This window comes from Oncorhynchus keta, chromosome 10 (genome assembly GCF_023373465.1).
Source record: "Oncorhynchus keta strain PuntledgeMale-10-30-2019 chromosome 10, Oket_V2, whole genome shotgun sequence".
Lineage (NCBI taxonomy): Eukaryota > Metazoa > Chordata > Actinopteri > Salmoniformes > Salmonidae > Oncorhynchus > Oncorhynchus keta.
In genome coordinates, this window is record NC_068430.1 from 602884 (window position 1) to 662776 (window position 59893).

At 43.3% G+C, this 59893-nt stretch overlaps 1 protein-coding gene and 2 long non-coding RNA genes across 6 annotated transcripts; all 3 read right to left on the minus strand.

Annotated features, from left to right (window-relative positions):
• Window positions 1–16997: 16997 nt before the first annotated feature.
• On the minus strand, window positions 16998–52631 carry LOC118379714 (inositol-pentakisphosphate 2-kinase-like). The gene is made up of 14 exons (XM_052526159.1): window positions 52412–52631; window positions 51970–52029; window positions 51191–51286; window positions 48934–49000; window positions 47086–47210; window positions 36626–36715; window positions 35768–35826; window positions 27712–27784; window positions 26924–27052; window positions 26595–26745; window positions 20806–20941; window positions 18828–18930; window positions 18057–18136; window positions 16998–17839 (listed from the first exon to the last, which is right to left on the minus strand). The coding sequence occupies exons 1-14, from the start codon at window positions 52490–52492 to the stop codon at window positions 17581–17583; spliced, it is 1509 nt and encodes a 502-aa protein (XP_052382119.1). The 5' UTR covers window positions 52493–52631; the 3' UTR covers window positions 16998–17580.
• Window positions 28709–33503, minus strand: LOC127931996 (uncharacterized). Of its 4 annotated transcripts, XR_008143465.1 has the most exons (5): window positions 33273–33503; window positions 29825–30710; window positions 29455–29609; window positions 29295–29356; window positions 28715–28798 (listed from the first exon to the last, which is right to left on the minus strand). It is a non-coding gene; the product is annotated as an uncharacterized LOC127931996 (long non-coding RNA). The 4 variants fall into 4 exon arrangements; XR_008143463.1 differs by lacking the exon at window positions 29295–29356 and having other exon boundaries at window positions 28709–28891; XR_008143466.1 differs by lacking the exon at window positions 28715–28798 and having other exon boundaries at window positions 29249–29356; window positions 29486–29609.
• Window positions 33589–35481, minus strand: LOC127931997 (uncharacterized). Its single transcript, XR_008143467.1, has 4 exons — window positions 35167–35481; window positions 34847–34883; window positions 33877–34068; window positions 33589–33623 (listed from the first exon to the last, which is right to left on the minus strand). It is a non-coding gene; the product is annotated as an uncharacterized LOC127931997 (long non-coding RNA).
• Window positions 52632–59893: the final 7262 nt, after the last annotated feature.

Sequence of the window (59893 nt, forward strand, 5' to 3'; positions counted from 1 at the left end):
TCAATAAAGGAGTGGTTCTGCAGGTGGGGACCACAGACCACTTCTCAGTTCCTATGCTTCCTGGCTGATGTTTTGGTCACTTTTGAATGCTGGCGGTGCTTTCACTCTAGTGGTAGCATGAGACGTAGTCTACAACCCACACAAGTTGCTCAGGTAGTGCAGCTCATCCAGGATGGGACATCAATGCGAGATGTGGCAAGAAGATTTGCTGTGTCTGTCAGCGTAGTGTCCAGAGCATGGAGGCACTACCAGGAGACAGGCCAGTACATCAGGAGACGTGTAGGAGGCCGTAGGAGGGCAACAACCCAGCAGCAGGACCGTTACCTCCCCCTTTGTGAAAGGAGGAGAAGGAGGAGCACTGCCAGAGCCCTGCAAAATGACCTCCAGCAGGCCACAAATGTGCATGTGTCTGCTCAAACGGTCAGAAACAGACTCCATGAGGGTGGTATGAGGGCCCGATGTCCACAGGTGGTGGTTGTGCTTATACAGCCCAACACCGTGCAGGACGTTTGGCATTTGCCAGAGAACACCAAGATTGACAAATTCGCCACTGGCGCCCTGTGCTCTTCACAGATGAAAGCAGGTTCACACTGAGCACGTGTGACAGACGTGACAGAGTCTGGAGACACCGTGGAGAACGTTCTGCTGCCTGCAACATCCTCCAGCATGACCGGTTTGGCGGTAGGTCAGTCATGGTGTGTGGTGGCATTTCTTTGGGGGCCCGCACAGCCCTCCAAGTGCTCGCCAGAGGTAGCCTGACTGCCATTAGGTACCGAGATGAGATCCTCAGACCCCTTGTGAGACCATATGCTGGTGCGGTTGGCCCTGGGTTCCTCCTAATGCAAGACATTTACATTTACATTTAAGTCATTTAGCAGACGCTCTTATCCAGAGCGACTTACAAATTGGTGCATTCACCTTATAACATCCAGTAGAACAGTCACTTTACAATAGTGCATCTAAATCTTAAAGGGGGGTGAGAAGGATTACTTATCCTATCCTAGGTATTCCTTAAAGAGGTGGGGTTTCAGGTGTCTCAGGAAGGTGGTGATTGACTCCGCTGTCCTGGCGTCTCAGGGAGTTTGTTCCACCATTGGGGGCCAGAGCAGCGAACAGTTTTGACTGGGCTGAGCGGGAACTGTACTTCCTCAGTGGTAGGGAGGCGAGCAGGCCAGAGGTGGATGAACGCAGTGCCCTTGTTTGGGTGTAGGGCCTGATCAGAGCCTGGAGGTACAAAAACAGGTGCCGTTCCCCTGACAGCTACGTTGGTCTTGAAGCGGATGCGAGCTCTAACTGGAAGCCAGTGGAGGAGCGGAGGCAGCTTTTAAGGTGACGTGGAGAACTTGGGAAGGTTTCCAAAAGAACACCAGACGGGCTGCTCCAGCAGGCCAAACTTCCCGGGGGAGAAGGGCCTCTGGATGAGTTGTAGGGAAGCCATTTAATGGCACAGGCAGGGTTTTGGAGCCCAGCCAACAGCGACTTGCAGTAATCCAGATTCTCTGAGATGACAAGTGCCTGGATTAGGACCTGCGCACGGTGAAGCTGGTGGTGGCAGAGGCAGGGTGTACTCTGGGATGTTGTAGAGCATGAACCTACAGGAACGGGCCACCTCCTTGATGTTAGTTGAGAACGACAGGGCATGTTGTCCAGGATCACGACAAGGTTCTTAGCTCTCTGGGAGGAGGACACAATGGAGTTGTCAACCGTGATGGCGAGATCATGGAACGGGCAGTCCTTCCCCAGGAGGAAGAGCAGCTCCGTCTTGCCGAGGTTCAGCTTGAGGTGGTGATCCGTCATCCACACTGATATGTCTGCCAGACATGCAGAGATGCGATTCGCCACCTGGTCATCAGAAGGGGGAAAGGAGAAGATTAATTGTGTGTCGTCTGCATAGCAATGATAGGAGAGACCATGTGAGGTTATGACAGAGCCAAGTGACTTGGTGTATAGCGAAGACAATGCTAGACCTCATGTGCCTGGAGTGTGTCAGCAGTTTCTGCAAGAGGAAGGAATTGATGCTATGGACTGGCCTGCCCGTTCCCCAGACCTGAATCCAATTGAGCACATCTGGGACATCATGTCTCGCTCCAACCACCAACGCCACGTTCTACCACAGACTGTCCACAGACTGTCCAGGAGTTGGAGGATGCTTTCGTCCAGGTCTGGGAGTTTAATAATGACATCACAATACCCCATAATGACATCACAATACCCCATAATGACATCACAATACCCCATAATGACGAAGTGAAAACCATTTAGAAATGTTTGATCATTTATATAAAAAAATATTTAAAAAATACCTTATTTACATAAGCATTCAGACCCTTTGCTACGAGACTCTAAATTGAGCTCAGGTGCATCCTGTTTCCATTGATCATCCTTGAGATGTTTCTACAACTTGATTGGAGTCCACCTGTAGTACATTCAATTGATTGGACGTGATTTTGAAAGGCCACACCTGTGTATATAAGGTCCCCACAGTTGACAGTGCATGTCAGAGCAAAAACCAAGGCATGAGGATGAATGAATTGTCCATAGACTCAGAGACAAGACTGAGGAACAGATCTGGGGAAGGGTAACAAAAACATGTCTGCAGCATTGTGACAGTACATGTCAGAGCACAAACCAAGGCATGAAGTTCAAGGAATTGTCCGTTGAGCTCTAAGACAGGATTGTCTTAGGGAAGGCTACAAACATATCTGCAGCTTTTAAGGTCCCCAACAACACAGTGGCCTCCATTCTTAAATGGAATTAGTTTGAAAACACCAAGACTCTTCCAAAAGCTGGCCGCCAGGCCAAACTGAGCAATCGGGGGAGAAGGGCCTTGGTCAGGGAGGTGACCAAGAACCTGATGTCACTCTTACAGAGCTCCAGAGTTTCTCTGTGGAGATGGCTGTTCTTTCTGGAAGGGTCTCCCATCTCTGCAGCACTCCACCAATCCAGCCTTTATGTTAGAGTGGCCAGAAGGAAGCCATTCCTCAGGAAAAAGGCAGATGACAGCTGGTTTGGAGTTGCCAAAAGACACCTAAAGGACTCTGACCATGATAAACAAGATTCTCTGCTCTGATGAAACCAAGTTGTAACTTTTTGGGCACCATCCCCACGGTGAAGCATGGTGGTGGCAGCATCATGCTGTGGGGATGTTATTCAACAGCAGGGACTGGGAGACTAGTTAGGATTGAGGGAAAGATGAGAGAAAAATACAGAGAGAGCCTTGATGAAAACCTGCTCCAGAGCACTCAGGACCTCAGACTGGGCTGAAGGTTTTACCTTCCAACGGGACAACGACCCCAAGCATACAGCCAAGTCAATGCAGGAGTGGCTTCGGGACAAGTCTCTGAATGTTCTTGAGCGGCCAAGCCAGAGCCCGGACTTGAGCTTGATCGAACATCTCTGGAGAGACATGAAAATAGCTGTGAAGCAACGCTCCCGATCCAACCAGAGAATGGGAGAAACTCCCCAAATACAGGTGTGCCAAGCTTGTAGTGTCATACCCAAGAAGACTCAAGGCTGTAATCGCTGTCAAAGGTGCTTCAACAAAGTACTGAGTAAAATGTCTGAATATTTGTGTTACATTTTTTTATAAATTCTAAGATTTCTAAAAACGTGTTTTAGCTTTGTCATTATGGGGTGTTGTGTGTAGATTGATAAAGTAAAGAAACAATTTAATCAATTGTATAATAAATGTAACGTAACAAAATGTGGAAAAGGTCAAGGGGTCTGAATAACTTCCGAATGCACTGTGAAGATTACATTTACATTTAAGTCATTTAGCAGACGCTCTTATCCAGAGCGACTTACAAATTGGTGCATTCACCTTATGACACCTTAAGATCGAATGCGGTCTAATTTCTCCATTCGGCCTTCGTGGGGTCACCTTGTTTTTTTAATTGTAATTATTATTATTTTTTAAATTGCAGCTGCAGAGATTTAAAACACTATCACTCAAATATCGTTGCATTAAAATCAGTGCACTCACAAGCACCGTCTTTCTCTCTCCATCAACTCCATTCAAATAGCATCCAACAGAGAAAATCCTGTTCTAGATTGATATACAGACGTCCTAGTCTACCTCTTTCAAATAAATTCAATGCAATATTAGACTTATATTTAACTAATTCATTATGGGTTATGCATAATGATTGTAATTTTCGCCTCCGTCTCTTGCGCAATACGCGAGCAGGTCAGCCCCCGCACCTCTCTGATTCAGACGGGTAGGGTTAAACGCAGAAGACATTCAGTTGTACAACTGACTAGGTTATCCCCTTCACCTTTCCTTGTGCTCCGCTGGCCTGTCTCCTTAAAAGAAACGGCCTAATGAACACACTCCCGTTGCGCAAGTCGGCGTCGCCTAATGAACACACTCCCGTTGCGCAAGTCGGCGACGTCTAATGAACACACTCCCGTTGCGCAAGTCGGCGACGTCTAATGAACACACTCCCGTTGCGCAAGTCGGCGTCGCCTAATGAACACACCCCCGTTGCGCAGGAGTCGGCGTCGCCTAATGAACACACTCCCCGTTGCGCAAGTCGGCGTCGAATGCAATGAACACACCCCCGTTGCGCAAGTCGGCGTCGCCTAATGAACACACCCCCGTTGCGCAAGTCGGCGTCGCCTAATGAACACACTCCCGTTGCGCAAGTCGGCGACGTCTAATGAACACACTCCCGTTGCGCAAGTCGGCGACGTCTAATGAACACACTCCCGTTGCGCAAGTCGGCGACGTCTAATGAACACACTCCCGTTGCGCAAGTCGGCGACGTCTAATGAACACACTCCCGTTGCGCAAGTCGGCGACGTCTAATGAACACACTCCCGTTGCGCAAGTCGGCGACGTCTAATGAACACACTCCCGTTGCGCAAGTCGGCGTCGCCTAATGAACACACTCCCCCTTGCGCAAGTCGGAGCAGGACAAGCCTAATGAACACACTGCCGTTGCGCAAGTCGGCGTCGCCTAATGAACACACTCCCTATGTGACTGATGACTGCAGGAGTCGGACAAGACCCCCTCTATGCCTGATGATGAACACAAGACTCCCTATTGACTGATGAATGTGCAGGAGCAGGACAATGAACACACTCCCGATGACTGCAGGAGCAGGACAAGACCCCCTCTAATGAACACACTCCCGTTGAATGCAGGACAAGAGTCAAGGCGTCCCCTAATGAACACACTGGGATGAATGCAGGAGCAGGACGACCCCTAACTGAACACACTGCCGGAGCAGGACAAGACCCCGTCGTGACTGAATGAACACACTCCCTCTATGTTGACTGCAAGAATGCAGGAGCGTCGCCCCCTCTATGAACACACTGGGATGAATGCCGTTGCAGCAAGTCAGCGTTGACTAATGAACACACTCCCCTCTTGATGAATGCGCAAGTCGGCGACGCAGGAGCAATGAACACACCCCCTATGTGACTGCGCAAGTCAGCGTCGTCTAATGAACACACTCCCGGAGCAGGACAAGTCCCCGTCGCCTGAATGAACACACTCCCCTATGCGCAAGTCGGCGGACAAGCCCCCTATAATGAACACACTGCCGGAGCAGGACAGTCCATCAGCCTACTGGTCAGGACACAGTATGTTAAATGTGACATTTTCTTAGATTGACCGTATTAAATTAATCATTGTAATCTCGGACAGGACATTGATGTCAGAGCATGTCTACCTACCTACCCTCCCTCTATGTGACTGATGACTGCAGGAGCCGGACAAGACTCCCTCTATGTGACTGATGACTGGGATGAATGCAGGAGCAGGACAAGACCCCCTCTGTGACTGTGACTGATGAATGCAGGAACAGGACAAGACCCCCTCTATGTGACTGATGACTGCAGGAGCAGGACAAGACCCCCTCTATGTGACTGATGACTGCAGGAGCAGGACAAGACCCCCTCTATGTGACTGATGACTGCAGGAACAGGACAAGACCCCCTCTATCTATGTGACTGATGACTGCAGGAGCAGGACAAGACCCCCTCTATGTGACTGATGAATGCAGGAGCAGGACAAGACCCCCTCTATGTGACTGATGAATGCAGGAGCAGGACAAGACCCCCTCTATGTGACTGATGAATGCAGGAGCAGGACAAGACCCCATCTATGTGACTGATGAATGCAGGAGCAGGACAAGACCCCCTCTATGTGACTGATGAATGCAGGAGCAGGACAAGACCACCTCTATGTGACTGATGACTGCAGGAGCAGGACAAGACCCCTCTATGTGACTGATGACTGCAGGAGCAGGACAAGACCCCCTCTATGTGACTGATGACTGCAGGAGCAGGACAAGACCCCCTCTATGTGACTGCAGATGACTGCAGGAGCAGGACAAGACCCCCTCTATGTGACAGATGACTGCAGGAGCAGGACAAGACCCCCTCTATGTGACTGATGAATGCAGGAGCAGGACAAGACCCCCTCTATGTGACTGATGACTGCAGGAGCAGGACAAGACCCCTCTATGTGACTGATGACTGCAGGAGCAGGACAAGACCCCCTCTATGTGACTGATGACTGCAGGAGCAGGACAAGACCCCCTCTATGTGACAGATGACTGCAGGAGCAGGACAAGACCCCCTCTATGTGACTGATGACTGCAGGAGCAGGACAAGACCCCCTCTATGTGACTGATGAATGCAGGAGCAGGACAAGACCCCCTCTATGTGACTGATGACTGCAGGAGCAGGACAAGACCCCCTCTATGTGACTGATGACTGCAGGAGCAGGACAAGACCCCCTCTATGTGACTGATGACTGCAGGAGCAGGACAAGACCCCCTCTATGTGACTGATGACTGGGATGAATGCAGGAGCAGGACAAGACCCCCTCTAAGTGACTGATGACTGGGATGAATGCAGGAGCAGGACAAGACCCCCTCTATGTGACTGATGACTGGGATGAATGCAGGAGCAGGACAAGACCCCCTCTAACTGTGACTGATGACTGGGATGAATGCAGGAGCAGGACAAGACCCCCCTCTATGTGACTGATGAATGCAGGAGCAGGACAAGACCCCCTCTACTGTGACTGATGACTGGACTGATGAATGCAGGAGCAGGACAAGACCCCCTCTCTATGTGACTGATGAATGCATGAATGCAGAGCAGGACAAGACCCCCTCTATGTGACTGATGACTGGGATGAATGCAGGAGCAGGACAAGACCCCTCTATGTGACTGATGACTGCAGGAGCAGGACAAGACCCCCTCTATGTGACTGATGACTGCAGGAGCAGGACAAGACCCCCTCTATGTGACTGATGAATGCAGGAGCAGGACAAGACCCCCTCTATGTGACTGATGACTGCAGGAGCAGGACAAGACCCCCTCTATGTGACTGATGACTGCAGGAGCAGGACAAGACCCCCTCTATGTGACTGATGAATGCAGGAGCAGGACAAGACCCCCTCTATGTGACTGATGACTGCAGGAGCAGGACAAGACCCCCTCTATGTGACTGATGAATGCAGGAGCAGGACAAGACCCCCTCTATGTGACTGATGACTGGGATGAATGCAGGAGCAGGACAAGACCCCCTCTGACTGTGACTGAGGACTGGGATGACTGGGATGAATGCAGGAGCAGGACAAGACCCCTCTATGTGACTGATGACTGCAGGAGCAGGACAAGAGCAGGACCCCTCTATGTGACTGATGACTGCCCCTCTATGTGACTGATGACTGCAGGAGCAGGACAAGACCCCCTCTATGTGACTGATGACTGCAGGAGCAGGACAAGACCCCCTCTATGTGACAGATGACTGCAGGAGCAGGACAAGACCCCCTCTATGTGACTGATGACTGCAGGAGCAGGACAAGACCCCCTCTATGTGACAGATGACTGCAGGAGCAGGACAAGACCCCCTCTATGTGACTGATGACTGCAGGAGCAGGACAAGACCCCCTCTATGTGACTGATGACTGCAGGAGCAGGACAAGACCCCCTCTATGTGACTGATGACTGCAGGAGCAGGACAAGACCCCCTCTATGTGACTGGGATGAATGCATGACAGGACAAGACCCCTCATGTGACTGCTGATAGGCCCATCTGGCTGATATGAGGGTCAGGACATGCTTCATGATAGTGACTATGAAGCAGACATAATACTTCTATGTGACTAGACTGTTATGACTGCAAAGAGGACATAATACTTCATGATAGTGTCATAAAGAGACATAATACTTCATGATAGTGTCATAGGAGAGACATAATACTTCATGATAGTGTCATGACAAGAGACAAGACCCCCTACTTCATGATGAGTGCAGGAAGAGACATAATACCCCCTCATGATAGTGTCATAAAGAGACATAATACTTCATGATAGTGTCATAGAGAGACATAATACTTCATGATAGTGACATAAAGAGACACAATACTTCATGATAGTGTTATAGACATAATACCCCATGATGACTGTTGATGCAGGAGCATAATACTTCATAATAGTGACTTATGCAGGAGCAGGACAAGACCCCCTCATGATGACTGTGAATGCAGGAGCAGGAATACTTCATGATAGTGTGATGCAGACATAATACTTCATGATAGTGTGAATGCAGACATAATACCCCCTCATGATAGTGACTCATAGACATAATACTTCATGATAGTGTCATGCAGGACATACAAGACCCCCTCATGATAGTGTCATAGACATAATACTGCATGATAGTGACAAGACATAATACTTCATGATAGTGTTAGCAGGACAAATACTTCTATGATGAGTGATGAATGCAGAGCAGGACATACTTCATGATAGTGTTATGCAGGAGCATAATACCCCATGAGTGTTATGCAGGAGCATAATACTTCATGATAGATGTTATAGACAGGACAAGACCCCCCCTAATACTTCATGATGAGTGATGATAGACAGGAATACCCCCTCATGATAGTGTTATAGACAGGAAAGACTTCATGATAGACTGTTATGCAGGAGCATAATACCCCCTCTATGATAGTGATATGCAGACATAATACCCCTCATGATACTGTGACTCAGACATACTACTTCATGATAGTGTCAGGACATAATACTTCATGATAGTGTCAGGACATAATACTTCATGATAGTGTCAGGAGCATAATACTTCATGATAGTGTTATAGACATAATACTTCATGATAGTGTCATAAAGAGACATAATACTTCATGATAGTGTTATAGACATAATACTTCATGATAGATGTTATAGACATAATACTTCATGATAGTGTTATAGACATAAAGACTTCATGATAGTGTTATAGACATAATACTTCATGATAGTGTTATAGACATATAATACTTCATGATAGTGTTATAGACAGAGACTGATGAATGCAGGACAAGACCCCTCTATGTGACCAGGACAAGACCCCCTATATAATACTTCATGATAGTGTTAGACATAATACTTCATGATAGTGATTGCAGGAGCATAATACTTCATGATAGTGTTGCAGGACATAATACTTCATGATAGTGTTAGACATAATACTTCATGATAGTGACTGATGAATGCAGGAGCATACATACTTCATGATAGTGTTATGCAGGAGAGGACATAATACTTCATGATAGTGACTATAAAGAGACATAATACTTCATGATAGTGAATGCAGGAGCATACATAATACCCCCTCAAGATAGTGTTAGACATAATACCCCTCATGATAGTGATATAAGGAGCAGGACATAATACTTCATGATAGTGTTATAAAGAGACATAATACTTCATGATGAGTGTTATAGACATAATACTTCATGATAGTGTTATAAAGAGACATAATACTTCATGATAGTGTTATAGACATAATACTTCATGATAGTGTTATAAAGAGACATAATACTTCATGATAGTGTTATAAGAGACATAATACTTCATGATAGTGTTATAAAGAGGACATAATACTATGATAATGTTATGATAATGTTTGATAGACATAATACTTCATGATAGTGTTATAGACATAATACTTCATGATAGTGTTATAGACATAATACTTCATGATAGTGTTATAGACATAATACTTCATGATAGTGTTATAGACATAATACTTCATGATAGTGTTATAGACATAATACTTCATGATAGTGTTAGACATAATACTTCATGATAGTGTTAGACATAATACTTCATGATAGTGTTAGACATAATACTTCATGATAGTGTTAGACATAATACTTCATGATAGTGTTAGACATAATACTTCATGATAGTGTTAGACATAATACTTCATGATAGTGTTATAGACATAATACTTCATGATAGTGTTATAGACATAATACTTCATGATAGTGTTATAGACATAATACTTCATGATAGTGTTATAGACATAATACTTCATGATAGTGTTATAGACATAATACTTCATGATAGTGTTATAGACATAATACTTCATGATAGTGTTATAGACATAATACTTCATGATAGTGTTATAGACATAATACTTCATGATAGTGTTATAGACATAATACTTCATGATAGTGTTATAGACATAATACTTCATGATAGTGTTATAGACATAATACTTCATGATAGTGTTATAGACATAATACTTCATGATAGTGTTATAAAGAGACATAATACTTCATGATAGTGTTATAAAGAGACATAATACTTCATGATAGTGTTATAGACATAATACTTCATGATAGTGTTAGACATAATACTTCATGATAGTGTCAGACATAATACTTCATGATAGTGTCAGACATAATACTTCATGATAGTGTCAGACATAATACTTCATGATAGTGTCAGACATAATACTTCATGATAGTGTCAGACATAATACTTCATGATAGTGTCATAAAGAGACATAATACTTCATGGATAGTGTTATAAAGAGACATAATACTTCATGATAGTGTTATAGACATAATACTTCATGATAGTGTTATAGACATAATACTTCATGATAGTGTTAGACATAATACTTCATGATAGTGTTATAGACATAATACTTCATGATAGTGTTATAGACATAATACTTCATGATAGTGTTATAAAGAGACATAATACTTCATGATAGTGTTAGACATAATACTTCATGATAGTGTTATAAAGAGACATAATACTTCATGATAGTGTTATAAAGAGACATAATACTTCATGATAGTGTTATAGACATAATACTTCATGATAGTGTTATAAAGAGACATAATACTTCATGATAGTGTTATAAAGAGACATAATACTTCATGATAATGTTATAGACATAATACTTCATGATAATGTTATAGACATAATACTTCATGATAGTGTTATAGACATAATACTTCATGATAGTGTTATAGACATAATACTTCATGATAGTGTTATAGACATAATACTTCATGATAGTGTTATAGACATAATACTTCATGATAGTGTTATAGACATAATACTTCATGATAGTGTTATAAAGAGACATAATACTTCATGATAGTGTTATAAATAATACTTCATGAGACATAATACTTCATGATAGTGTTATAGACATAATACTTCATGATAGTGTTAGACATAATACTTCAAGATAGTGTTAGACATAATACTTCATGATAGTGTCAGACATAATACTTCATGATAGTGTTAGACATAATACTTCATGATAGTGTTATAGACATAATACTTCATGATAGTGTTATAGACATAATACTTCATGATAGTGTTATAGACATAATACTTCATGATAGTGTTATAGACATAATACTTCATGATAGTGTTATAGACATAATACTTCATGATAGTGTTATAGACATAATACTTCATGATAGTGTTATAGACATAATACTTCATGATAGTGTTATAGACATAATACTTCATGATAGTGTTATAGACATAATACTTCATGATAGTGTTATAGACATAATACTTCATGATAGTGTTATAGACATAATACTTCATGATAGTGTTATAAAGAGACATAATACTTCATGATAGTGTTATAAAGAGACATAATACTTCATGATAGTGTTAGACATAATACTTCATGATAGTGTTATAAAGAGACATAATACTTCATGATAGTGTTATAGACATAATACTTCATGATAGTGTTAGACATAATACTTCATGATAGTGTCAGACATAATACTTCATGATAGTGTTATAGACATAATACTTCATGATAGTGTTAGACATAATACTTCATGATAGTGTTAGACATAATACTTCATGATAGTGTTATAGACATAATACTTCATGATAGTGTTATAGACATAATACTTCATGATAGTGTTATAGACATAATACTTCATGATAGTGTTAGACATAATACTTCATGATAGTGTTATAGACATAATACTTCATGATAGTGTTATAGACATAATACTTCATGATAGTGTTAGACATAATACTTCATGATAGTGTTAGACATAATACTTCATGATAGTGTTATAGACATAATACTTCATGATAGTGTTATAGACATAATACTTCATGATAGTGTTATAAAGAGACATAATACTTCATGATAGTGTTATAAAGAGACATAATACTTCATGATAGTGTTATAAAGAGACATAATACTTCATGATAGTGTTATAGACATAATACTTCATGATAGTGTTATAGACATAATACTTCATGATAGTGTTAGACATAATACTTCATGATAGTGTTATAGACATAATACTTCATGATAGTGTTATAGACATAATACTTCATGATAGTGTTATAAAGAGACATAATACTTCATGATAGTGTTAGACATAATACTTCATGATAGTGTTAGACATAATACTTCATGATAGTGTTAGACATAATACTTCATGATAGTGTTATAAAGAGACATAATACTTCATGATAATGTTATAAAGAGACATAATACTTCATGATAGTGTTATAGACATAATACTTCATGATAGTGTTATAAAGAGACATAATACTTCATGATAGTGTTATAAAGAGACATAATACTTAATGATAGTGTTATAAAGAGACATAATACTTCATGATAGTGTTATAGACATAATACTTCATGATAGTGTTATAAAGAGACATAATACTTCATGATAGTGTTATAGACATAATACTTCATGATAGTGTTATAAAGAGACATAATACTTCATGATAGTGTTATAGACATAATACTTCATGATAGTGTTATAGACATAATACTTCATGATAGTGTTATAGACATAATACTTCATGATAGTGTTATAGACATAATACTTCATGATAGTGTTATAGACATAATACTTCATGATAGTGTTATAGACATAATACTTCATGATAGTGTTATAGACATAATACTTCATGATAGTGTTATAGACATAATACTTCATGATAGTGTTATAAAGAGACATAATACTTCATGATAGTGTTATAAAGAGACATAATACTTCATGATAGTGTTATAAAGAGACATAATACTTCATGATAGTGTTATAAAGAGACATAATACTTCATGATAGTGTTATAAAGAGACATAATACTTAATGATAGTGTTATAAAGAGACATAATACTTCATGATAGTGTTATAAAGAGACATAATACTTCATGATAGTGTTATAAAGAGACATAATACTTCATGATAGTGTTATAAAGAGACATAATACTTCATGATAGTGTTATAGACATAATACTTCATGATAGTGTTATAGACATAATACTTCATGATAGTGTTATAGACATAATACTTCATGATAGTGTTATAGACATAATACTTCATGATAGTGTTATAGACATAATACTTCATGATAGTGTTATAGACATAATACTTCATGATAGTGTTATAGACATAATACTTCATGATAGTGTTATAGACATAATACTTCATGATAGTGTTATAAAGAGACATAATACTTCATGATAGTGTTATAAAGAGACATAATACTTCATGATAGTGTTATAGACATAATACTTCATGATAGTGTTATAGACATAATACTTCATGATAGTGTTATAGACATAATACTTCATGATAGTGTTATAAAGAGACACAATACTTCATGATAATGTTATAAAGAGACATAATTCTTCATGATAGTGTTATAAAGAGACATAATACTTCATGATAATGTTATAAAGAGACATAATTCTTCATGATAGTGTTATAAAGAGACATAATACTTCATGATAGTGTTATAAAGAGACATAATACTTCATGATAGTGTTATAAAGAGACATAATACTTCATGGTAGTGTTATACAGTATATTTTCTACAAGTTATTTAACATAACAATAAATGACTAAAGACTTCATGACAACAAATGACTTAAGAAACAACAAACGTTGAAACGAAAGGAACCTTCTTGGCAGGGAAAACACATTTTAATAAATGTTGGTTTGGACACTTATGGCAGGTGTCATAACCAGCCATAAACTAACAAAATGTCACATGTGTAAATATACATCCGAGTGTTGTGACAACAGTTATGACAGTGTCATAACATGCTATGACGCTGGGGGTTGAGTGTTACATCTATATATGCATGTCAATATAGCATTAGTACGATATCTAAAAAATATATATAATTTAAATAGGATATTGCTGTTAAGCATTTTCTATCTATTTTAAAATAGTTCTCTTTCTTTGTATTTATACTGTACACACACACACACACACACACCTGTTATATCTTATGTTTCAAAGCGCGCATCAAAAATGGCCCCCTATTCTCTAGATAAGGCACTACAGCGTCAAAAAGCAGAGCACTATATAGGGAACAGGGTTCCAATTTCAGAGACACATGTTGGTGAATCCAGTCATTCTGACAAAGTTAATAATCAGATCAGTGGTTTGCTTCTCCATCCGCCTGGATCTGTCCTGAAACGGTCTGTCTAGTGCTCTACGGGCCCTGGCCACTAGTGTCCTGTAGTCAATAGGGGCCCTGGCCACTAGTGTCCTGTAGTCAATAGGGGGCCCTGGCCACTAGTGTCCTGTAGTCAATAGGGGGCCCTGGCCACTAGTGTCCTGTAGTCAATAGGGGGCCCTGGCCACTAGTGTCCTGTAGTCAATAGGGGGCCCCGGCCACTAGTGTCCTGTAGTCAATAGGGGGCCCCGGCCACTAGTGTCCTGTAGTCAATAGGGGGCCCTGGCCACTAGTGTCCTGTGGTTAATAGGGGCCCTGGCCACTAGTGTCCTGCAGTGCTCTAGTGTCCTGTGCCCTGGCCACTAGTGTCCTGTAGTCAATAGGGGGCCCTGGCCACTAGTGTCCTGTAGTCAATAGGGGGCCCTGGCCACTAGTGTCCTGTAGTCAATAGGGGGCCCTGGCCACTAGTGTCCTGTAGTCAATAGGGGGCCCTGGCCACTAGTGTCCTGTAGTCAATAGGGGGCCCTGGCCACTAGTGTCCTGTAGTCAATAGGGGGCCCTGGCCACTAGTGTCCTGTAGTCAATAGGGGGCCCTGGCCACTAGTGTCCTGTAGTCAATAGGGGGCCCCGGCCACTAGTGTCCTGTAGTCAATAGGGGGCCCTGGCCACTAGTGTCCTGTAGTGAATAGGGGGCCCTGGCCACTAGTGTCCTGTAGTGAATAGGGGGCCCTGGCCACTAGTGTCCTGTAGTGAATAGGGGGCCCTGGCCACTAGTGTCCTGTAGTGAATAGGGGGCCCTGGCCACTAGTGTCCTGTAGTGAATAGGGGGCCCTGGCCACTAGTGTCCTGTAGTGAATAGGGGGCCCTGGCCACTAGTGTCCTGTAGTGAATAGGGGGCCCTGGCCACTAGTGTCCTGTAGTGAATGTGGCCACTAGTGTCCTGTAGTGAATAGGGGGCCCTGGCCACTAGTGTCCTGTGGTTAATAGGGGGCCCTGGCCACTAGTGTCCTGTAGTGAATAGGGGGCCCTGGCCACTAGTGTCCTGTAGTCAATAGGGGGCCCTGGCCACTAGTGTCCTGTAGTGAATAGGGGGCCTTGGCCACTAGTGTCCTGTAGTGAATAGGGGGCCTTGGCCACTAGTGTCCTGTAGTGAATAGGGGGCCCTGGCCACTAGTGTCCTGTAGTGAATAGGGGGCCTTGGCCACTAGTGTCCTGTAGTGAATAGGGGGCCTTGGCCACTAGTGTCCTGTAGTGAATAGGGGGCCCTGGCCACTAGTGTCCTGTAGTGAATAGGGGGCCCTGGCCACTAGTGTCCTGTAGTGAATAGGGGGCCCTGGCCACTAGTGTCCTGTAGTGAATAGGGGGCCTTGGCCACTAGTGTCCTGTAGTCAATAGGGGGCCCTGGCCACTAGTGTCCTGTAGTGAATAGGGGGCCTTGGCCACTAGTGTCCTGTAGTGAATAGGGGGCCTTGGCCACTAGTGTCCTGTAGTGAATAGGGGGCCATTGAAGACAGTTCTGCTGTTACAGCCCACGCAAACGCAGAGACCCCCGCCCCATCCAGGCAAGCCCATGACACGGGCAAACCCATGACCCAGGGACCCCCGCCCAGGCAAACCCATGACCCAGGGACCCCCGCCCAGGCAAACCCATGACCCAGAGACCCCCGCCCAGGCAAACCCATGACCCAGAGACCTCCACCCAGGCAAACCCATGACCCCCGCCCAGGCAAACCCATGACCCAGGGACCCCCGCCCAGGCAAACCCATGACCCAGGCAAACCCATGGCCCAGGCAAACCCATGACCCAGAGACCCCCACCCAGGCAAAACCATGACCCAGGGACCCCCCACCCAGACAAACCCATGACCCAGGGACTCCCGCCCAGGCAAACCCATGACCCAGAGAGCCCCGCCCAGACAAACCCATGACCCAGGGACCCCCGCCCAGGCAAACCCATGACCCAGGGACCCCGCCCAGGCAAAACCATGACCCAGAGACCCCCGCCCAGGCAAACCCATGACCCAGGGACCCCCGCCCAGGCAAACCCATGACCCAGGGACCCCCCCCCAGGCAAACCCATGACCCAGGGACCCCCCACCCGGGCAAACCCATGACCCAGGGACCCCCGCCCAGGCAAACCGGCGACAAAAGGGACCCCCATCATATGTTAGCAAAAACATTGAAAAGTCACGTCTTGTATCATCACGTAAATAATAAATAGCAAGCAGAAGTAAAAACAACATTTGAAAATTAATAGATTTGGTAGACCGTTCAAAATAATGAAACTATCTACATTTAATTGCAAGAGGACGTGTAAACTAACAGTCTATTGACTTTAGTCGTCAGATTAACAGGAACAGCTAGCATACCAACTGTTCCTGTCACGCTAGTTAGCATTGACTTGTGAAACGACCTCTGACCTCCTTCATACTGGCAGCAGAGACAAACATGGTATCCTGGATGGTATTCTGTTGCAACTCAGCGGTAGTCATAAAATCATTTAATTAGTTAGCATTGACTTGTGAAACGACCTCTGACCTTCATACTGGCAGCAGAGACAAACATGGTATCCTGGATGGTATTCTGTTGCAACTAGCGGTAGTCATAAAATCATTTTTTTACCAGGTCTAGAAAACCAAAAACATATGCCATACTATGTTTCGTTTTTAAAGAGAAAACACAAATCTAAAATAAGGATAAGTTTCTCAGTTCATTCAAATCATTATTTCAGTTCCACAGCAGCAGTTGGTCTGGGGGTACGAGGTGGGGGTTAGGGTCCGGGTACAGGGGAGGGGGTAACAGCCAGACAGCACAAGGCGAGGCAGCGGAGGGAGTTGCTATACAGCATGGAACACCAGAGTACAATCCTCTCCGTCTCTGTCCCGGCCCAGGAACAGGCTCTGATTGGCCAGTTCCTCCAGGTTGTCTAGTTCCTGGTTGTTGGGCTGTGTCCTCCTCAGGTAGTGGTTGACTATCTTGGAGTCCAGTCTGCTCTGGTGAGAGATGCTCTCGTAGGGTTTAGGGTCCAGGTCTAGGATGGACACGGAGCATGTGAAACGAGGCTTCGAAGTCTGGATCTCCAGGCTCTGGTCTAACCTACACGGACGAAACATACCGGAAAAGCTTCAATTTGTAAAGTATCGTTTTAACTTTTAAAAAGTAGACAGACACTAGCAACAAGCACAAGGTCAGCTAGAGAGCAGTGCCCCAAGAGCACATGGTTGGACAATACTAATATATATAATATAAATATAAAGGTGTCTGGGTGTAGGTGCAGGGTGTTGTTCCAGCCCAGCAGTAAGAGTTCTCTCACCCGTCGTCTTCACCACAGGTTGCTATGGCGACCATGATGGAGCAGTCCTTGGCTGTCATGGCAACTCTGTACTGGTGGACCTGATGGGAAGCAGCCATCACATACAACATGATATGACAAACTGCATGTATCACATACAACATGATATGACATTAAACTGCATGTATCACATACAACATGATATGACAAACTGCATGTATCACATACAACATGATATGACAAACTGCATGTATCACATACAACATGATATGACAAACTGCATGTATCACATACAACATGATATGACAAACTGCATGTATCACATACAACATGATATGACATTAAACTGCATGTATCACATACAACATGATATGACATTAAACTGCATGTATCATATGGTTGGAAGGTTGCAAGTTCAAACCCCCGAACTGACAAGGTACAAATCTGTCGTTCTGCCCCTGAACAGGCAGTTAACCCACTGTTCCTAGGCCGTCATTGAAAATAAGAATTTGTTCTTAACTGACTTGCCTGGTTAAATAAAGGTAAAATAAAAATTAAATAAAATCTACAACATGATATTACATTAAACTGCATGTATCATATTGTACACATTAACATTTCATAGGAAAAATGTATTAAAATATAATTGCATCTAAATGGAAAACACTAATCACAAAAGGGCCGTCATCAATTTGACTGATATTTCAACCGTCTTCTGTAAAGAACCTGTTTGTTTCAATACTGTCGGTTTACATCGTTACGTCACACCGGTCAGGAAGAAGAGATTCTCACCTTCCCGACAGCGTATTCCAGAGAGCCGTCATCTTCAGCGGGACAGTTCTGGACCTTCTCCAGGAAGCTGGCATTGTACGGCCCGTCCATCTGAAGCCTGCATCTGGAGGAGAGAGGGTCAGTCACCGTCTGTAAAAGGTCCACTCTGTGATATTCAGAGAGTCACCTTCCGTAAAGGTCCACTCTGTGATATTCAGAGAGTCACCGTCTGTAAAAGGTCCACTCTGTGATATTCAGAGAGTCACCTTCTGTAGAGGTCCACTCTGATATTCAGAGAGTCACCTTCTGTAAAGGTCCACTCTGTGATATTCAGAGAGTCACCTTCTGTAAAGGTCCACTCTGTGATATTCAGAGAGTCACCTTCTGTAAAGGTCCACTCTGTGATATTCAGAGAGTCACCTTCTGTAAAGGTCCACTCTGTGATATTCAGAGAGTCACCTTCTGTAAAGGTCCACTCTGTGATATTCAGAGAGTCACCTTCTGTAAAGGTCCACTCTGTGATATTCAGAGAGTCACCTTCTGTAAAGGTCCACTCTGTGATATTCAGAGAGTCACCTTCTGTAAAGGTCCACTCTGTGATATTCAGAGAGTCACCTTCTGTAAAGGTCCACTCTGTGATATTCAGAGAGTCACCTTCTGTAAAGGTCCACTCTGTGATATTCAGAGAGTCACCTTCTGTAAAGGTCCACTCTGTGATATTCAGAGAGTCACCTTCTGTAAAGGTCCACTCTGTGATATTTTGAAATCACTTTTGATCATTTAAATGAATTCTGGAAAGGTCCACTCACAGATATTCAGAGAGTCACCTGGAAAAGGTCCACTGATTCCAGTATAGTCACCTTCTGAACCACCAATCAGATCATGATTCCAGTATAGAGAGTCACCTTCTGAACCACCAATCAGATCACCTGATTCCAGTATAGAGAGTCACCTTCAGAACCACTCAATCAGATCATGATTCCAGTATATTCAGAGAACCACCAATCAGATCCATGATTCCAGTATAGTCACCTTCTAGAACCACCAATTCAGATCACCTGATTCCAGTATATTCAGAGAGTCACCTTCTGAACCACCAATTCAGAGAGTCATGATTCCACTATGTGACGACCAGAACCACCAATCAGATCATGATTCCAGTATAGTCACCAGAACCACCAATCAGATCATGATTCCACTCTAGATATTCAGAACCACCAATCAGATCATGATTCTAGATATAGAGAGTCACCAGAACCACTCAATTTGAAATCAGCTTTTGATTCCAGTTAAATGAATGTTGGACATGTCAGAACCACCAATCAGATCATGATTCCAGTATAGACTACCAGAACCACCAATCAGATCATGATTCCAGTAGCACCCAAACAGATCATGATTCCAGTATAGACGACCAGAACCACCAATCAGATCATGATTCCAGTATAGACGACTAGAACCACCAATCAGATCATGATTCCAGTATAGACGACCAGAACCACCAATCAGATCATGATTCCAGTATAGACGACCAGAACCACCAATCAGATCATGATTCCAGTATAGACGACCAGAACCACCAATCAGATCATGATTCCAGTATAGACGACTAGAACCACCAATCAGATCATGATTCCAGTATAGACGACCAGAACCACCAATCAGATCATGATTCCAGTATAGACGACCAGAACCACCAATCAGATCATGATTCCAGTATAGACTACCAGAACCACCAATCAGATAGTAGCACCAATCAGATCATGATTCCAGTATAGACGACCAGAAACACCAATCAGATCACCAATCAGATCATGATTCCAGTATAGACTACCAGAACCACCAATCAGATAGTAGCACCAAACAGATCATGATTCCAGTACAAACACCATCCAACACTATAGTTATGGTACACTCAATATGGCCGCCGGTCCATGATGGAACAGTGAGTTGAATGGGAAGGTCCCATTCAAGTCATTCATCTGGTTCAGGTTCTCACCTCTCTTTGGGGAACATTTGTAGATGCTGTTCCACTCGTTTAAGAAGGGGGCTCAAACCCTCAATATCTAAATTATCCAACATCTGAGTCCCCAGGATTTTGTCCAAGACACAATCTTTGGGTAGGCAGTGGTTACCTGAAAAATAAAAATGGATTAGACTCAAAACGATACTCAGTGACCAGTTAATTTATTATTATCTAGTACTGAGTCAGACCCCGTTATGCTTCCACAACAGCCTGAATTCTTCTGCGCATGGAAACATTGCTCAATTGGTAACAAGGGACCTAACGTGCCAGGAAAACATTCCCCGCGCCATTACACCACCAGCCTGTACCGTTGACACCAGGCTGGACGGGGCCATGGACGGATGATGTTTTACCCCAAATCCTGACTCTGCAATCAGAATGACGTAACAGGAAGCGGGATTCGTTGGACCAGGCAATGTTTTTCCACTGCTCATTTGTCCAGTGTTGGTGATCGTGTGCCCACTGGATCACACATGTAACTCTCTAGGCTTAGGGGCTCTATTTTCACATCCGGATAAAAAGTGTGCTCAGAGTAAACTGCCTGTTACTCAGGCCCAGAAGCTAGGATATGCATATAATTGGTAGACTTGGATAGAAAACACTCTAAAGTTTCTAAAACTGTTTGAATGATGTCTGAGTATAACAGAACTGATTTGGCAGGCGAAACCCAGAGCACAAGCCATCCATAGATTTTTTTATTTTATTTTTTTAGGTCAATCTGTTTTCCATTGGTTTCTACGGTAAGCCCGTTTTAAAATAAATATTCTTGCAGTTCCCTATAGCTTCCACTAGATGTCAACAGTCTTCAGAAATTGGTTGATGTTTTTCTTTAGAGAAATGAAGAAGTAGGGCTGTCCAGAACCAGGTTCCTGCGTAGGGCTCTCTAATGTTTTGATGAGCACAACCTGGAACGCGTTTCCTCCGGTATCCAACAAAGTTTATCCCGTCTTAAATTTTATCGATTATTTACGTTAAAAAAAAAAATACCTAAAGTTGTACTAGGAAAGTTGTTTGAAATGTTTGGCTCAAGATTACAGGTAACTTTGATATTTTGTCGTCATGTTGCGCGAGTTGGAACCAGTGTTTTTTTAAAAATCAAATACCCCAAATAAATTGACATTTTGGAGATAAAACGACGGAATTTATCGACCGTTTATGATGTTTCTGGAACATATTGGAGTAGCAACAGAAGAAGATCTTCAAAGGTAAGTCATGAAATATATCTTTATTTCTGAGTTGTGTCGCGCCTGGCGGGTTGAAATATGATTGTCATGTGTTTGTATGATGGGGTGATTGTCATGTGTTTGTATGATGGGGTGATTGTCATGTGTTTGTTTGATGGGGTGATTGTCATGTGTTTGTTTGATGGGGTGATTGTCATGTGTTTGTTTGATGGGGTGATTGTCATGTGTTTGTTTGATGGGGTGATTGTCATGTGGTTGTATGATGGGGTGATTGTCATGTGGTTGTATGTTTGTATGATGGGGTGATTGTCATGTGTTTGTTTGATGGGATGATTGTCATGTGGTTGTTTGATGGGGTGATTGTCATGTGGTTGTATGATTTGATGGGGTGATTGTCATGTGTTTGTTTGATTGATTGTCATGATGGGGTGATTGTCATGTGTTTGTATGATGGGGTGATTGTCATGTGTTTGTATGATGGGGTGATTGTCATGTGTTTGTTTGATGGGGTGATTGTCATGTGGTTGTTTGATGGGGTGATTGTCATGTGGTTGTTTGATGGGGTGATTGTCATGTGGTTGTTTGATGGGGTGATTGTCATGTGGTTGTATGATGGGGTGATTGTCATGTGTTTGTTTGATGGGGTGATTGTCATGTGGTTGTTTGATGGGGTGATTGTCATGTGGTTGTTTGATGGGGTGATTGTCATGTGGTTGTTTGATGGGGTGATTGTCATGTGGTTGTATGATGGGGTGATTGTCATGTGGTTGTATGATGGGGTGATTGTCATGTGGTTGTATGATGGGGTGATTGTTTGATGGGGATTGATGTGTTTGTTTGATGGGATGATTGTTGTTTGATGGGGTGATTGTCATGTGGTTGTATGATGGGGTGATTGTCATGTGGTTGTATGATGGTGATTGTCATGTGGTTGTATGGGGTGATTGTCATGTGGTTGTATGGGGTGGGGTGATTGTCATGTGTTTGTTTGATGGGGTGATTGTCATGTGTTTGTATGATGGGGTGATTGTCATGTGGTTGTATGATGGGGTGATTGTCATGTGTTTGTTTGATGGGGTGATTGTCATGTGTTTGTTTGATGGGGTGATTGTCATGTGGTTGTATGATGGGGTGATTGTCATGTGGTTGTTTGATGGGGTGATTGTCATGTGGTTGTTTGATGGGGTGATTGTCATGTGTTTGTATGATGGGGTGATTGTCATGTGTTTGTATGATGGGGTGATTGTCATGTGTTTGTATGATGGGGTGATTGTCATGTGGTTGTTTGATGGGGTGATTGTCATGTGGTTGTATGATGGGGTGATTGTCATGTGGTTGTATGATGGGGTGATTGTCATGTGTTTGTTTGATGGGATGATTGTCATGTGGTTGTTTGATGGGGTGATTGTCATGTGTTTGTATGATGGGGTGATTGTCATGTGTTTGTTTGATGGGGTGATTGTCATGTGGTTGTATGATGGGGTGATTGTCATGTGTTTGTTTGATGGGGTGTTTGTATGATGGGGTGATTGTCATGTGTTTGTATGATGGGGTGATTGTCATGTGTTTGTTTGATGGGGTGATTGTCATGTGTTTGTATGATGGGGTGATTGTCATGTGTTTGTTTGATGGGGTGATTGTCATGTGTTTGTATGATGGGGTGATTGTCATGTGTTTGTATGATGGGGTGATTGTCATGTGTTTGTATGATGGGGTGATTGTCATGTGGTTGTATGATGGGGTGATTGTCATGTGTTTGTTTGATGGGGTGATTGTCATGTGTTTGTATGATGGGGTGATTGTCATGTGTTTGTATGATGGGGTGATTGTCATGTGTTTGTTTGATGGGGTGATTGTCATGTGGTTGTTTGATGGGGTGATTGTCATGTGGTTGTATGATGGGGTGATTGTCATGTGTTTGTATGATGGGGTGATTGTCATGTGTTTGTATGATGGGGTGATTGTCATGTGTTTGTATGATGGGGTGATTGTGTGTTTGTATGATGGGGTGATTGTCATGTGTTTGTTTGATGGGGTGATTGTCATGTGTTTGTTTGATGGGGTGATTGTCATGTGTTTGTATGATGGGGTGATTGTCATGTGGTTGTTTGATGGGGTGATTGTCATGTGGTTGTATGATGGGGTGATTGTCATGTGTTGTTTGATGGGGTGATTGTTGTGATGGGGATTGTCATGTGGTTGTTTGATGGGGTGATTGTCATGTGTTTGTTTGATGGGGTGATTGTCATGTGTTTGTTTGATGGGGTGATTGTCATGTGTTTGTTTGATGGGGTGATTGTCATGTGTTTGTATGATGGGGTGATTGTCATGTGGTTGTTTGATGGGGTGATTGTCATGTGTTTGTTTGATGGGGTGATTGTCATGTGTTTGTATGATGGGGTGTTTGTATGATGGGGTGTTTGTCATGGGGTGTTTGTATGATGGGGTGATTGTCATGTGGTTGTATGATGGGGTGTTTGTATGATGGGATGATTGTCATGTGTTTGTATGATGGGGTGTTTGTATGATGGGGTGATTGTCATGTGTTTGTATGATGGGATGATTGTCATGTGTTTGTATGATGGGGTGATTGTCATGTGTTTGTATGATGGGGTGTTTGTATGATGGGGTGATTGTCATGTGTTTGTATGATGGGGTGATTGTCATGTGTTTGTATGATGGGGTGTTTGTATGATGGGATGATTGTCATGTGTTTGTATGATGGGGTGATTGTCATGTGTTTGTATGATGGGGTGATTGTCATGTGGTTGTATGATGGGGTGATTGTCATGTGTTTGTATGATGGGGTGTTTGTTTGATGGGGTGATTGTCATGTGTTTGTTTGATGGGGTGATTGTCATGTGTTTGGGGGTGATTGTCATGTGTTTGTATGATGGGGGATTGTCATGTGTTTGTATGATGGGGTGATTGTCATGTGTTTGTATGATGGGGTGATTGTCATGTGGTTGTATGATGGTGATTGTCATGTGTTTGTATGATGGGGTGATTGTCATGTGTTTGTATGATGGGGTGAAAGTCAAATGGGGTTTGTCATGTTTTGTATGATGGGGTGATTGTCATGTGTTTGTTTGATGGGATGATTGTCATGTGTTTGTTTGAAATGATCATGTGTTTGTATGATGGGGTGATTGTCATGTGTTTGTTTGATGGGGTGATTGTCATGTGTTTGTATGATGGGGTGATTGTCATGTTTTGTATGATGAAGCTGTCCTCAGATAATCGCTTTCACCGTAAAGCCTTTTTGAAATCTGACACTGTGGCTAGATTAACAAGAAGTTAAGCTTTATTTGTGTGTGTGGTTTGGCGTGGGGGTGTGGTTTGGCGTGGGGGTGTGGTTTGGCGTGGAGCAGTGGTTTGAGCCAAGGGGTCTGGTTTGGCGTGGGGTCCCGTTTGGCGTGGGGCAGGTTTGGTGTGCCAAGTGTGGTTTGGTGTGGGGGTGTGGTTTGGTGTGGGGGTGTGGTTTGCACTTGTGAATGTATGAAAGTCAAATATTTGTTATATTTCTTTTTGAACTTGGCGCTCTGCCATTTCCCGGATGTTGTCAAATCGATCAACGGGATTTGAGCCACTTAAGAGTTAAAACGGCCCATTTGTTGACATCCCCCATTCACGCCCTGATGAAGGCATAACAGACGAACCACATCTGTGACGTCATTAGAAACACTGCAGTGAAGCAGGTCCTGTGCCCCAGAGCAGCCTAGAGCCAAGTCTCCCTGCCAAGTCTCACCGTTACGTAGCAGGTCCCGTGCCCCAGAGCAGCCTAGAGCCAAGTCTCCCTGCCAAGTCTCACCGTTACGTAGCAGGTCCTGTGCCCCAGAGCAGCCTAGAGCCAAGTCTCCCTGCCAAGTCTCACCGTTACGTAGCAGGTCCCGTGCCCCAGAGCAGCCTAGAGCCAAGTCTCCCTGCCAAGTCTCACCGTTACGTAGCAGGTCCCGTGCCCCAGAGCAGCCTAGAGCCAAGTCTCACCGTTACGTAGCAGGTCCTGTGCCCCAGAGCAGCCTAGAGCCAAGTCTCCCTGCCAAGTCTCACCGTTACGTAGCAGGTCCCGTGCCCCAGAGCAGCCTAGAGCCAAGTCTCACCGTTACGTAGCAGGTCCCGTGCCCCAGAGCAGCCTAGAGCCAAGTCTCCCTGCCAAGTCTCACCGTTACGTAGCAGGTCCTGTGCCCCAGAGCAGCCTAGAGCCAAGTCTCCCTGCCAAGTCTCACCGTTACGTAGCAGGTCCTGTGCCCCAGAGCAGCCTAGAGCCAAGTCTCCCTGCCAAGTCTCACCGTTGCGTAGCAGGTCCTGTGCCCCAGAGCAGCCTAGAGCCAAGTCTCCCTGTCAAGTCTCACCATTGCGTAGCAGGTCCTGTGCCCCAGAGCAGCCTAGAGCCAAGTCTCCCTGTCAAGTCTCACCGTTGCGTAGCAGGTCCTGTGCCCCAGAGCAGCCTAGAGCCAAGTCTCCCTGTCAAGTCTCACCGTTACGTAGCAGGTCCTGTGCCCCAGAGCAGCCTAGAGCCAAGTCTCACCGTTACATAGCAGGTCCTGTGCCCCAGAGCAGCCTAGAGCCAAGTCTCACCGTTGCGTAGCAGGTCCCGGTGCAGCAGGCTGGCCTCACACATCACTCTGCCCTCAGACAGGTGTGTCTTCCTGAGCTGCCCGGAGCGAGGACAGTCCCAGGAGCTCAACAGGGCGCTCACGATCACCTGAATCAACTCATGCAGAACCACCTGGGGTAGAAACAAAAGTTACAGGTCAAGAGGACACATTAGAAATATTACTCAAATATCCTGTATTGTGTGTTGACAGAGTAAATATAAATATACAGGATAACCAGAAACCCACAACAACCAACATTAAAAAGGAACGCGAAACACTAATATGCGGATGTCTCGTTTGGATACCAACTTTACTAGACTGCTGCCTGTTGAGAAGGCTGCCACTAGGGAGGAAGTATGGTCGTAGATGCTGAGCCAATTCATCCAGGTCCTGCAACACGTCGGCATCATCATTACAGCTATAGATACACTCTCCACCCTGGATAGACAGAGTAAGGAAAGATGTATAAAAAATAAAAAATAAAATAAATAAAAGGCGCTGTAAGTGATTTGTCAAGCCAAAAGGGCTGGGAAATGCCAGGGACCAAACGATATCACAACACTTGAGATGCAGATTCTATATGTATTGGGATTTTGTGGATTCGATTTTCCAAACATATTGCTCACCATATGTCTGCTGCAGAGTGATAAGCGAGAGCCATGAGAAAACACATTTTGATCATCAGTCATGGAAATGGAAATAAAATAAGAAAACATGTTGGCTCACTACTTAAAAAAGACGGAGAGAACAAGCTATGTTGAAAAAAAAATAATGGAGTTTTGGTGCAGGTACAACCAACTACGGCAAAAATATTAATGATAAAAATAATAGTGTGATATATCGTCAACAATAATATCCCGATATGCAACAATCGATTTCTCCACCCTCACTACAAGCCAATCACTGCCCCCCCAGGTCTGCAGGGTCTATACTATATAACAGAAATATATATATAACAGAAATTAAACTAAATCTTGGTTACCTAGACCGGGGCACAGGATAACTCACATTTTACTGGTCACGGTTAGCAGATAATATTGCGAGTGTAGCGAAATGCTTGTTGGCATTCGGATAACCTGGTGAAAGCTCTGACATACCTTGAAAATGTTGAAGTTATTCTGTGGTTCCTCTATCAAGTTCTTGATGGCGAGGGACATTCTCTGTTTGTTCCTGGGCAGAGAGATTCAGGGTGAGTATGTATTGAAGAGCACCAGGCTCTACTCTGAACAGGGCTTGATATCGGTCTGAACAGGGCTTGATATCGGTCTGAACAGGGCTTGATATCGGTCTGAACAGGGCTTGATATCGGTCTGAACAGGGCTTGATATCAGTCTGAACATTAAACCCCTCAGTGGATATGACCTGGTCTATTAAACCCCTCAGTGAATATGACCTGGTCTATTAAACCCCTCAGTGAATATGACCTGGTCTATTAAACCCCTCAGTGGATATGACCTGGTCTATTAAACCACTCAGTGAATATGACCTGGTCTATTAAACCCCTCAGTGAATATGACCTGGTCTATTAAACCCCTCAGTGAATATGACCTGGTCTATTAAACCCCTCAGTGAATATGACCTGGTCTATTAAACCCCTCAGTGAATATGACCTGGTCTATTAAACCCCTCAGTGAATATGACCTGGTCTATTAAACCCCTCAGTGAATATGACCTGGTCTATTAAACCCCTCAGTGAATATGACCTGGTCTATTAAACCCCTCAGTGAATATGACCTGGTCTATTAAACCCCTCAGTGAATATGAATATGAATATGACCTGGTCTATTAAACCCCTCAGTGAATATGACCTGGTCTATTAAACCCCTCAGTGAATATGAATATGACCTGGTCTATTAAACCCCTCAGTGAATATGACCTGGTCTATTAAACCCCTCAGTGAATATGACCTGGTCTATTAAACCCTCAGTGAATATGACCTGGTCTATATGAATATGACCTGGTCTATTAAACCCTCAGTGAATATGACCTGGTCTATTAAACCCCTGAATATGACCTGGTCTATTAAACCCTCAGTGGATATGACCTGGTCTAAAACCCCTCAGTGAATATGACCTGGTCTATTAAACCCCTCAGTGAATATGAATATGACCTGGTCTATTAAACCACTCAGTGAATATGAATATGACCTGGTCTATTAAACCCCTCAGTGAATATGAATATGACCTGGTCTATTAAACCCCTCAGTGAATATGACCTGGTCTATTAAACCCCTCAGTGGATATGACCTGGTCTATTAAACCCCTCAGTGGATATGACCTGGTCTATTAAACCCCTCAGTGAATATGAATATGACCTGGTCTATTAAACCCCTCAGTGGATATGACCTGGTCTATTAAACCCTCAGTGGATATGACCTGGTCTATTAAACCCTCAGTGAATATGACCTGGTCTATTAAACCCCTCAGTGAATATGACCTGGTCTATTAAACCCCTCAGTGAATATGACCTGGTCTATTAAACCCCTCAGTGAATATGACCTGGTCTATTAAACCCCTCAGTGAATATGACCTGGTCTATTAAACCCTCAGTGAATATGACCTGGTCTATTAAACCCTCAGTGAATATGACCTGGTCTATTAAACCCTCAGTGAATATGACCTGGTCTATTAAACCCTCAGTGAATATGACCTGGTCTATTAAACCCCTCAGTGAATATGACCTGGTCTATTAAACCCCTCAGTGAATATGACCTGGTCTATTAAACCACTCAGTGAATATGACCTGGTCTATTAAACCCCTCAGTGAATATGAATATGACCTGGTCTATTAAACCCCTCAGTGAATATGACCTGGTCTATTAAACCCTCAGTGAATATGACCTGGTCTATTAAACCCCTCAGTGAATATGACCTGGTCTATTAAACCCCTCAGTGAATATGACCTGGTCTATTAAACCCCTCAGTGAATATGACCTGGTCTATTAAACCCCTCAGTGAATATGACCTGGTCTATTAAACCCCTCAGTGGATATGACCTGGTCTATTAAACCCCTCAGTGAATATGACCTGGTCTATTAAACCCCTCAGTGAATATGACCTGGTCTATTAAACCCCTCAGTGAATATGACCTGGTCTATTAAACCCTCAGTGAATATGACCTGGTCTATTAAACCCCTCAGTGAATATGACCTGGTCTATTAAACCCCTCAGTGAATATGACCTGGTCTATTAAACCCTCAGTGGATATGACCTGGTCTATTAAACCCCTCAGTGGATATGACCTGGTCTATTAAACCCCCCAGTGAATATGACCTGGTCTATTAAACCCCTCAGTGGATATGACCTGGTCTATTAAACCCCTCAGTGAATATGACCTGGTCTATTAAACCCCTCAGTGAATATGACCTGGTCTATTAAACCCCTCAGTGAATATGACCTGGTCTATTAAACCCCTCAGTGGATATGAATATGACCTGGTCTATTAAACCCCTCAGTGAATATGAATATGACCTGGTCTATTAAACCCCTCAGTGAATATGACCTGGTCTATTAAACCCCTCAGTGAATATGACCTGGTCTATTAAACCCCTCAGTGAATATGACCTGGTCTACTAAACCCCTCAGTGAATATGACCTGGTCTATTAAACCCCTCAGTGGATATGACCTGGTCTATTAAACCCCTCAGTGAATATGACCTGGTCTACTAAACCACTCAGTGGATATGACCTGGTCTATTAAACCCCTCAGTGGATATGACCTGGTCTATTAAACCCCTCAGTGGATATGACCTGGTCTATTAAACCCCTCAGTGAATATGACCTGGTCTATTAAACCCCTCAGTGAATATGACCTGGTCTATTAAACCCCTCAGTGAATATGACCTGGTCTATTAAACCCCTCAGTGAATATGACCTGGTCTATTAAACCCCTCAGTGAATATGAATATGACCTGGTCTATTAAACCACTCAGTGAATATGACCTGGTCTATTAAACCACTCAGTGAATATGACCTGGTCTATTAAACCACTCAGTGAATATGACCTGGTCTATTAAACCCCTCAGTGGATATGACCTGGTCTATTAAACCCCTCAGTGAATATGACCTGGTCTATTAAACCCCTCAGTGAATATGACCTGGTCTATTAAACCCCTCAGTGAATATGACCTGGTCTATTAAACCCCTCAGTGAATATGAATATGACCTGGTCTATTAAACCCTCAGTGAATATGACCTGGTCTATTAAACCCCTCAGTGGATATGACCTGGTCTATTAAATCCCTCAGTGAATATGACCTGGTCTATTAAACCCCTCAGTGGATATGACCTGGTCTATTAAACCCCTCAGTGAATATGACCTGGTCTATTAAACCCCTCAGTGGATATGACCTGGTCTATTAAACCCCTCAGTGAATATGACCTGGTCTATTAAACCCCTCAGTGAATATGACCTGGTCTATTAAACCACTCAGTGGATATGACCTGGTCTATTAAACCACTCAGTGAATATGACCTGGTCTATTAAACCACTCAGTGGATATGACCTGGTCTATTAAACCCCTCAGTGGATATGAATATGACCTGGTCTATTAAACCCCTCAGTGAATATGACCTGGTCTATTAAACCACTCAGTGAATATGACCTGGTCTATTAAACCCTCAGTGGATATGACCTGGTCTATTAAACCCCTCAGTGAATATGACCTGGTCTATTAAACCCCTCAGTGAATATGACCTGGTCTATTAAACCCCTCAGTGAATATGACCTGGTCTATTAAACCCCTCAGTGAATATGACCTGGTCTATTAAACCCCTCAGTGAATATGACCTGGTCTATTAAACCCCTCAGTGGATATGACCTGGTCTATTAAACCCCTCAGTGGATATGACCTGGTCTATTAAACCCCTCAGTGAATATGACCTGGTCTATTAAACCCCTCAGTGGATATGACCTGGTCTATTAAACCCCTCAGTGAATATGACCTGGTCTATGAATATGACCTGGTCTATTAAACCCCTCAGTGAATATGACCTGGTCTATTAAACCCTCAGTGAATATGACCTGGTCTATTAAACCCCTCAGTGAATATGACCTGGTCTATTAAACCCTCAGTGAATATGACCTGGTCTATTAAACCCCTCAGTGAATATGACCTGGTCTATTAAACCCCTCAGTGAATATGACCTGGTCTATTAAACCCCTCAGTGAATATGACCTGGTCTATTAAACCCTCAGTGAATATGACCTGGTCTATTAAACCCTCAGTGGATATGACCTGGTCTATTAAACCCTCAGTGAATATGACCTGGTCTATTAAACCCTCAGTGGATATGACCTGGTCTATTAAACCCTCAGTGAATATGACCTGGTCTATTAAACCCTCAGTGAATATGACCTGGTCTATTAAACCCTCAGTGAATATGACCTGGTCTATTAAACCCCTCAGTGAATATGACCTGGTCTATTAAACCCCTCAGTGAATATGACCTGGTCTATTAAACCCTCAGTGAATATGACCTGGTCTATTAAACCCCTCAGTGAATATGAATATGACCTGGTCTATTAAACCCCTCAGTGAATATGAATATGACCTGGTCTATTAAACCCCTCAGTGAATATGAATATGACCTGGTCTATTAAACCCTCAGTGAATATGAATATGACCTGGTCTATTAAACCCCTCAGTGAATATGACCTGGTCTATTAAACCCTCAGTGAATATGAATATGACCTGGTCTATTAAACCCCTCAGTGGATATGACCTGGTCTATTAAACCCTCAGTGAATATGACCTGGTCTATTAAACCACTCAGTGAATATGAATATGACCTGGTCTATTAAACCCCTCAGTGAATATGACCTGGTCTATTAAACCCTCAGTGAATATGACCTGGTCTATTAAACCCCTCAGTGAATATGACCTGGTCTATTAAACCCTCAGTGAATATGACCTGGTCTATTAAACCCCTCAGTGGATATGACCTGGTCTATTAAACCCTCAGTGAATATGACCTGGTCTATTAAACCCCAGTGGATATGACCTGGTCTATTAAACCCCTCAGTGAATATGACCTGGTCTATTAAACCCCTCAGTGAATATGACCTGGTCTATTAAACCCTCAGTGAATATGACCTGGTCTATTAAACCCTCAGTGAATATGACCTGGTCTATTAAACCCCTCAGTGAATATGACCTGGTCTATTAAACCCTCAGTGAATATGACCTGGTCTATTAAACCCCTCAGTGAATATGACCTGGTCTATTAAACCCTCAGTGAATATGACCTGGTCTATTAAACCCCTCAGTGAATATGACCTGGTCTATTAAACCCTCAGTGAATATGACCTGGTCTATTAAACCCTCAGTGGATATGACCTGGTCTATTAAACCCTCAGTGAATATGACCTGGTCTATTAAACCCAGTGGATATGACCTGGTCTAGTGAATATGACCTGGTCTATTAAACCCTCAGTGAATATGACCTGGTCTATTAAACCACTCAGTGAATATGACCTGGTCTATTAAACCCTCAGTGAATATGACCTGGTCTATTAAACCCTCAGTGAATATGACCTGGTCTATTAAACCCTCAGTGAATATGACCTGGTCTATTAAACCCCTCAGTGAATATGACCTGGTCTATTAAACCACTCAGTGAATATGACCTGGTCTATTAAACCACTCAGTGAATATGACCTGGTCTATTAAACCCCTCAGTGAATATGACCTGGTCTATTAAACCCCTCAGTGAATATGAATATGACCTGGTCTATTAAACCCCTCAGTGAATATGACCTGGTCTATTAAACCCCTCAGTGAATATGACCTGGTCTATTAAACCCCTCAGTGAATATGACCTGGTCTATTAAACCCCTCAGTGAATATGACCTGGTCTATTAAACCCCTCAGTGAATATGACCTGGTCTATTAAACCCTCAGTGAATATGACCTGGTCTATTAAACCCCTCAGTGAATATGACCTGGTCTATTAAACCCTCAGTGAATATGAATATGACCTGGTCTATTAAACCACTCAGTGAATATGACCTGGTCTATTAAACCCCTCAGTGAATATGACCTGGTCTATTAAACCCCTCAGTGAATATGACCTGGTCTATTAAACCACTCAGTGAATAATATGACCTGGTCTATTAAACCCTCAGTGAATATGACCTGGTCTATTAAACCCTCAGTGAATATGACCTGGTCTATTAAACCCCTCAGTGAATATGACCTGGTCTATTAAACCCTCAGTGGATATGACCTGGTCTATTAAACCCTCAGTGGATATGAATATGACCTGGTCTATTAAACCCCTCAGTGAATATGACCTGGTCTATTAAACCCCTCAGTGAATATGACCTGGTCTATTAAACCCCTCAGTGAATATGACCTGGTCTATTAAACCCCTCAGTGAATATGACCTGGTCTATTAAACCCCTCAGTGAATATGACCTGGTCTATTAAACCCCTCAGTGGATATGAATATGACCTGGTCTATTAAACCCCTCAGTGGATATGACCTGGTCTATTAAACCCTCAGTGAATATGACCTGGTCTATTAAACCCCTCAGTGAATATGACCTGGTCTATTAAACCCCTCAGTGAATATGACCTGGTCTAAAACCCCTAGTGATATGACCTGGTCTATTAAACCCTCAGTGAATATGACCTGGTCTATTAAACCACTCAGTGAATATGACCTGGTCTATTAAACCCTCAGTGAATATGACCTGGTCTATTAAACCCCTCAGTGAATATGACCTGGTCTATTAAACCCTCAGTGAATATGACCTGGTCTATTAAACCCCTCAGTGAATATGAATATGACCTGGTCTATTAAACCCTCAGTGAATATGAATATGACCTGGTCTATTAAACCACTCAGTGAATATGACCTGGTCTATTAAACCCCTCAGTGAATATGACCTGGTCTATTAAACCCCCTCAGTGAATATGACCTGGTCTATTAAACCCTCAGTGAATATGACCTGGTCTATTAAACCCCTCAGTGGATATGACCTGGTCTATTAAACCCCTCAGTGAATATGACCTGGTCTATTAAACCCTCAGTGGATATGACCTGGTCTATTAAACCCCTCAGTGGATATGACCTGGTCTATTAAACCCCTCAGTGAATACCTGGTCTATTAAACCCTCAGTGGATATGACCTGGTCTATTAAACCACTCAGTGAATATGACCTGGTCTATTAAACCCCTCAGTGAATATGACCTGGTCTATTAAACCCTCAGTGAATATGAATATGACCTGGTCTATTAAACCCCTCAGTGAATATGAATATGACCTGGTCTATTAAACCCCTCAGTGAATATGACCTGGTCTATTAAACCACTCAGTGGATATGACCTGGTCTATTAAACCCCTCAGTGAATATGACCTGGTCTATTAAACCCTCAGTGAATATGACCTGGTCTATTAAACCCCTCAGTGGATTTGACCTGGTCTATTAAACCCCTCAGTGAATATGACCTGGTCTATTAAACCCTCAGTGGATATGACCTGGTCTATTAAACCCCTCAGTGAATATGACCTGGTCTATTAAACCACTCAGTGGATATGAATATGACCTGGTCTATTAAACCCCTCAGTGAATATGACCTGGTCTATTAAACCCCTCAGTGGATATGACCTGGTCTATTAAACCCCTCAGTGAATATGACCTGGTCTATTAAACCCCTCAGTGAATATGACCTGGTCTATTAAACCCCTCAGTGGATATGACCTGGTCTATTAAACCCCTCAGTGAATATGACCTGGTCTATTAAACCCCTCAGTGAATATGACCTGGTCTATTAAACCCCTCAGTGAATATGACCTGGTCTATTAAACCCCTCAGTGGATATGAATATGACCTGGTCTATTAAACCACTCAGTGAATATGACCTGGTCTATTATAGTGATAACTGGGGGGTGAAGGGTACTGTTACTTACCCAGAGAACAGGTCTAAGGGACAGTGATAACTGGGGAGGGGGGGTGAAGGGTACTGTTACTTACCCTGAGAACAGGTCCAAGGGACAGTGATAACGGGGGGGTGTAGGGTACTGTTACTTACCCTGAGAACAGGTCTAAGGGACAGTGATAACTGGGGGGTGAAGGGTACTGTTACTTACCCTGAGGACAGGTCCAGGGGACAGTGATAACGGGGGGTGAAGGGTACTGTTACTTACCCTGAGAACAGGTCCAAGGGACAGTACCGGCTCAGCCGTTTCCACTTTCCATTGGCTAACTGTTTATTTAGAGAGAAGACCACAACAGTCAGTCTCCATCAGGTGCAATTCTACAATCCCACCACCAGGGGGCAGATACCTATTACACCAGAACAGTCAACTTTCACAACAAATGTCCTACAAGAACATTTCAAACGCATTTCTATTGTTTGGTGTCGTCAAAACAAGCGGTAACATTAAACATATATGCAAATTAATACATTTTTATTTGTCACAGACATGTTTAGCAGATGTTATTGTGGGTGTAGAGAAATGCTTGTGTTCCTGGCTCCAACAGTGCAGTAATATCTAACAATTCACAACATTTACACATCCAAATGTATAAATATTAGGATGAGCTATGTCTGAGTGGCATTGACTAGATTACAGTAGAATGCAGTATACACATATGAGATGAGTAAAGCAGTATGTAAACATTATTAAAGTGACTAGTTAGTAAATACAGTAGAATACAGTATATACATATGAGATGAGTAAAGCAGTATGTAAACATTATTACAGTGACTAGTTAGTAAATACAGTAGAATACAGTATATACATATGAGATGAGTAAAGCAGTATGTAAACATTATTAAAGTGACTAGTTAGTAAATACAGTAGAATATAATACAGTATATACATATGAGATGAGTAAAGCCAGTATGTAAACATTAAAGTGACCAGTGATTCCATGTGGTTCTATATAGATTCTCTTGTTCCATTCATTATTAAAATGTACATGTCATTTCTACTGATGAAGAACCCCCAACCAGTACAACAGGTACTTCCAGTGTCATTTCCAAAACAATATCAACTCACCTTGAAATGTTGATGCATGCAAAACCGGCACACCTTCCTCTTGATGTCTTTCGTAATGTGTCTAGAGGCTGGTAGAAATCCACATTTGGGCTGTAAAACACAAGACAAGAATGAATAAACAAAAAAGTGAGTCAACGGTGGCTGGTGGATGAGTTGATTTGATTAATCGTTATCCAACCAAAACGTCTCTTTTCAAGCTCAACACAATCATCCATTTCTTATAATGACTTCCAAAACCAACGCTCCCAGACTCACCTTTCCCTTATAGTCAGTAACCCAGGGCCGTACCTATTCATTATACTAGGAGTATCATCAGGTATCTGTGTTTGAAATACTCTGTCAAGTTCGTTTATCCAGGAAATGTCAATTGATTTGAGAACCAGTTCTGTGTTGACTCGCTGATCAGTAAACTCCTACTTTTAAAATGACTGTTGTTAATGACATTTTCCGTCAGCCATTGTGTGGCTATGAGGTGAGGACAGCTGGTGATTCATAACAGAAACAAAATCCTCTGATGTCATGTTAACAACAAACCACCTCATCTATAGACCTTATTATCCCTATACAGAGAGGAGAGACACCTCACCTATAGACAATATACCGTGCCTTATACCTTAAAGTAAATCAGACCGCTTGACGTTTCACATTTTGTTAAGTTACATAGTGTCGTTGTCCTGTTGGAAGGTGAACCTTCACCCCAGTCGGAGGTCCTTAGTGCTCTGGAGCAGGTTTTCATCAAGGATCTCAATGTACTTGGCTCCGTTCTTTCCCTCGATCCTGACTTGCCTCCCAGTCGCTGAACAACATCCACACAGCGTGATGCTGCCAACACCATAAGGATGGTGCCAGGTTTCCTCCAGATGTGACGCTTGGCTTTCAGGACAAAGAGTTCAATCTTTGGCCTTCACATGCCATATGGCAAACTCCAAGCGGGCGGTCACGTGCATTTTACTTAAGAGTTGCTAGCAAAAATACCGAATTTCTTATTAAAAGGCATAATTGACTTGCCTACTTAAAAGGTTTCATTAAAATGGTAAAACACTGGTGTTGCAAAGATGGGAGAACCTTCCAGAAGGACAACCATCTCCAGAGGAACTCTGGAGCTCTGTCAGTGTCCATCGGGTGGTTCTTGGTCACCTCCCTGACCAAGGCCCTTCTCCCCCCGATTGCTCAGTTTGGCCTGGCGGCCAGCTCTAGGAAGAGTCTTGGGTTGGTTTTAAACTTCCTCCATTTAAGAACGATGGAGGCCACTGTGTTCTTGGGGACCTTCAATGCTGCAAAAACATTTTTTGGTACCCTTCCCAAGATATGTGCCTCGACACAATCCTGTCTCGGAGCGCTACGGACAATTCCTTCGACCTCATGGCTTGGTTTTTTCCTCTGACATGCACTGTCAACTGTGGGGCCTTATATAGACAGGTGTGTGCCTTTCTAAATCATGTCCAATCAAGTTGTAGAAACAGCAAGGATGAACAATGGAAACAGGAGGCACCGGAGCTCAATTTCAAATCTCATAGCAAAGGGTCTGAATACTTATGTAAATAAGGTAATTCTGTTTTTAATCAATTTGCAAAAACTTCCCAATGTCATTATTTTTTACATTTTATTTTACCTTTATTTAACCATGGAAGTCAGTCAAGAACAAATTCTTATTTTCAATGACGGCCCAGGAACAGCCTGTTCAAGGGCAGAACGACAGATTTGTACGTTGTCAGCTCGGGGGTTTGAACTTGCAACATTCCGGTTACTAGTCCAACGCTCTAACCACTAGGCTACCCTGCCGCCTCTACACTCTAACCACTAGGCTACCCTACCTCCTCTACACTCTAACCACTAGGCTACCCTGCCGTCCCTCCACTCTAACCACTAGGCTACCCTACCTCCTCTACACTCTAACCACTAGGCTACACTACCTCCTCTACACTCTAACCACTAGGCTACCCTGCCGTCCCATTGTGTGTAGAGTTTTTTAAATATAACAACATGTGGGAAAAAAGGGGCACAGAATAAGCTCGAGGAAAAACAAAAGAAATGGAGGAACTTATTCAAGAATGTGTAAAATAAAGTGAACTGGATGGAAGATGTGAAAATATATATATATTTTTCAAATCGTCAACAGAAATTCTACTAAAGAGAAAAAGTGTATTGAAACTTGTTACAAATGGAGCATGATTCACCCAACAATACTTTGACTTGTTACAAATGGAGCATGATTCACCCAACGGTACTTTGACTTGTTACAAATGGAGCATGATTCACCCAACGGTACTTTGACTTGTTACAAATGGAGCATGATTCACCCAACGGTACTTTGACTTGTTACAAATGGAGCATGATTCACCCAACGGTACTTTGACTTGTTACAAATGGAGCATGATTCACCCAACGGTACTTTGACTTGTTACAAATGGAGCATGATTCACCCAACGGTACTTTGAACGAGGGAGTACTTTAAGCATTTGTTTTCACTTCAGTCTCCAACTCCACTAACAGAAGCAAATTGTATGGATTTCATTTCTCAGAACAAGAATAGACTGACGAGTTTCAGAAGAAAGGTCTTTGTTTCTGGACGTTTTTGAGCCTGTAATCAAACCCACAAATGCCGATGCTCCAGATACTCAACCAGTCTAAAGAAGGCCAGTTTTATTGCTTCTTTAATCAGTACAACAGTTTTCAGCTGTGCTAACATAATTGCAAAAAGGGTTTTCTAATGATCAATTAGCCTTTTAAAATGATAGACTTGGATGAGGTAACACAATGTGCCATTGGAACACAGGAGTGATGGTTGCTGATAATGGTCCTCTGTACGGCTATGTAGATATTCCATTAAAAAAAAAAAATCAGCGGTTTCCAGCTACAATAGTCATCTACAATGTCTACATTTAATGTTATTTTAAATGGACAAATAAAGTGATTATTTATTGAAACAAGGACATTTCTAAGTGACCCCAAACCTTTGAACGGTAGTGTACCAATTTCATCTAAGGACCAACAAAACTAACAGCCATATAAATGACAAAGTAGTTGGGAAGAGACTGATGAACCGATTCCATGGGTTTATGAATTGCCACGCAAAACCACACCGGATTCAAAACATTTTATTTAAATGACTATACAAAATTCTTGCAACCAATATAATGTTATATAAATGGTGGACACAACCTTCCCAGCTCTGCAGATTTTGCTGCGAAGAGAGTCATTAGATCATTTATTATGGTGCTGTCCATATGTAGCTGGTTTTTGGTCACAGGTCCAGGAATGGCAGAAGAATTGCAACATTTACCTGGAACTAACGCTGAAGATAGCAATACTATGTGATTAGAAAAGTTATAGTCAATCGATCAATAATATAAAAATGATTTTAGCAAAAAATATAATTTCATTTATAATCTGTAGAAGCTATGAGAATAGAAAGGTTCAGTACATTTGTGAAGCATCACAGCACAGTTAAAAAATATAGCCAAAAAAAAATGGATGGTGTTGAGAGAGAGATGGGAGGGGTTGAATGGACTGGACGGAGAGAGAGAGATGGGAGGGGTTGAAGGGACTGGACGGAGAGAGAGAGATGGGAGGGGTTGAAGGGACTGGACGGAGAGAGAGAGATGGGAGGGGTTGAAGGGACTGGACGGAGAGAGAGAGATGGGAGGGGTTGAAGGGACTGGACGGAGAGAGAGATGGGAGGGGTTGAAGGGACTGGACGGAGAGAGAGATGGGAGGGGTTGAAGGGACTGGACGGAGAGAGAGATGGGAGGGGTTGAAGGGACTGGACGGAGAGAGAGATGGGAGGGGTTGAATGGACTGGACGGAGAGAGAGATGGGAGGGGTTGAATGGACTGGACGGAGAGAGAGATGGGAGGGGTTGAAGGGACTGGACGGAGAGAGAGATGGGAGGGGTTGAAGGGACTGGACGGAGAGAGAGATGGGAGGGGTTGAAGGGACTGGACGGAGAGAGAGATGGGAGGGGTTGAAGGGACTGGACGGAGAGAGAGATGGGAGGGGTTGAAGGGACTGGACGGAGAGAGAGATGGGAGGGGTTGAAGGGACTGGACGGAGAGAGAGATGGGAGGGGTTGAAGGGACTGGACGGAGAGAGAGATGGGAGGGGTTGAAGGGACTGGACGGAGAGAGAGATGGGAGGGGTTGAAGGGACTGGACGGAGAGAGAGATGGGAGGGGTTGAAGGGACTGGACGGAGAGAGAGATGGGAGGGTTGAAGGGACTGGACGGAGAGAGAGATGGGAGGGGTTGAAGGGACTGGACGGAGAGAGAGAGAGATGGGAGGGGTTGAAGGGACTGGACGGAGAGAGAGATGGGAGGGGTTGAAGGGACTGGACGGAGAGAGAGATGGGAGGGGTTGAAGGGACTGGACGGAGAGAGAGATGGGAGGGGTTGAAGGGACTGGACGGAGAGAGAGATGGGAGGGGTTGAAGGGACTGGACGGAGAGAGAGATGGGAGGGGTTGAAGGGACTGGACGGAGAGAGAGATGGGAGGGGTTGAAGGGACTGGACGGAGAGAGAGATGGGAGGGGTTGAATGGACTGGACGGAGAGAGAGATGGGAGGGGTTGAATGGACTGGACGGAGAGAGAGAGATGGGAGGGGTTGAATGGACTGGACGGAGAGAGAGATGGGAGGGGTTGAATGGACTGGACGGAGAGAGAGATGGGAGGGGTTGAATGGACTGGACGGAGAGAGAGATGGGAGGGGTTGAATGGACTGGACGGAGAGAGAGATGGGAGGGGTTGAATGGACTGGACGGAGAGAGAGATGGGAGGGGTTGAATGGACTGGACGGAGAGAGAGATGGGAGGGGTTGAATGGACTGGACGGAGAGAGAGATGGGAGGGGTTGAAGGGACTGGATGGAGAGAGATGGGAGGGGTTGAAGGGACTGGATGGAGAGAGATGGGAGGGGTTGAATGGACTGGATGGAGAGAGAGATGGGAGGGGTTGAATGGACTGGATGGAGAGAGAGATGGGAGGGGTTGAATGGACTGGATGGAGAGAGAGATGGGAGGGGTTGAATGGACTGGATGGAGAGAGAGATGGGAGGGGTTGAATGGACTGGATGGAGAGAGAGATGGGAGGGGTTGAATGGACTGGATGGAGAGAGAGATGGGAGGGGTTGAATGGACTGGATGGAGAGAGAGATGGGAGGGTTGAATGGACTGGATGGAGAGAGAGATGGGAGGGGTTGAATGGACTGGATGGAGAGAGAGATGGGAGGGGTTGAATGGACTGGATGGAGAGAGAGATGGGAGGGGTTGAATGGACTGGATGGAGAGAGAGATGGGAGGGGTTGAATGGACTGGATGGAGAGAGAGATGGGAGGGGTTGAAGGGACTGGATGGAGAGAGAGATGGGAGGGGTTGAATGGACTGGATGGAGAGAGAGATGGGAGGGGTTGAATGGACTGGATGGAGAGAGAGATGAGAGGGGTTGAATGGACTGGATGGAGAGAGAGATGGGAGGGGTTGAATGGACTGGATGGAGAGAGATGGGAGGGGTTGAATGGACTGGATGGAGAGAGAGATGGGAGGGGTTGAATGGACTGGATGGAGAGAGAGATGGGAGGGGTTGAATGGACTGGATGGAGAGAGAGATGGGAGGGGTTGAATGGACTGATGGAGAGAGAGATGGGAGGGGTTGAAGGGACTGGATGGAGAGAGAGATGGGAGGGGTTGAAGGGACTGGACGGAGAGAGAGATGGGAGGGGTTGAAGGGACTGGACGGAGAGAGAGATGGGAGGGGTTGAAGGGACTGGATGGAGAGAGATGGGAGGGGTTAAATGGAGCTGAAGGGTGGGACTGGATGGAGATAGATGGGAGGGGTTGAAGGGACTGGATAGAGATAGATGGGAGGGGTTGAATGGAGCTGAAGGGTGGGACTGGATGGAGATAGATGGGAGGGGTTAAATGGAGCTGAAGGGTGGGACTGGATGGAGATAGATGGGAGGGGTTAAATGGAGCTGAAGGGTGGGACTGGATGGAGATAGATGGGAGGGGTTAAATGGAGCTGAAGGGTGGGACTGGATGGAGATAGATGGGAGGGGTTGAATGGAGCTGAAGGGTGGGACTGGATGGAGATAGATGGGAGGGGTTGAATGGAGCTGAAGGGTGGGACTGGATGGAGAGAGAGATGGGAGGGGTTGAATGGAGCTGAAGGGTGGGAAAAATAAGAAATGTAAAACACACAGATGTGTAAAATGTATATAGTTTCAGCAATTGTGAAATAGCACAGTTAAAAAATAGAAATCAACTGTATGGACATCAGAAATAGAGTAATGACTAAAAACAAAAAATAACTACTGTAAAATAAATGTGTCTGTAAAATGTGTATAAACTGAAGGTAGAAGCCTAAGTGTTATCATGTATTAGTTTATTCCAATTGGGGGAAGGGTGGTAGGGTTTGGGGAATAATAAAGGTATATTCTTTTTTTTTTTTTAAGTTTATATTCACACACACCAAAACTATATCGGGGATTGGAAATGATGCAGACAATTACATTGATAGAATCTACATTCGAGCCACAATATTAAAGCTGATCACCCCCTGAAAATCCTAGACAAGAGGTAAAGGGGTAGGAATACTCTGCGAAGGTTGTGTTTGATAGAAATAGTTACAACACTGTGTAATATATATATATATATATATATATAAAGAATAAAGACATTTCAAATGTCATTATGAGTGTGTATATGTACACACACACACACACATATACACATATATATACACATATATATACACATATATATACACATATATACACACACATATACACATATACACATATACACATATATATACACATATATATACACATATATATACACATATATATACACATATACACATATATATACACATATATATACACATATATATACACATATATACACACACATATACACATATACACATATACACATATATATACACATATATATACACATATATATACACATATATATACACATATACACATATATATACACTCATGACATTTGAAATGTCTTTATTCTTTAGGAAACTTCTGTGAGTGTACTGTTCAGTTTATTTCACTTTTGAGTATTATCAACTTGCCCTTGTTTTGTCAACGCTATCATACGTTTCCCATGCCAATACAGCCACCTGGGTTGAATTGATAGACATACACAGTTTACACAGACTCATTCCAGGGTTTTTCTTTATTTGTACTTTTTTCTAAATTGTAGAATAAATAGTGAAGACATGAGAACTATGTAAGTGTTAAACAAATCAAAATTATATTTTATATTTGAGATTTTTTCAAAAGAGCCAACCTTTGCCTTTATATGACAGCTTTGCACACTTGTCATTCTCTCAACCAGCTTCACCTGGAATGCTTTTCCAAGAGTCTTGAAGTAGAGGACCTGTACCTAACACTCTACACAGAGAGGACTGATACGGTACCTTAATCTCTATACAGAGATGAGAGGACCGAGACTGTACCTTAATCTCTATACAGAGAGGACTGATACGGTACATTATTCTCTATACAGAGATGAGAGGACAGAGACTGTACCTTAATCTCTATACAGAGAGGACCGAGACTGTACCTTAATCTCTATACAGAGAGGACTGATACGGTACATTATTCTCTATACAGAGATGAGAGGACAGAGACTGTACCTTAATCTCTATACAGAGAGGACAGAGACTGTACCTTAATCTCTATACAGAGATGAGAGGACCGAGACTGTACCTTAATCTCTATACAGAGAGGACTGATACGGTACATTATTCTCTATACAGAGATGAGAGGACAGAGACTGTACCTTAATCTCTATACAGAGAGGACCGAGACTGTACCTTAATCTCTATACAGATACAGTCTCTGCAATAGCATCGAATAGCCCCGTGATATGCAACTGTTCAGGGAAGTCAGGAACCAATACACGCAGTCAGTCAGGAAAGCTAAGGCCAGCTTCTTCAGGCAAAAGTTTGCATCCTGTAGCTCCAACTCCAAAAAGTTCTGGGACACTGTGAAGTCCATGGAGAACAAGAGCACCTCCTCCCAGCTGCCCACTGCACTGAGGCTAGGAAACACGGTCTCCACCGATAAATCCATGATTATCGAAAACTTCAATAAGCACTTCTCAACGGCTGGCCATGCCTTCCGCCTGGCTACTCCAACCTCGGCCAACAGCTCCGCCCCCCCGTAGTTCCTCACCCAAGCCTCTCCAGGTTCTCCTTTACCCAAATCCAGATAGCAGATGTTCTGAAAGAGCTGCAAAACCTGGACCCGTACAAATCAGCTGGGCTTGACAATCTGGACCCGCTATTTCTGAAACTATTACCAGCCTGTTCAACCTCTCTTTCATATCGTCTGAGATCCCCAAGGATTGGAAAGCTGCCGCAGTCATCCCCCTCTTCAAAGGAGGAGACACCCTGGACCCAAACTGCTATAGACCTATATCCATCCTGCCCTGCCTATCTAAGGTCTTCGAAAGCCAAGTCAACAAACAGGTCACTGACCATCTCGAATCCCACCGTACCTTCTCCGCTGTGCAATCTGGTTTCCGAGCCGGTCACGGGTGCACCTCAGCCACACTCAAGGTACTAAATGACATCATAACCGCCATCGATAAAAGACAGTACTGTGCAGCCGTCTTCATCGACCTCGCCAAGGCTTTCGACTCTGTCAATCACCAAATTCTTATCGGCAGACTCAACAGCCTCGGTTTTTCGGATGACTGCCTTGCCTGGTTCACCAATTACTTTGCAGACAGAGTTCAGTGTGTCAAATCAGAGGGCATGCTGTCCGGTCCTCTGGCAGTCTCTATGGGGGTGCCACAGGGTTCAATTCTCGGGCCGACTCTTTTCTCTGTATATATCAATGATGTTGCTCTTGCTGCGGGCGATTCCCTGATCCACCTCTACGCAGACGACACCATTCTATATACTTTCGGCCCGTCATTGGACACTGTGCTATCAAACCTCCAAACGAGCTTCAATGCCATACAGCACTCCTTCCGTGGCCTCCAACTGCTCTTAAACGCGAGTAAAACCAAATGCATGCTTTTCAACCGATCGCTGCCTGCACCCGCATGCCCGACTAGCATCACCACCCTGGATGGTTCCAACCTTGAATATGTGGACATCTATAAGTACCTAGGTGTCTGGCTAGACTGCAAACTCTCCTTCCAGACTCACATCAAACATCTCCAATCAAAAATCAAATCCAGAGTCGGCTTTCTATTCCGCAACAAAGCCTCCTTCACTCACGCTGCCAAGCTTACCCTAGTAAAACTGACTATCCTACCGATCCTCGACTTCGGCGATGTCATCTACAAAATGGCTTCCAACACTCTACTCAGCAAACTGGATGCAGTCTATCACAGTGCCATCCGTTTTGTCACTAAAGCACCTTATACCACCCACCACTGCGACTTGTATGCTCTAGTCGGCTGGCCCTCACTACATATTCGTCGCCAGACCCACTGGCTCCAGGTCATTTACAAGTCCATGCTAGGTAAAGCTCCGCCTTATCTCAGTTCACTGGTCACGATGGCAACACCCATCCGTAGCACGCGCTCCAGCAGGTGTATCTCACTGATCATCCCTAAAGCCAACACCTCATTTGGCCGCCTTTCGTTCCAGTACTCTGCTGCCTGTGACTGGAACGAATTGCAAAAATCGCTGAAGTTGGAGACTTTTATCTCCCTCACCAACTTCAAACATCAGCTATCCGAGCAGCTAACCGATCGCTGCAGCTGTACATAGTCTATAGGTAAATAGCTCACCCTTTTTCACCTACCTCATTCCCATACTGTTTTTATACTGTTTTTATTTATTTACTTTTCTGCTCTTTTGCACACCAATATCTCTACCTGTACATGCCCATCTGATCATTTATCACTCCAGTGTTAATCTGCAAAATTGTATTATTCGCCTACCTCCTCATGCCTTTTGCACACATTGTATATAGACTGCCCATTTTTTTCTACTGTGTTATTGACTTGCTAATTGTTTACTCCATGTGTAACTCTGTGTTGTCTGTTCACACTGCTATGCTTTATCTTGGCCAGGTCGCAGTTGCAAATGAGAACTTGTTCTCAACTAGCCTACCTGGTTAAATAAAGGTGAAATAAAAAAAAATAAAAAAACAGAGAGGACTGATACGGTACATTATTCTCTATACAGAGATGAGAGGACAGAGACTGTACCTTAATCTCTATACAGAGAGGACCGAGACTGTACCTTAATCTCTATACAGAGAGGACCGGGACTGTACCTTAATCTCTATACAGAGAGGACCGAGACTGTACCTTAATCTCTATAGGGAGAGGACCGAGACTGTACCTTAATCTCTATACAGAGAGGAGGACTGCGACTGTACCTTAATCTCTATACAGAGAGGACCGGGACTGTACCTTAATCTCTATACAGAGAGGACCGAGACTGTACCTTAATCTCTATACAGAGAGGACCGAGACTGTACCTTAATCTCTATACAGAGAGGAGGTCTGTGTTCTCTGCAGCAGCAGCAGGAGGAGAGCTGGGTGAGGTTAGGCAGACACAAGGCACATCCACTCAACGTATCCATCACTTTGTCACAGCGAGACTCTGCCATGACATGGAACACACAGATAGATGGGTTGTTATAACACATTCAGAACACACAGGAGACAACATTCTATAAACACAAATGTACAGTCAGAGACATTAGGGGCGGGGTTTACCAGACTCCCATTTAGCCTGGCTGTGGACATAACAATTAAACTCAACTGTGTTGCGGAATATGTCATTTCCTCCTCCACTGTGTTGCGGAATATGTCATTTCCTCCTCTACTGTGTTGTGGAATATGTCATTTCCTCCTCTACTGTGTTGCGGAATATGTCATTTCCTCCTCCACTGTGTTGCGGAATATGTCATTTCCTCCTCCACTGTGTTGCGGAATATGTCATTTCCTCCTCCACTGTGTTGCGGAATATGTCATTTCCTCCTCCACTGTGTTGCGGAATATGTCATTTCCTCCTCCACTGTGTTGCGGAATATGTAATTTCCTCCTCCACTGTGTTGCGGAATATGTCATTTCCTCCTCCACTGTGTTGCGGAATATGTCATTTCCTCCTCCACTGTGTTGCGGAATATGTCATTTCCTCCTCCACTGTGTTGTGGAATATGTCATTTCCTCCTGCACTGTGTTGCGGAATATGTCATTTCCTCCTACACTGTGTTGTGGAATATGTCATTTCCTCCTGCACTGTGTTGTGGAATATGTCATTTCCTCCTCCACTGTGTTGTGGAATATGTCATTTCCTCCTCCACTGTGTTGTGGAATATGTCATTTCCTCCTGCACTGTGTTGCGGAATATGTCATTTCCTCCTCCACTGTGTTGTGGAATATGTCATTTCCTCCTGCACTGTGTTGTGGAATATGTCATTTCCTCCTCCACTGTGTTGTGGAAACAGTCTGCGTCCCAAAACAGAACCTTATTTCCTTCATCGTACACTGCTTTTGATTGAATGAGCCAGAGGAAAGGACTGCCTCCTTGCGAAATTACATACTCCGCAACACAGTGGAGGAGGAAATGACATATTCCGCAACACAGTGGAGGAGGAAATGACATATTCCACAACACAGTAGAGGAGGAAATGACATATTCCACAACACAGTAGAGGAGGAAATGACATATTCCACAACACAGTGGAGGAGGAAATGACATATTCCACAACACAGTGAAGGAGGAAATGACATATTCCACAACACAGTGAAGGAGGAAATGACATATTCCACAACACAGTGAAGGAGGAAATGACATATTCCACAACACAGTGAAGGAGGAAATGACATATTCCGCAACACAGTGGAGGAGGAAATGACATATTCCGCAACACAGTGGAGGAAATGACATATTCCGCAACACAGTGGAGGAGGAAATGACATATTCCGCAACACAGTGGAGGAGGAAATGACATATTCCGCAACACAGTGGAGGAGGAAATGACATATTCCGCAACACAGTGGAGGAGGAAATGACATATTCCACAACACAGTGCAGGAGGAAATGACATATTCCACAACACAGTGGAGGAGGAAATGACATATTCCACAACACAGTGGAGGAAATGACATATTCCACAACACAGTGGAGGAAATGACATATTCAACACAGTAGAGGAAATGACATATTCCGCAACACAGTAGAGGAGGAAATGACATATTCCACAACACAGTAGAGGAGGAAATGACATATTCCGCAACACAGTAGAGGAGGAAATGACATTTCATGATAAAACCCGAAATATGTCAAACCCTGATAATAAAGTAAAGAAAACAAGTACCTGGCCTTTCCTGCTGGACCTTCAATGACAGCTGGCGGACAAAGTCTAATGGGAGCTTCACAGCCTCCTGCAAAAGGATAGAATAACTGATTAATTAATCCATATCATTTGTAAGTCGCTCTGGATAAGAGCGTCTGCTGAATGACTTAAATGTAAAATGTAAATGTAAACCTATATCAGGGAAAATAAGAACTGACGATAACCTCAAGTTTAAACTGACTGCCATAATAAAGTACTTCCATTTCAACAAACAGCTACCGCTACCACGCTAACGGCGTGACGCGACACCGCTACCACGCTAATGGTAGGGTAGCCTAGTGGTTAGTGTTGGACTTGTAACCGAAAGGTTGCAGTTTTGAATCCCTGAGCTGACAAGGTACACATCTGTCCTTCTGCCCCTGAACAGGCAGTTAGCCCACTGTTCCTGAGCCGTCATAGAAAATAATGCTAATGGCATCACATGACAGCGCTAACATGCTAATGGCATCACATGACAACGCTACCATGCTAATGGCATCACATGACAACGCTACCATGCTAATGGCATCACATGACAGCGCTACCATGCTAATGGCATCACATGACACCGCTACCATGCTAATGGCATCACATGACAGCGCTACCATGCTAATGGCATCACATGACACCGCTACCATGCTAATGGCATCACATGACACCGCTACCATGCTAATGGCATCACATGACACCGCTACCATGCTAATGTTAGCGGTGTCATGTAATGCCATTACATGACACCGCTAACATGCTAATGGCATTACATGACACCGCTAACATGCTAATGGCATTACATGACACCGCTAACATGCTAATGGCATGACATGACACAGCTACCATGCTAATGGCATGACATGACACAGCTACCATGCTAATGGCATGACATGACACCGCTACCATGCTAATGGCATGACATGACACCACTAACATGCTAATGACATTACATGACACCGCTAACATGCTAATGGCATTACATGACATGACACCGCTAACATGCTAATGGCATTACATGACACCGCTAACATGCTAATGGCATTACATGACACCGCTAACATGCTAATGGCATTACATGACACCGCTAACATGCTAATGGCATTACATGACACCGCTAACATGCTAATGGCATTACATGACACCGCTAACATGCTAATGGCATTACATGACACCGCTAACATGCTAATGGCATTACATGACACCGCTAACATGCTAATGGCATTACATGACACCGCTAACATGCTAATGGCATTACATGACACCGCTAACATGCTAATGGCATTACATGACACCGCTAACATGCTAATGGCATTACATGACACCGCTAACATGCTAATGGCATTACATGACACCGCTAACATGCTAATGGCATTACATGACACCGCTAACATGTTAATGGCATTACATGACACCGCTAACATGTTAATGGCATTACATGACACCGCTAACATGCTAATGGCATTACATGACACCGCTAACATGCTAATGGCATTACATGACACCGCTAACATGTTAATGGCATTACATGACACCACTAACATGTTAATGGCATTACATGACACCACTAACATGTTAATGGCATTACATGACACCACTAACATGTTAATGGCATTACATGACACCACTAACATGTTAATGGCATTACATGACACCACTAACATGTTAATGGCATTACATGACACCACTAACATGTTAATGGCATTACATGACATGACACCGCTAACATGCTAATGGCATTACATGACACCGCTAACATGCTAATGGCATTACATGACACCGCTAACATGCTAATGGCATTACATGACACCGCTAACATGCTAATGGCATTACATGACATGACACCACTAACATGCTAATGGCATTACATGACACCGCTAACATGCTAATGGCATTACATGACATGACACCGCTAACATGCTAATGGCATTACATGACACCGCTAACATGCTAATGGCATTACATGACACCGCTAACATGCTAATGGCATTACATGACATGACACCGCTAACATGCTAATGGCATTACATGACATGACACCGCTAACATGCTAATGGCATTACATGACACCGCTAACATGCTAATGGCATTACATGACATCGCTAACATGCTAATGGCATTACATGACATCGCTAACATGCTAATGGCATTACATGACATGACACCGCTAACATGCTAATGGCATTACAGGAGTCGGTTAACAAATGCGGGAAAAGGCAACATGCTGTTTGCAACAATATGGTTATCTTACTCCATTGTGGACGAATTTCTCCCCCAGCAGTGGCTTCATGACATTTTGACTATAGTCAACTATGTTCTGTATGTGGCGGAAAGCTTGATCTGTTGTCTGGAAGAGAAGAAACAGACCGTCAAGAGAAATTTGGTTGATGTGACATCCCGAGTCTATGGATGATGCATACTAGTGTTTGCGGCTTCGCTTGCTTGGTTGATACAAGCAGTCAATGAAAGCCTTTAACTCCAAGTTGGACCTTCGGGCCTTGTTAAGATAAATATATCTTGTGGATCAGCTTCCCTTTCCCCATTAGAGGATGAAATGTAAAACTGACCCAGGATCAGCAATCTTGGGCCAACTTCACCCTAGCCTGGCTCCCACCAGTGCTGATTTCCAAAACCCAAATGTATATCAAATTCCTTAGAAATTATCACAAGGAGTTTATTCATTTATTTATCCAACCTTTAACTAGGAAAATCAGTTATGAACCAATAATTTTCACCCTGGCCAAACCCGGACAACACTGGGCCATTGTGCGCAGCCCTACGGGATTCCCATCCACGACCAGATGTGATACAGCCTGGATTCGAACCAGGGACTACAGTGTCTTAGACCACTGCGCCACTCGGGAGCCCAATTGAGTTGTTGATGAACCAAAAACATAAACACACTAAAAGTTTCCCAGAATAAACCAGTCCCAAGACATACGGTAGTACATTTGTTACTATGCAAGTTATGAACTTATGAATGTTTATGAACTAACAAGTCTACATACTAATGGGACAACTTTTACTCGCCTTAGGTGAGTTTTCAGCATCTTCTGTGGAATACTTCAGTAGCCGAAGGACTCTGGCGTGCTAGATAGGAAAGAGAGAGTTGTTAGATACAACATTGTGACTCTTATTTATAAATACGGTGGAGTAAAAATGTATTTGCTGAAACCCACTTGATAACTCAGCAAGGTTAGATAGATAACTGGCTCGTTTTGACTTCCAAGGCATCACAGACATGCAGCTAAGTTGAGTTAACTGGCGAGCTTGTCAGCTAAGTTAGCAACTGGTGTGGAAAAGTACAAGAATTAATATGACTTCTAGGGAAACTATCTTGTAGCAAATAAAGCAAACAATATTTAACTTTCCACTGTTAGACATGGGCGGCGCCAAACAACTTGTCCAGCTAGCTATTAGCTATAAATGTACTAATGTTAGCTGCATATGCTACTGTTGCTAACTAGCTCACCTGAACATGAGAAACCACTAGGCTTTTGTTGCCCTCGCCGTGGTATTTCCAGTCGTTCTCGTCCATTTTATCCAGTTCCATAACACAACTGTGCGACGTACTAAAATGTATCTGTGTATAAACTCCAACAACTTTCCAAGGCCAACACCACCACCACCACCACAAGTTCCGATGCTGTGACAATTACTTCAGCTACTGACACCAAGACAGTGACACCACAGATGGTTAATTACTTTTCAAAAAAAAAAAAAAAAAAGATTTGCTGCAACGACGGCTTTCTGGCGGAAGTCCCGCCCACAGATGTCTTCTTCTTCTTCGGTGAGGTTTAACGGCGGGTTCATTACCGCCCCCAAATGAGTTATATAGTACATTACACTTAGTGATACAACATGGTATAGGACATTTACATTTAAGTGATTTAGCAGAGAGACGGATTGATTTTTTTGACATGAATACAATAAAAATATACATTTATTTTTAATTACCCTTCCAACTAACCCTATACTCATTAAATCTCATCACCTTATTCTACTACTTTAACCCGATCTGATCATACCCCAGGCCAATGACCTGAGAGGACAGGACACCCCTCAACACACCCTGTAAATCATCTGAAGTTAAATTTCATACTCCCAAGTACTTCTCTGCAGCTGCCACCACATCATCCATGTTCTGTGACTTACGCTCAACCTCTGCGGTACAGTTGATAACCATTGCTATGAACACCATACAGTAAGCCAACCTTACTGAGGCCCTCAGTTCTGGAACAGATTTTATATTCACAGGGATCCTCTCAGAATACCTCACCGTTGATCCATCCTCCTCTTACTTTTGTCAATGCCTCAGCATACAGTACAACACCTTCTGTACTACTCTGACCATGGCCACCTCAACCTGCCTCTCTCGTACAGGACTCCTCCGATCCTCTGCAACAAACTGAAATGGTCTGAAATCCATTCGGCCTGTATCACCGCCTGGTACGGCAACCACTCCGCCCACAACCATAAGGCGTGGTGTGGTCTGCACAACACATCACCGGGGGGGCAAACTACCTGGCCTCCAGGACACCTACACCACCCGATGTCACAGGAAGGCCATAAAGATCATCAAGGACAACAACCACCCGAGCCACTGCCTGTTCACCCCGCTATCATCCAGAAGGCGAGGTCCGTACAGGTGCATCAAAGCTGGGACCGAGAGACTGAAAAACAGCTTCTATCTCAAGGCCATCAGACTGTTAAACCGCCATCACTAACGTTGACTGGCTGCTGCCAACATACTGACTCAAATCTCTAGCCACTATGTTAACCAAGGGGTTTGCACATGTAACATCAGTAGGGTAGAGAGAGGGAAAAGGCGGGGAAGAGGTATTTATGACTGTCATAAACCTACCCCCCCCCCAGGCCAACGTCATGACAGCACCTAGAACACCGCAGTGGATTGGGCACAAAACTCTAACAGCATAACTCATATATCCTAACATTACTTTAGTTTGTCAAATTTCTGCCCTGCAAGAGCTGCCCCGGTCAACTGTAAGTGCTGTTATTTCATCTCTTTTTGTTCAGGACAGTCCCATATTCTTTCAGGATGCCAACTAATGTCTAGTTTTTAGTGAGGTAAAGCAAAATTTAATCAGCGTATGCACAGAGACACCGTGATGAGATCCTGAGGCCCATTGCCGTGCCATTCATCCGCCGCCATCATCTCATGTTTCAGAAGGATAATGAACAGCCCCATGTCGCAAGAATCTGTAAACAATTCCTGAAAGCTGAAAATGTCCCAGTTCTTCCATGGCCTGCATACTCACCAGACATGTCACCCATTGAGCATGTTCGGGATGCTCTGGATCGACGTGTACGACAGCGTGTTCCAGTTCCCGCCAGTATCCAGCAACTTCGCACAGCCATTGAAAATGAGTGGGACAACATTGTACAGGCCACAATCACCAGCCTGATCAACTCTATGTGAAGGAGATGTGTCGTGCTGCATGAGGTAAATGGTGGTCACACCAGATACCGACTGGTTTTATGATCCACGCCCCTACCTTCTTTCTTTTTTAAGGTATCCATGACAAACAGATGCATATCTGTATTCCCATTCATGTGAAATCCATAGATTAGGTACAATTGAAATTGTTGCATGTTGCATTTATATTTTTGTTCAGTGTACAATATTTCAGTGATACTTCTGTGCTGATAAACCTATTCTATGCCATGTTATTGCCCTATTCGGACGGGTATTACTAGAGACGTTGGTTTTGTAATGATTAACGAAACACGTGCGTTATTCCACAGGACTATTCACACAGGATTAGTTAGTCTCTCCAAACTCTCCAATATTTTCAAATTGAATTGACACTTATGACAGAAGCTTGGAGGTTTTTCCATGTGTGAAGATATTTCGGTCATGTCTTGACGCTACACCGATAACTCGTGTTTGGCTGCCAGATGGTGTCCCCACAATATTTAAATTGATGAAGTGTGATCCTAATCCTTATTTCAGCGATCCATCCATGCTAGACGTCCTTCCTGATAACGATACCACTCATCCAGCTGATTTGAGCTACTGAACCATATTTACACTGGACTGTGTTTATGGATGAGAAAGAGAACCATTTCCAATAAGTTTAACAGTGATTGTGCTTTGAGATCTATTGCCTAGAACAGGGCTCTCCAACCCTGTTCGTGGAGAGCTACCATCCTGTAGGTTTTCACTGCAACCCTGTTCGTGGAGAGCTACCATCCTGTAGGTTTTCACTGCAACCCTGTTCGTGGAGAGCTACCTTCCTGTAGGTTTTCACTCCAACCCTGTTCGTGGAGAGCTACCATCCTGTAGGTTTTCACTGCAACCCTGTTCGTGGAGAGCTACCATCCTGTAGGTTTTCACTGCAACCCTGTTCGTGGAGAGCTACCTTCCTGTAGGTTTTCACTGCAACCCTGTTCGTGGAGAGCTACCATCCTGTAGGTTCACTCCAACCCTAATCTAGCGCATCCGATTCAGGTTAATTAATAAGGTTAATTACAACTGGGGTTGGTGCAAAAACTGACAGGAAGGAAGCTCTTCCTCACCTGCTCCTCTGTCCCTCGGCCAGCTACATACCACCCTGCATCACACTACTGGTTTGCCTCTGAAGCTAAGCAGGGTTGGTCCTTGCCAGACTCTGGATGGGAGACCAGATGCTGCTGGAAGTTGTGTTGGAGGGCCAGTAGGGAGGCACTCTCCCCTCTGGTCTAAAATAAAAAATCCCCAGGCACATTGCTCTGTGTAGGGTGCTGTCTTCAGATAAATCACTAAAGATTCTATGGCACTTATTGTAAGAGTAGGGGTGTTAACCTTGGTGTTCTGGCTCAATTCCCAATCGGATCCTTGTTACAGGGAATATTTTACCTGTTAGTGGGACAACATCCCCACCTATTGGCCTTCATGTGTATGTACTATGGTTGCATTGTGGGGCATTCCACGTTAACGTGACTGTAGTATACACGTGACATTACTAAAACACAAATAGTTCTCATACTAGTAGAAAGAGGAGTGAATTGGTAGACAGAAGGTGCTCTTTGGTAAAAGGGGTGAATTGGTCATCAAAAAGAAAAGAGGACCAAGGCACTCTTCATATAATTAATTAAAATGCATTTATTAGTAATAATAAAGTAGCAGTAATAAAGGCATTTTAATCAATTATATGAAGAGTGCCTAAGTCCTCCTACTAACATCCAATTTGCTCGTTCAACTCCACTGTAACTGTGGTCCAGGTCGTTGCTGTAAATGAGAATGTGCTCTCAGTCAACTTATCTGGTTAAAAAAATAAAAAATAAAAATTTCTGCACAAGTCAGGAAATGCATACTTCTTGCGGTTCGCCGAGCAGCGCAGAGGTGTTGTGAAGGAAGTTATGAAGGAAGTGAGCTTGTGTTTGTTTACACAAGACGTCCTGCTCACCCACCGTTAACCAATCATGTCGATAAGGAGCCTTCCGCACTGTTTGAGAGGCGCACGTGTTGCGTTTATATTTTGTTCAGTAGAAGCAGACCTCAATAAGAAAACAATAAGAAATGTAGACTAATGAAGAAAAACAAAGTTATAAATCCTATGTGCAACAATAACAAACAGATGAGATTTAGTTGACATGATGAGCGACGGTGTGCTCGTGATACAATACGATGGCGAGCATTGCATACATACAAAACAAATGGCAGACGTGTTAATAGGGAGGAACAACTGTATCTGTCACGTTCGTTATACGGATCGGACCAAGGCGCAGCGTGGTATGCGCACATTATTATATATTTAAAGAACGAAACACTGAACAAACTAACGAAGCGAAACGTGAAGCTATACAAACGAGTGTTGACAGGCAACTACACCTAGACAACATCCCACAAAACACCAAAGGGAAATGACAACCTAAATATGATCCCCAATCAGAGACAACGATAAACAGCTGCCTCTGATTGGGAACCATATCAGGCCACCATAGACCTACATATTACCTAGACAATACAAAAACTAGCGTACCCACCCTAGTCACACCCTGACCTAACCAAAACAGAGATGTCTAAGGTCAGGACGTGACATTATCTTTCAAGATGATTCAATACTTATCTAGATACATGGACTTCCATGTAATACAGAAACGACATGTCTTCGGTTGAACCTAACCAACCACACTGAGGATGAGTGCCGGATGTGACACAGCCTGGAACACAATGTCCATCTGACAAGGCAGAGAATGTTGGCTCGCGCAGATATGACCCGTTTAACCCCTTAGACTCTGCCTCTCAACTGAACATGCAGATGCAACCAAAGAGTGAAATAGAATAAAGTTATGTGTGTGAGGATAACCAAAGTACAGCTTGGCCCAACTGATCCCCTCATGCGTCTGAACAATCCACACTAACCTGGATGATGGTGTGTTGACTGATAAATGTATACTCCTATAAAAACGCACAAAAGCATTCAATACCCCAGTTCATTACTTCACAGAACACCACCGCTGCGATAAAGTGGAAGTTGGCTGCAGGAGGAGCAAACTGAAGCCTTCTGGTCTCCCCCTGGACGTTCCTGAAGGATCCAGCCACTTGACTCATCCGGTCGTGTGTGACTGTGCAGTCGAAAAGCTCTCGGTATGCAATTGAATAGTTAAGTGGAAGGTTATTATTAGTCATGTGAATTGTAAGCTAATTGAAGTTGAGAGACTCGTCAAGACAATCCATTTCTTTAGACAAGAAAATGACCTCAATGCCTTCGTCAGTGAGGGCATCAACAACCAGGTGGCAGTAGAGAGCAAATGTTCTGTGACATTGAAAAAGAAAAATGGGGGGAAAAAGTTCATTTTTTATAGTCAAACATATTCCAATTGCACCAACTATGAGGTGGACTCCAATTACATTACCGGTCATGTCCGTCACCACATACCCTGCCAGAGACGCGGCATGGTATCGACGAAGATGCCACAATGCTGTTCCTGTGTCTCCACCACAAGGCGCTGAACCTCCAGTTCTGCCATCTCTAATATATCAGCAACAATATGATGGAGTTGAACATCTCTAATACATCCGCAACAATATGATGGAGTTGAACATCTCTAATACATCCGCAACAATATGATGGAGTTGAACATCTCTAATACATCCGCAACAATATGATGGAGTTGAACATCTCTAATACATCCGCAACAATATGATGGAGTTGAACATCTCTAATACATCCGCAACAATATGATGGAGTTGAACATCTCTAATACATCCGCAACAATATGATGGAGTTGAACATCTCTAATACATCCGCAACAATATGATGGAGTTGAACATCTCTAATGCATCCGCAACAATATGGAGTTGAACATCCGCAACAATATGATGGAGTTGAACATCTCTAATACATCTGCAACAATATGATGGAGTTGAACATCTCTAATACATCAACAATATGATGGAGTTGAACATCTCTAATACATCATCAACAATATGGAGTTGAACATCTCTAATACATCCGCAACAATATGATGGAGTTGAACATCTCTAATACATCCGCAACAATATGATGGAGTTGAACATCTCTAATACATAATCAACAATATGATGGAGTTGAACATCTCTAATACATCCGCAACAATATGATGGAGTTGAGCATCTCTAATACATCATCAACAATATGATGGAGTTGAGCATCTCTAATACATCATCAACAATATGATGGAGTTGAACATCTTAGTTCAGAACCTGCAACACACAGAACATGTTCCCTGTAAGCTGCATCCAGAATACTTTTTAGTGCAGAGAAGCACGAGATTCAACTTCACTCAACTTTCTGGAGTTTCCTCTGATAATAATGGTATGGGATTAATAATGCATTGTCAGTAGGTCTTAGCATCATGTGTCTGATTCTCTGTAATAATGCATTGTCAGTAGGTCTTAGCATCATGTCTGATTCTCTGTAATAATGCATTGTCAGTAGGTCTTAGCATCATGTCTGATTCTATGTAATAATGCATTGTCAGTAGGTCTTAGCATCATGTCTGATTCTCTGTAATAATGCATTGTCAGTAGGTCTTAGCATCATGTCTGATTCTCTGTAATAATGCATTGTCAGTAGGTCTTAGCATCATGTCTGATTCTCTGTAATAATGCATTGTCAGTAGGTCTTAGCATCATGTCTGATTCTCTGTACTAATGCATTGTCAGTAGGTCTTAGCATCATGTCTGATTCTCTGTAATAATGCATTGTCAGTAGGTCTTAGCATCATGTCTGATTCTCTGTAATAATGCATTGTCAGTAGGTCTTAGCATCATGTCTGATTCTCTGTAATGCATTGTCAGTAGGTCTTAGCATCATGTCTGATTCTCTGTAATGCATTGTCAGTAGGTCTTAGCATCATGTCTGATTCTCTGTAATAATGCATTGTCAGTAGGTCTTAGCATCATGTCTGATTCTCTGTAATAATGCATTGTCAGTAGGTCTTAGCATCATGTCTGATTCTCTGTAATAATGCATTGTCAGTAGGTCTTAGCATCATGTCTGATTCTCTGTAATGCATTGTCAGTAGGTCTTAGCATCATGTCTGATTCTCTGTAATAATGCATTGTCAGTAGGTCTTAGCATCATGTCTGATTCTCTGTAATAATGCATTGTCAGTAGGTCTTAGCATCATGTCTGATTCTCTGTAATAATGCATTGTCAGTAGGTCTTAGCATCATGTCTGATTCTCTGTAATAATGCATTGTCAGTAGGTCTTAGCATCATGTCTGATTCTCTGTACTAATGCATTGTCAGTAGGTCTTAGCATCATGTCTGATTCTCTGTAATGCATTGTCAGTAGGTCTTAGCATCATGTCTGATTCTCTGTAATAATGCATTGTCAGTAGGTCTTAGCATCATGTCTGATTCTCTGTAATAATGCATTGTCAGTAGGTCTTAGCATCATGTCTGATTCTCTGTAATAATGCATTGTCAGTAGGTCTTAGCATCATGTCTGATTCTCTGTA

Excerpts from the sequence above, each read along its gene's own strand:
- LOC118379714 (XM_052526159.1), bottom strand. The coding sequence starts at position 52,492 with ATGGAACTGGATAAAATGGACGAGAACGACTGGAAATACCACGGCGAG. Across the intron at positions 36,716-47,085 it reads CTCTCTGTATAGAGATTAAG|CCCAAATGTGGATTTCTACC; the intron begins GTACAGTCTCGG and ends TGTGTTTTACAG. Across the intron at positions 18,931-20,805 it reads CAAATGTTCCCCAAAGAGAG|ATGCAGGCTTCAGATGGACG; the intron begins GTGAGAACCTGA and ends TCTCTCCTCCAG.